Below are 71,292 nucleotides of genomic sequence, written 5' to 3' on the forward strand. Positions count from 1 at the left end.
GAAGAGGCAGAGACAGACTCCTCACTGTTAGAGAAGAGGATGTCAGAAACTACAGAGTCCTGAAGAGTGTTCTAGTTGATGGGTTAGGCTTAACCACTGAGCAGTACAGGTTAATGTTCAGAGACACCCAAAAGACACAGACTCAGGACTGGTCTGAATACATTGAATGTGCCACTAAGGCTTTGGAGGGTTGGTTGCTGGGAAGTAAGGTATCTGATTTTACAGGATTGTATAATTTGATGATGAGAGAACAGATTTTAAATAACTGTCAAAACCAGCAACTGCATCAACACTTGGTTGACTCTGATCTGACCTCTCCCCAAGAATTGGGAAAGAAGGCAGACAAATGGGTCAGAACCAGGGTTAAGCAAAAGAACCAGAACCAGGGCCAAGGGGGTGATCAGAAGAAAACAGACCAAAAGGGTGGAGATCAGAAACCTAAAGACCAGAAGTCTTCAACAGGGCCCCAAACTACTGCTAAGGAGGGTGGGTCCCAACAGTCCAAGAAGAAGAAAGAAGGTCAGAAGAAACCCTGGTGCAATCATTGTAAAAATACAACTCACTGGACTAGTGATTGCAAAAAGGGTGGAGCCCCCAACACTGTTGCCCCTAAGGCACCTGCTCCCAGTACTACTGTTAGCAGTGTTGGTCCCCAGACAAAGGGTGTAGTGGGAATCACTATGGGAACTGAAGGAGATTCTGACTTAGACAGAACCCTGACACAGGCAGTCTTGATCTGTGATGGGGACATTGATTTGTCCCTGACTGTGAGCCCCAGTAACCTGGGCAAGTACAGACAGACTCCTTTAATTAATGACAAAGTGGCTCAAGCCTACAGGGACACATGTGCCAGTGTCACTATGGTGACACCAGGCTTTGTGGATCCTGGACAGTACATACCAGGTGAGAACTACCTGGTGACCAATGCCAGCAATGCCACTACTTCACATAGTGTGGCAGTTGTTAACTTCTCATGGGGAGGGGTAACTGGCCTCAAAAGGGTTGTGGTTAGTGCAGACCTCCCAGTAGAATGTTTGTTGGGCAATGACCTAGAGAGTTCTCTATGGTCAGAAGTGGAGTACAGGACTCATGCAGAGATGTTAGGTATATCATCACATGTCCTTGCTGTGACCAGGTCACAGGCCAAAAAGTGCCTCACTGAACCTCAGGTCTTGGATCCTGGAACAATGGACCAAGCACCTACCAAGAAGAAGAACAGGAGGGTCAAGGCTGTGCCTTCCCCCCTGCCTCAGAGTGATGATCAGCCTTCCCAGGAAGCTGATCTAGAGGACCCTGAAGGAACTGTCCCTGAAGAGCTTGAACCTGATCAGGTTGAGTTTCTGGGGACAGGGGGACCTTCAAGGGCTGACTTGAGGCAGGCTCAGTTATCCTGTCCCTCTCTTGAACCCCTCAGACAGCTGGCTGCTGCTGAGGCTGCTGGGAATGCTCAAGGTACCCATAAAGTGTATTGGGATGAAGGGCTCCTTTATTCAGAGGCTAGAGACCCCAAGCCTGGTGCTACCAGGAGGTTGGTCATACCTCTGCAATTTAGGGGCTTCCTTCTTACCTTGGCCCATGACATTCCTTTAGCAGGACACCTAGGCCAGAATAAGACCTGGGACAGACTTGTCCCTCACTTTCACTGGCCTCATATGAATGAAGATACAAAGGAGTTTTGTCGCTCCTGTGTTACCTGCCAAGCCAGTGGCAAATCAGGTGGCACAACAAAGGCCCCCCTAATACCACTACCTGTGGTGGGGGTCCCCTTTGAAAGAGTGGGAATAGACATAGTGGGTCCCATGGATCCTCCCACTGCATCTGGGCACAGATTTATACTGGTGGTAGTGGATCATGCCACCAGGTATCCAGAGGCAATTCCCCTTAGGACCACTACAGCTCCTGTTGTGGCCAGGGCCCTGCTGGGAGTATTCTCCAGAGTGGGGTTTCCTAAGGAGGTAGTATCTGACAGAGGTACCAACTTTATGTCAGGATACTTGACAGCTATGTGGAAGGAATGTGGTGTCAACTACAAGTTCACCACCCCTTATCACCCACAATGCAATGGGCTTGTTGAGAGATTCAACAAGACCCTAAAGGGTATGATCAAAGGATTACCTGAAAAGCTCAGGCGAAGATGGGATATCCTTCTACCCTGCCTTCTGTTTGCTTACAGAGAGGTCCCACAAAAAGGAGTTGGCTACAGCCCCTTTGAATTGTTGTTTGGGCACCCTGTGAGAGGCCCACTGTGTTTGGTGAAGGAAGGATGGGAGTTACCTCTCAAAAAGCCTAAGCTAGACATAGTGGACTATGTACTTGGTCTCCGCTCCAGGATGGCTGAGTATATGGAGAAGGCATCTAAAAACCTTGAGGCAAGCCAGGCCTTACAGAAAGCTTGGCATGACCAAAAGGCTGTCTTGGTTGAGTATCAGCCAGGACAGAAGGTATGGGTGTTGGAGCCAGTGGCCCCAGCAGCACTCCAAGACAAATGGTCTGGACCCCATACAATCCTGGAAAAGAAGGGAGAGGTCACCTACTTGGTGGACCTAGGAACTCCCAGGAGTCCCCACAGGGTACTCCATGTTAACAGGCTTAAAGCATATGTTGACAGGGCAGACATGGGCTTGCTCATGGCTACAGATGAGGGACAGGAGGAAGAGAGTGACCCTCTCCCAGACCTGTTGTCTCAGAACCCTGAAGATGGCTCAGTTGAAGGAGTGACCCTTGGAGGCAACCTCACTGCCCATCAGCAGACTGAATGTAGACAGGTTCTACAATCATTTTCACATATGTTTTCCTTGATACCTAGTCAAACTGACTGGTGTACCCATGTTGTGGACACTGGTGACAGTCTGCCTGTAAAGAACAAACTTTACAGACAACCTGACCACGTCAGGGACTGTATAAAGGCTGAGGTACATAAAATGCTGGAATTAGGTGTCATTGAACCCTCAGAGAGCCCCTGGGCTAGCCCAGTGGTTCTGGTCCCCAAAGCTCACACCAAAGATGGCAAGAGAGAGATGAGGTTCTGTGTGGACTACAGAGGACTCAATGCTGTCACCAGGACAGATGCACACCCTATTCCAAGGGCAGATGAGCTCATAGACAAACTAGCTTCTGCAAAGTTTTTGAGCACATTTGACTTGACAGCTGGCTATTGGCAAATCAGATTAGCTGAGGAGTCTAAGGCCAAAACAGCATTCTCAACCCCAGGTGGGCATTATCAGTTTGTGGTGATGCCCTTTGGTCTGAAGAATGCACCTGCCACCTTCCAAAGGCTGGTGAACCAAGTCCTTACTGGGTTGGATGACTTTTGCGCAGCATATCTTGATGACATTGCTGTCTTTAGTTCCACCTGGGAGGATCACCTGATCCACCTGAAGAAGGCTCTTGAGGCTCTGCAAAGGGCAGGCCTCACTATCAAGGCTACTAAGTGCCAGATAGGGCAGAGTAAGGTTGTATATTTGGGCCACCTTGTAGGTGGGGGCCAAGTTCAACCACTGGAGAGTAAGATACAATCCATCAAGGACTGGTCCCCTCCAACCACCCAGACTCAAGTTCGAGCTTTCTTGGGCTTGACTGGGTATTACAGGAAGTTTGTTAAGAACTATGGGTCCATTGTAACTCCTCTTAATGATCTGACATCCAAGAAGATGCCCAAAAAGGTTCAGTGGACAGTAAGCTGTCAAAAGGCATTTGATGACCTGAAGGAGGCCATGTGCTCTGCACCTATCCTGAAAAGTCCTGACTACTCCAAAGAGTTTATTGTCCAAACAGATGCTTCTGAGTTGGGTGTGGGAGCTGTGCTGTCACAACTTAATGTAGATGGTCAAGACCAACCCATTGCTTTTATTAGCAGAAGGTTGACCCCCAGAGAGAAGAATTGGTCAGCTATTGAGAGGGAGGCCTTTGCTGTGGTGTGGGCCCTGAAGAAGCTGAGGCCATACTTGTTTGGCACTCACTTCAAGATTCAGACCGACCATAAGCCCCTCTTGTGGCTAAATCAGATGAAGGGTGAAAACCCCAAACTGCTTAGGTGGTCCATTTCCCTACAGGGGATGGACTTTACAGTGGAGCACCGGCCAGGTACTGACCATGGGAATGCAGATGGTCTCTCCAGGTACTTCCACTTAGGACATGAAGACGAGACTGGTCAAGGCTAGTTTAATGTCCCAGCGTTTGGGGGGGGGTTGTGTAGGAGAGTAGGGTCTGCTATCCTATGGTCACCCCAAATTTTTGCTTTTTGCTTCACTGGTTTTTGACATATTGAGGCTGTGGGCCTGCCAATCAGACCCCCAGCCTGCTGTTCTCTCTACTAAATTACAACTATGCACCCTAGGTGCATAACCAATTGGAAGTGGATCACCCTGTCAGCCCCTGTACCAGTGTACACTAGGTACCCAGGGCATTGGTGTACCCAAGGCCTGCCAGGGGCTGCAGCATGTATTATGCCACCCCAGGCTTGGCCTAACAATCTGACACAACTGGCTGATCACTCAGCTGGGGTAAGTTGGTGTAATCACCTCTTACTTAGGTGTAGTATACCTATACCTAACCTTAAATGGGACACCTGGTAACCTATGAGTCACTCCTATGGCAGGCCTTAACAATCCTGAAGGCAGAGTGCTTGGTTCCATGTGAGATGGTGCTCTGGCATGAGCTGAGCCTGTCTGCAGTGGTCGGAACAACTTCCTTCTACTGTTTCCAGATATCGTCATACCATATACTCTTAAGTGCATTATGAACCTCGCGGTTAAATGCTATCTTTGGTTTGGCTTTATCAAAACATGTCGAGTAAGGTGTCATACGAATTGGAATACTAACCCCTCGCCAATTCTGGCGACGGGGTTAGCATTCCACCCTTCTAGAGGGACACGACATGTACAGTACCTGAAACCCGGGTAAAATCAGACATAGCCTCAGCTCCACGAAATGGATGCTGCCACCACAGACACAAGTCTGCCCTCCTGCTGCTGGGAGTCCTTCCAGCTTGGGAGGTGTGGACAAAGGGTTTCCTGCCAGGGGAGGTGCGTGCACCACCCCAGACAGGATTTTGTGTATTGGTCAGGTAGGGCTTGAAAGAAACCAGACATGCCTGTGGCTCACAAGGAGCCTCGGTGCATATGCCAGTTCAAACCGGTCCTGGGGCACACCAGTCCCGGGCCTGGGGCGAGCTGGACAAAGGATTGGGGGTGTAACCACCCCCCTTCCTGGTCCCACCCTTAGGGAGGGACCTAGCAGGTAGTCCGGCCCCTAGAATCCGCTTAAAGGTAGGAGCTGTGTCCTAAGACTTCAGACATCCTGGAATCAACTTGAAACTAAGAAGAAGACGGGAACTTCGACATTCTGCTGCACAGAAGACTGAAGAAAATCTCCCCTGTGGTCAGGGAGTGACCACCTTGCTAACGCAAGCACCATCCAGCGAATCACCGTCTGCTTTGCCGCCGCCTCCCGCCGGAGCCCGAGCCCAGAGACTGACAAGACCTGGACCTCCAGACCTCTCACCGCCCGATCCACAGTCCCTGAAAAGAGGAGACCCGTGGAGGCACCGAGACACGTGGAGCCAGCCATCTTGGAACGACTACGACAAGCTGACCAGTGCAACAACCGAGGCTCCCTCCAAGTTGTGCTTTGGGTCCTGAGAAGCCCAACCCTCGAGCAGCATCTGCACCAAAGGTGAGCCCTCCAGCATCTCCACGATCTGCGTGGGGCCCTTCTGCATTTTGCCACTCGACGCGCCTAACCGGTTGCTGGCCCGCTGGCTAGTGGCCATCTTGGCGACGAAATCTACGACAAACACCGCTGGTCTGGTTGCTCCAGACTGGCCCTTGCTCACCTCCAAAGGAGCAATCCCTCTGACCTTGCTGGTCAGAACCAACAGCTGATTTCCGAATCCTCCTGCAATTGCTTTTGCCAAGGCTTGTTTGCTTCGATCAAGTCGCCGACACCGCCGACAGCGAGAGCCTGCGTGGGACAGCTCGTGAGCCGACTCCTGGACGTCGTCGACCTTCAGGGACCACGTGGCTGCGGAGACAAGCTACCCCTCATCACCTGTTTGCACCCGACATCGCCTGGTACCCACCTGGTGCCACGCTGGTCACTGGCTAGTGACTGTGAACACTGTCCCCTCTGCTTACAGGTCTTCAACATCTCCGATCCACTCTTGGATCCACTGCATCTCTTCCCGACCGACCGCCTGCAGCATCTTTGTCCCAGGCTCAACGGAACAGATAGAAGAAACCCGACGCACTTTGAGGCCTATGCACCCGCTTCCTGTGGGTGAGGTAAAGCTGGTACTCCGGTGCCCATGTGTAGTAATACATCTCTAGTGCCTGTGTTCCAAATCTTAAGTTCCTAGGTCATCCGGAAGATTCCTTTTGCAGTAACTTTGTACTTTTTACGCACCCATTGAAACCTATGGGAGCCCGCGTGTGACTATTTGCTCTGCACACGCCACCCGTGGACCTCCTGGTCACTAACTGACGTTAGCTCCTTGTAGGCCCAGCGATTCTAGAGGCCCTAGGCCTTTTCCCTTTTCTGTTCGTGGTACTTATACCACTATTTTAGTATATGGTTCGAGTGGCCACCAGGGCCTATCCATATAAAGTGCAACTTCTGTGTATTCTGTGATAATCTTGTTTGACGATTTGTGCTCCTGTGCTCATAAAGAGACTAGGGGTTACTTTGAGAAATAAATACATATATATTTTGAATATATATCTGTGTGGTGTCCTTTCATTGGTATAAAAGGGGGTTACTATTGGTAAAACAGCTTGCTTAACACGCTTCACGAGTTTAGCCTCAACGACTGCTTAGCCTACGCTACCACTAGGGCAGCTAGTCCGAAAAGGTTGACTTACAACCACACCATAAGGGTTGCTTGGCATGGTACAAGGTGGTCACTAGAACTAGTGAACAGCATATACCAGGCCAACTTCTCACAGTAAGGTGTCGCTCCTCAGTGTCAGTGGGTTCTGTATCACAGAGTGTAAGGCGTCGTTCTTCAGTGTCAGTGGGCTCCATATCACAGCGTGTAAGGCGTCGCTCCTCAGTGTCAGCGGGCTCCGTATCACAGAGTGTAAGGCGTCGCTCCTCAGTGTCAGTGGACTCCGTATCGCAGAGTGTAAGGCATCTCTCCTCAGTGTCAGTGGGCTCCGTATCACAGAGTGTAAGGCGTCGCTCCTCAGTGTCAGTGGCCTCTGTATCACAGAGTGTAAGGCGTCCCTACTCAGTGTCAGTGGGCTCAGTATCACTGAGTGTAAGGCGTCACTCCTCAGTGTCAGTGGGCTCCGTATCACAGAGTGTACGGCGTCGCTCCTCAGTGTCAGTGGGCTCCGTATCACAGCATGTAAGGCGTCACTCCTCAGTGTCAGTGGGCTCCGTATCACAGAGTGTATGGCGATGCTCCTCAGTGTCAGTGGGTTCCGTATCACAGAGTATAAGGCGTCGCTCCTCAGTGTCAGTGGCCTCCGTATCACAGAGTGTAAGGCGTCGCTCCTCAGTGTCATTGGGTTCCGTATCACAGAGTGTAAGGCGTCGCTCTTCAGTGTCAGTGGGCTCTGTATCACAGAGTGTAAGGCGTCGCTCCTCAGTGTCAGTGGGCTCCGTATCACAGAGTGTAAAGCATCCTTCCTCAGTGTCAGTGGACTCCGTATCACAGAGTGTAAGGCGTCGCTACTCAGTGTCAGTGGGCTCTGTATCACAGAGTGTAAGGCGTCGCTCCTGAGTGTCAGTGGGCTCCGTATCACAGAGTGTAAGGCGTCGCTCCTCAGTGTCAGTGGCCTCTGTATCACAGAGTGTAAGGCGTCGCTCCTGAGTATCAGTGGGTTCTGTATCACAGAGTGTAAGGCGTCGCTCCTCAGTGTCACTGGGCTCCGTATCACAGAGTGTAAGGCGTCGCTCCTCAGTGTCAGTGGGCTCCGTATCACAGAGTGTAAGGCGTCGCTCCTCAGTGTCAGTGGGCTCCGTATCACAGAGTGTAAGGCGTCGCTCCTCAGTGTCAGTGGGCTCCGTATCACAGAGTGTAAGGCGTCGCTTCTCAGTGTCAGTGGCCTCTGTATCACAGAGTGTAAGGCGTCGCTCCTGAGTGTCAGTGGGCTCCGTATCACAGAGTGTAAGGCGTCGCTCCTCAGTGTCAGTGGGCTCCGTACCACAGAGTGTAAGGCGTCGCTCTTCAGTGTCAGTGGGCTCCGTACCACAGAGTGTAAGACGTCGCTCCTCAGTGTCAGTGGGCTCCGTATCACAGCGTGTAAGGCGCCGCTCCTCAGTGTCAGTGGGCTCCGTATCACAGAGTGTAAGGCGTCGCTCCTCAGTGTCAGTAGGCACCGTATCACAGCATGTACGGTGTCGCTCCTCAGTGTCAGTGGGCTCCGTATCACAGAGTGTACGGCGTCTCTCCTCAGTGTCAGTGGGCTCTGTATCACAGCGTATAAGGCGTCGCTCCTCAGTGTCAGTGGGCTCCATATCACAGAGTGTATGGCATCGCTCCTCAGTGTCAGTGGGCTCCGTATCAGAGAGTGTAAGGCGTCGCTCCTCCGTGTCAGTGGGCTCTGTATCACAGAGTGTAAGGCCTCGCTTCTCAGTGTCAGTGGGCTCCGTATCACAGAGTGTACGGCGTCGCTCCTCAGTGTCAGTGGGCTCCGTATCAGAGTAAAAGGCGTCGCTCATCTTTGTCAGTGGGCTCCGTATCACAGAGTGTAAGACGTCGCTCCTCAGTGCCAGTGGGCTCCTTATCACAGAGTGTACGGCGTCGCTCCTCAGTGTCAGTGGGCTCCATATCACAGAGTGTAAGGCGACACTCCTCAGTGTCAGTGGGCTCCGTGTCACAGAGTTTAAGGAATCGTTACTCAGTATCAGTGGGCTCCATATCACAGAGTGTAAGGCTTCGCTACTCAGTTTCAGTGGGCTCCGTATCATAGAGTGTAAGGCGTCGCTTCTCAGTGTCACTGGGCTCCGTATCACAGAGTGTACGGCATCGCTCCTCTGTGCCAGAATGACAGTGGGTTCCGTATCAAAGAGTGTAAGGCTTCGCTCCTCAGTGTCAGTGGGCTCTGTATCACAGAGTGTAAGGCGTCGCTCCTCAGTGTCAGTGGGCTCCGTATCACAGAGTGTATGGCGTCGCTCCTGAGTGTCAGTGGGCTCCGTATCACAGAGTGTATGGCGTTGCTCCTCAGTATCAGTGGGCTCCGTATCACAGAGTGTAAGGCGTCGCTCCTCCGAGTCAGTGGGCTCCATATCACAGAGTGTAAGGCATCGCTCCTCAGTGTCAGTGGGCTCTGTATCACAGAGTGTAAGGCGTCGCTCCTGAGTGTTATTGGGCTCCGTACCACAGAGTGTAAGGCGTCGCTCCTCAGTGTCAGTGGTCTCCGTATCACAGAGTGTAAGGCGTCGCTACTCAGTGTCAGTGGGCTCCGTATCACAGAGTGTAAGGTGTCGCTACTCAGTGTCAGTGGGCTCAGTATCACAGAGTGTACGGCGTCGCTCCTCAGTGTCAGAATGACAGTGGGCTCCGTCTCACAGAGTGTACGGCGTCGCTCCTCAGTGTCAGTGGGCTACGTATCACAGAGTGTTAAGCATCGCTCCTCAGTGTCACTGGGCTACGTATCACAGAGTGTAAGGCATCGCTACTCAGTGTCAGTGGGCTCCATATCACAGAGTGTAAGGCAACACTCCTCAGTGTCTGTGGGCTCCGTATCACAGAGTTTAAGGAATCGTTACTCAGTATCAGTGGGCTCCATATCACAGAGTGTAAGGCTTCGCTACTCAGTTTCAGTGGGCTCCGTATCATAGAGTGTAAGGCGTCGCTTCTCAGTGTCACTGGGCTCCGTATCACAGAGTGTACGGCATCGCTCCTCTGTGCCAGAATGACAGTGGGTTCCGTATCAAAGAGTGTAAGGCTTCGCTCCTCAGTGTCAGTGGGCTCTGTATCACAGAGTGTAAGGCGTCGCTCCTCAGTGTCAGTGGGCTCCGTATCACAGAGTGTATTGCATCGCTCCTCAGTGTCAGTGGGCTCCGTATCACAGCGTGTAAGGCGTCACTCCTCAGTGTCAGTGGGCTCCGAATCACAGAGTGTATGGCGTCGCTCCTCAGTGTCAGTGGGTTCCATATCACAGAGTGTAAGGCGTCGCTCCTCAGTGTCAGTGGCCTCCATATCACAGAGTGTAAGGTGTCGCTCCTCAGTGTCAGTGGGTTCTGTATCACAGAGTGTAAGGCGTCGTTCTTCAGTGTCAGTGGGCTCCATATCACAGCGTGTAAGGCGTCGCTCCTCAGTGTCAGCGGGCTCAGTGGACTCCGTATCGCAGAGTGTAAGGCGTCTCTCCTCAGTGTCAGTGGGCTCCGTATCACAGAGTGTAAGGCGTCGCTCCTCAGTGTCAGTGGCCTCTGTATCACAGAGTGTAAGGCGTCCCTACTCAGTGTCAGTGGGCTCAGTATCACTGAGTGTAAGGCGTCACTCCTCAGTGTCAGTGGGCTCCGTATCACAGAGTTTACGGCATCGCTCCTCAGTGTCAGTGGGCTCCGTATCACAGCATGTAAGGCGTCACTCCTCAGTGTCAGTGGGCTCCGTATCACAGAGTGTATGGCGATGCTCCTCAGTGTCAGTGGGTTCCGTATCACAGAGTATAAGGCGTCGCTCCTCAGTGTCAGTGGCCTCCGTATCACAGAGTGTAAGGCGTCGCTCCTCAGTGTCATTGGGTTCCGTATCACAGAGTGTAAGGCGTCGCTCTTCAGTGTCAGTGGGCTCTGTATCACAGAGTGTAAGGCGTCGCTCCTCAGTGTCAGTGGCCTCCATATCACAGAGTGTAAGGTGTCGCTCCTCAGTGTCAGTGGGTTCTGTATCACAGAGTGTAAGGCGTCGTTCTTCAGTGTCAGTGGGCTCCATATCACAGCGTGTAAGGCGTCGCTCCTCAGTGTCAGCGGGCTCAGTGGACTCCGTATCGCAGAGTGTAAGGCGTCTCTCCTCAGTGTCAGTGGGCTCCGTATCACAGAGTGTAAGGCGTCGCTCCTCAGTGTCAGTGGCCTCTGTATCACAGAGTGTAAGGCGTCCCTACTCAGTGTCAGTGGGCTCAGTATCACTGAGTGTAAGGCGTCACTCCTCAGTGTCAGTGGGCTCCGTATCACAGAGTTTACGGCATCGCTCCTCAGTGTCAGTGGGCTCCGTATCACAGCATGTAAGGCGTCACTCCTCAGTGTCAGTGGGCTCCGTATCACAGAGTGTATGGCGATGCTCCTCAGTGTCAGTGGGTTCCGTATCACAGAGTATAAGGCGTCGCTCCTCAGTGTCAGTGGCCTCCGTATCACAGAGTGTAAGGCGTCGCTCCTCAGTGTCATTGGGTTCCGTATCACAGAGTGTAAGGCGTCGCTCTTCAGTGTCAGTGGGCTCTGTATCACAGAGTGTAAGGCGTCGCTCCTCAGTGTCAGTGGGCTCTGTATCACAGAGTGTAAAGCATCCTTCCTCAGTGTCAGTGGACTCCGTATCACAGAGTGTAAGGCGTCGTTCTTCAGTGTCAGTGGGCTCCATATCACAGCGTGTAAGGCGTCGCTCCTCAGTGTCAGCGGGCTCAGTGGACTCCGTATCGCAGAGTGTAAGGCGTCTCTCCTCAGTGTCAGTGGGCTCCGTATCACAGAGTGTAAGGCGTCGCTCCTCAGTGTCAGTGGCCTCTGTATCACAGAGTGTAAGGCGTCCCTACTCAGTGTCAGTGGGCTCAGTATCACTGAGTGTAAGGCGTCACTCCTCAGTGTCAGTGGGCTCCGTATCACAGAGTTTACGGCATCGCTCCTCAGTGTCAGTGGGCTCCGTATCACAGCATGTAAGGCGTCACTCCTCAGTGTCAGTGGGCTCCGTATCACAGAGTGTATGGCGATGCTCCTCAGTGTCAGTGGGTTCCGTATCACAGAGTATAAGGCGTCGCTCCTCAGTGTCAGTGGCCTCCGTATCACAGAGTGTAAGGCGTCGCTCCTCAGTGTCATTGGGTTCCGTATCACAGAGTGTAAGGCGTCGCTCTTCAGTGTCAGTGGGCTCTGTATCACAGAGTGTAAGGCGTCGCTCCTCAGTGTCAGTGGGCTCTGTATCACAGAGTGTAAAGCATCCTTCCTCAGTGTCAGTGGACTCCGTATCACAGAGTGTAAGGCGTCGCTCCTCAGTGTCAGTGGGCTCTGTATCACAGAGTGTAAGGCGTCGCTCCTGAGTGTCAGTGGGCTCCGTATCACAGAGTGTAAGGCGTCGCTCCTCAGTGTCAGTGGCCTCTGTATCACAGAGTGTAAGGCGTCGCTCCTGAGTATCAGTGGGTTCTGTATCACAGAGTGTAAGGCGTCGCTCCTCAGTGTCACTGGGCTCCGTATCACAGAGTGTACGGCGTCTCTCCTCAGTGTCAGTGGGCTCTGTATCATAGCGTATAAGGCGTCGCTCCTCAGTGTCAGTGGGCTCCATATCACAGAGTGTATGGCATCGCTCCTCAGTGTCAGTGGGCTCCGTATCAGAGAGTGTAAGGCGTCGCTCCTCCGTGTCAGTAGGCTCTGTATCACAGAGTGTAAGGCCTCGCTTCTCAGTGTCAGTGGGCTCCGTATCACAGAGTGTACGGCGTCGCTCCTCAGTGTCAGTGGGCTCCGTATCAGAGTGTAAGGCGTCGCTCATCTTTGTCAGTGGGCTCCGTATCACAGAGTGTAAGACGTCACTCCTCAGTGCCAGTGGGCTCCTTATCACAGAGTGTACGGCGTCGCTCCTCAGTGTCAGTGGGCTCCATATCACAGAGTGTAAGGCGACACTCCTCAGTGTCAGTGGGCTCCGTGTCACAGAGTTTAAGGAATCGTTACTCAGTATCAGTGGGCTCCATATCACAGAGTGTAAGGCTTCGCTACTCAGTTTCAGTGGGCTCCGTATCATAGAGTGTAAGGCGTCGCTTCTCAGTGTCACTGGGCTCCGTATCACAGAGTGTACGGCATCGCTCTTCTGTGCCAGAATGACAGTGGGTTCCGTATCAAAGAGTGTAAGGCTTCGCTCCTCAGTGTCAGTGGGCTCTGTATCACAGAGTGTAAGGCGTCGCTCCTCAGTGTCAGTGGGCTCCGTATCACAGAGTGTATGGCGTCGCTCCTGAGTGTCAGTGGGCTCCGTATCACAGAGTGTATGGCGTTGCTCCTCAGTATCAGTGGGCTCCGTATCACAGAGTGTAAGGCGTCGCTCCTCCGAGTCAGTGGGCTCCATATCACAGAGTGTAAGGCATCGCTCCTCAGTGTCAGTGGGCTCTGTATCACAGAGTGTAAGGCGTCGCTTCTGAGTGTTATTGGGCTCCGTACCACAGAGTGTAAGGCGTCGCTCCTCAGTGTCAGTAGGCTCCGTATCACAGAGTGTAAGGCGTCGCTACTCAGTGTCAGTGGGCTCCGTATCACAGAGTGTAAGGTGTCGCTACTCAGTGTCAGTGGGCTCAGTATCACAGAGTGTACGGCGTCGCTCCTCAGTGTCAGAATGACAGTGGGCTCCGTCTCACAGAGTGTATGGCGTCGCTCCTCAGTGTCAGTGGGCTACGTATCACAGAGTGTTAAGCATCGCTCCTCAGTGTCACTGGGCTACGTATCACAGAGTGTAAGGCATCGCTACTCAGTGTCAGTGGGCTCCATATCACAGAGTTTAAGGAATCGTTACTCAGTATCAGTGGGCTCCATATCACAGAGTGTAAGGCTTCGCTACTCAGTTTCAGTGGGCTCCGTATCATAGAGTGTAAGGCGTCGCTTCTCAGTGTCACTGGGCTCCGTATCAGAGAGTGTACGGCATCGGTCCTCTGTGCCAGAATGACAGTGGGTTCCGTATCAAAGAGTGTAAGGCTTCGCTCCTCAGTGTCAGTGGGCTCTGTATCACAGAGTGTAAGGCGTCGCTCCTCAGTGTCAGTGGGCTCCGTATCACAGAGTGTATTGCATCGCTCCTCAGTGTCAGTGGGCTCCGTATCACAGCGTGTAAGGCGTCACTCCTCAGTGTCAGTGGGATCCGAATCACAGAGTGTATGGCGTCGCTCCTCAGTGTCAGTGGGTTCCATATCACAGAGTGTAAGGCGTCGCTCCTCAGTGTCAGTGGCCTCCTTATCACAGAGTGTAAGGTGTCGCTCCTCAGTGTCAGTGGGTTCTGTATCACAGAGTGTAAGGCGTCGTTCTTCAGTGTCAGTGGGCTCCATATCACAGCGTGTGTGAGAAGTTGGCCTGGTATATGATGCTCACTAGTTAAAGTGATCACCTTGTACCATGCCAAGCAACCCTTATGGTGTGGTTGTAAGTCAACCTTTTCGGACTAGCTGCCCTAGTGGTAGCGTAGGCTAAGCAGTCTTTGAGGCTAAACTCGTGAAGCGTGTTAAGCCAGCTGTTTTACCAAATGCAACCCCCTTTTATACCAATGAAAGGACACCACACAGATATATATTCAAAATATATATGTATTTATTTCTCAAAGTAACCCCTAGTCTCTTTATGAGCACAGGAGCACAAATCGTCAAACAAGATTATCACAGAATACACAGAAGTTGCACTTTATATGGATAGGCCCTGGTGGCCACTCAAACCATATACTAAAATAGTGGTATAAGTACCACGAACAGAAAAGGGAAAAGGCCTAGGGCCTCTAGAATCGCTGGGCCTACAAGGAGCTAACGTCAGTTAGTGACCAGGAGGTCCACGGGTGGCGTGTGCAGAGCAAATAGTCACACGCGTGCTCCCATAGGTTTCAATGGGTGCGTAAAAAGTACAAAGTTACTGCAAAAGGAATCTTCCGGATGACCTAGGAACTTAAGATTTGGAACACAGGCACTAGAGATGTATTACTACACTTGGGCACAGGTGTGCCAGCTTTACCTCACCCACAGGAAGCGGGTGCATAGGCCTCGAAGTGCGTCGGGTTTCTTCTATCTGTTCCGTGGAGCTTGAAGACAAAGATGCTGCAGGCGGTCGGTCCGGGAGAGATGCAGTGGATCCAAGAGTGGATCGGAGATGTTGAAGACCTGTAAGCAGAGGGGACAGTGTTCACAGTCACTAGCCAGTGACCAGCGTGGCACCAGGTGGGTACCAGGCGATGTCGGGTGCAAACAGGTGATGAGGGGTAGCTTGTCTCCGCAGCCACGTGGTCCCTGAAGGTCGACGACGTCCAGGAGTCGGCTCACGAGCTGTCCCACGCAGTCTCTCGCTGTCGGCGGTGTCGGCGACTTGATCGAAGCAAACAAGCCTTGGCAAAAGCAATTGCAGGAGGATTCGGAAATCAGCTGTTGGTTCTGACCAGCAAGGTCAGAGGGATTGCTCCTTTGGAGGGGAGCAAGGGCCAGTCTGGAGCAACCAGACCAGCGGTGTTTGTCGTAGATTTCGTCGCCAAGATGGCCACTAGCCAGCGGGCCAGCAACCGGTTAGGCGCGTCGAGTGGCAAAATGCAGAAGGGCCCCACGCAGATCGTGGAGATGCTGGAGGGCTCACCTTTGGTGCAGATGCTGCTCGAGGGTTGGGCTTCTCAGGACCCAAAGCACAACTTGGAGGGAGCCTCGGTTGTTGCACTGGTCAGCTTGTCGTAGTCGTTCCAAGATGGCTGGCTCCACGTGTCTCGGTGCCTCCACGGGTCTCCTCTTTTCAGGGACTGTGGATCGGGCGGTGAGAGGTCTGGAGGTCCAGGTCTTGTCAGTCTCTGGGCTCGGGCTCCGGCGGGAGGCGGCGGCAAAGCAGACGGTGATTCGCTGGATGGTGCTTGCGTTAGCAAGGTGGTCACTCCCTGACCACAGGGGAGATTTTCTTCAGTCTTCTGTGCAGCAGAATGTCGAAGTTCCCGTCTTCTTCTTAGTTTCAAGTTGATTCCAGGATGTCTGAAGTCTTAGGACACAGCTCCTACCTTTATTCGGATTCTAGGGGCCGGACTACCTGCTAGGTCCCTCCCTATGGGTGGGACCAGGAAGGGGGGTGGTTACACCCCCAATCCTTTGTCCAGCTCGCCCCAGGCCCGGGACTGGTGTGCCCCAGGACCGGTTTGAACTGGCATATGCACCGAGGCTCCTTGTGAGCCACAGGCATGTCTGGTTTCTTTCAAGCCCTACCTGACCAATACACAAAATCCTGTCTGGGGTGGTGCACGCACCTCCCCTGGCAGGAAACCCTTTGTCCACACCTCCCAAGCTGGAAGGACTCCCAGCAGCAGGAGGGCAGACTTGTGTCTGTGGTGGCAGCATCCATTTTGTGGAGCTGAGGCTATGTCTGATTTTACCCGGGTTTCAGGCACTGTACATGTCGTGTCCCTCTAGAAGGGTGGAATGCTAACCCCGTCGCCAGAATTGGCGAGGGGTTAGTATTCCAATTCGTATGACACCTTACTCGACATGTTTTGATAAAGCCAAACCAAAGATAGCATTTAACCGCGAGGTTCATAATGCACTTAAGAGTATATGGTATGACGATATCTGGAAACAGTAGAAGGAAGTTGTTCCGACCACTGTAGACAGGCTCAGCTCATGCCAGAGCACCATCTCACATGGAACCAAGCACTCTGCCTTCAGGATTGTTAAGGCCTGCCATAGGAGTGACTTATAGGTTACCAGGTGTCCCATTTAAGGTTAGGTATAGGTATACTACACCTAAGTAAGAGGTGATTACACCAACTTACCCCAGCTGAGTGATCAGCCAGTTGTGTCAAATTGTTAGGCCAAGCCTGGGGTGGCATAATACATGCTTCAGCCCCTGGCAGGCCTTGGATACACCAATGCCCTGGGTACCTAGTGTACACTGGTACAGGGGCTGACAGGGTGATCCAACCAATTGGGTATGTACCTAGGGTACATGGAGTCCATTTTACAGAGAGAGCAGATAGCCTGAGAGCCTGAATGGCAGGATCTCAGGCCAACTAAGTCGAAAAACCAGCTAGACACTAGGCAAAAATTTGGGGGTAACCATAGTCAGATATCCACCTTCCTACACAACCCCCCCCCAAACGAAGGGAGATAAGGCTGACCTTGACCAGGTAAGCCTATATTGCCCAAGTGGCCATATAAGGAGGAACCAGCACTGGCATGGTTACCCCCTGTCTCATGGTCCACTAAGCAATCCCTCACCCTAAGGGTATCAGAGGGTCTCCACCATAGGGAATCTCTACCTGTGGTGTGTCTTGGCAAAGTAAAAGGCTGGTGTTGAGATGGAGTACTGAAGTGAGTGTCCTCAAAGTGAGGCCTCAGCTTCCTCCAATCATCCTCCACCATGGATGCCTTTCTTTCTTTAACTGAGTTGCACTGTGCTCTCAGGGTCAGCCTCTGGCTACCTAAAGCTGGAGGCTGGGTCCCTTTTGTGGGCTTACTGGAGGGACAGGTCAGGTTTGGGGCCCTAAGGTCCCATGTTTGCCTGTGCCCAACAGAATCCCCCTGGGGGAGGTCCCTAACTACCTGTAAAGGAGATCCCTCAGGAATGTTTTTACCCATCACCTGACTAGGGCTACTAGCCAGGCAATCCTCATTCTTTTGATGGGGGGGTTCTTGTGGACAGGGGCCCTCTGGGGGTCCACTGGCCTCCCTGACCTCTGCAGCCCTGGGCTGACTGAGGCAGGGTAGAGAGAGGCAGGCTACCTGCACCAGACTGGATCCCACCTTGGAAGGGGCCACTGACATCAGAGGCTCTGCCAGGCCAGGCCTGGCTACCTCTGGGGCAGTTCCTTCACAAGGGGTGAGGTCAGATCCCTGAGGAGGCTGACCTTTTCCTAATGTCTGGGGAGAGGGAGACTTTTCTTCCTCCCCACTACTCTCAGTTTGTGTGGAGTGATCCATTGTTTCAGGCTTCACTACACCTATGTCAGTCTGAGTATAGGCTGAGACCATTACAGCCTTGCCAACCTTTTCAGGGGGGCACTCAGTTTGTGTTTGAGCTGTGACTGTCACAGCTCTGCCAGTCCCTACAGGGAAGTCTGTCTGTGCCTGGGCTGTGGCTACCACTGCCCTTCCAACCTTTTCAGGGAGGAAATCTATTTGGACAGGGGTTGTGAATGGCACAACCCCCCTACCCTTTTGTGAAAGGCCTACCATTTTAGAATGGGTGTCTTGTTCAACTCCAGCCCAAGCTGAGAGTTCTAAGTCATTCCCCAGTAAGCAGTCTACAGGCAAGGTTGGGGACACTGCTACCCTTTTAGGGCCAGTGACCCCTCCCCAGCTGAGACATACCTCTGCCATGGGATGACTGTTCTGTTTGCCATCAATGTTAGTCACCTGGTAGGAGAAACCGGGCAAAAGCTGCTCAGAGGGAACTAGCCAATGGGCCACCATTGTGATGCTAGCCCCAGTGTCTCTGTAGGCCTCAGCTTTTGTACCATTGATGTAGGGCTCCTGTCTGTACCTACCCAAAGTGTTGGGACAGGCAGTGAAGTTGGCAAACCCCATGCCACCATCACAGACAAGAGTGGTGGCTGTAGGGGAATTGGCTAAGCCAGGGTCCCCCTGTGTTCCCCAAGTAAACCCACCCAGATTTCTGGGGGCACTCCCACCACCTGGGGGATTACTGCTGACAGTAATAGGTGGTGTGACAGGAGTAATTGGAGGAACAGTTTTGTTTTTAGCCCTTGGGCAACCGCTGTCAGTTTTCCAATGCCCAGGAGTTTTACACTCATGGCAGTAGGGCTTTTTAGCTGTGGTAGAGGAGGGAGCATGGGACCCACCACCCTGTGTGGAGTTTTGGGGCCCTGAGGAAGGTTTCTCTTTTTCTTTATCCCCACCCTTCTCTTGAGGCTTGGTGGTATCTTTCTTTTGGTCACCACCCTGGTTTTTAGGCCTGATCCTGGTCCTGACCCATTTATCTGCCCTCTTTCCCAATTCTTGGGGAGAGGTCAAATCTGAGTCTACCAGGTGTTGATGGAGAAGCTGGTTTTGACAATTACTTAAAATCTGCTCTCTCATCATCAAATTGTACAATCCTGTATAATCAGACACCTTACTTCCCAGCAACCAACCCTCCAAAGCCTTAGTGGCACATTCCACATATTCAGACCAGTCCTGAGTCTGTGTCTTCTGGGTGTCTCTGAACATTAACCTGTACTGTTCAGTGGTTAAGCCTAACCCATCAACTAGGACACTCTTCAGGACTCTGTAATTTCTGACATCCTCTTCTCTAACAGTGAGGAGTCTATCTCTGCCTCTCCCCTCAAAGGAGAGCCATAAGATTGCTGCCCACTGGTCTTCAGGAACCTGCTGCACTTTGCAGGCTCTCTCAAGAGCAGTCATCCATTTGTGGATGTCATCCCCACTTTTGTAGGGGGGCACAATCTTGGACAGGTTCCTATTGTCAAAGACCCTATCTTTGTCCCTAGGGACATTGCTGCCACCAGTGGGTATAGACCCACTCTCTCTATGCTGCCTAGCCTTGCTCAGTTTTTCTTCCATCAGGGCTACTTCTAGCTCCTGCTTCCTGATCCTCAGCTGGGCTTCCTGCATTCTGGCCTCATGTTCCCTCCTCTGAGGGGTGGTCAGTCTCCTTCTGGAGTGACCTTGAGAGCCTCTAGAGCCATGGGAAGCATTGGAGTCACCTGAGCGATTCCTTTGCCTTCCAAGCCCTGTGTTAAGTCCACTGGGGAGATCCAATGGGGTGAACCCACTGTCAGTCCCCAATAGCCTTAGTTTAGCTGGGCCAAGTATAACACTTGGCACTGGGCTAGTTCTCCCTTCATCCCCACTCACATCTGTATCCCCATCACTTTCTTCCTCTGTGGTAGGCATCCCATCTAAGGGGTGACTATTGGGAAGGGGTACTTCAGTGGCATCTTCAGAAGGGGGGCCTCCTGTTCCTGTCCCTAAGGGGGCTAACTGGGAAGCTTTCTTGAGTGCTCTCTGATTCTCATCATTCTGTAAGAGCTCTCTGAGCTCAGCAGAGTTTGGGTTCTTGGGCTGTTTAAGGCCTCTAAGAGTTGCCAAATGCCTGAGCTCATTCTGATTAAGGGTAGCAAAGCTGGATGGTGCCCTCTGGGGGTCACTCTCAACAGAGATGGGTACAGTGGACCCCTCTGCCCCGGCCATTGCTCTTAAGTGTGGGTGGATGTGTTGCAATCTACCTACACTTGGGTTTACCTACTAAACCTATCTAGTACTTGTAGTCAGGGTGTGCTACTCCCTTTGCTCTACAACAACTAAGTTCAGTAGAACTTAAGTATATCTAATCTTGTTTTATATGTACCTACAGGTACCTATGTGATCTTTCAATTGGTAACCAAGAGATTACAATGGTAAAACACAGCAAGCTCAAATCCAACCGCTGCTCACCAATGTGAGAAGTTGGCCTGGTATATGATGCTCACTAGTTAAAGTGATCACCTTGTACCATGCCAAGCAACCCTTATGGTGTGGTTGTAAGTCAACCTTTTCGGACTAGCTGCCCTAGTGGTAGCGTAGGCTAAGCAGTCTTTGAGGCTAAACTCGTGAAGCGTGTTAAGCCAGCTGTTTTACCAAATGCAACCCCCTTTTATACCAATGAAAGGACACCACACAGATATATATTCAAAATATATATGTATTTATTTCTCAAAGTAACCCCTAGTCTCTTTATGAGCACAGGAGCACAAATCGTCAAACAAGATTATCACAGAATACACAGAAGTTGCACTTTATATGGATAGGCCCTGGTGGCCACTCAAACCATATACTAAAATAGTGGTATAAGTACCACGAACAGAAAAGGGAAAAGGCCTAGGGCCTCTAGAATCGCTGGGCCTACAAGGAGCTAACGTCAGTTAGTGACCAGGAGGTCCACGGGTGGCGTGTGCAGAGCAAATAGTCACACGCGTGCTCCCATAGGTTTCAATGGGTGCGTAAAAAGTACAAAGTTACTGCAAAAGGAATCTTCCGGATGACCTAGGAACTTAAGATTTGGAACACAGGCACTAGAGATGTATTACTACACTTGGGCACAGGTGTGCCAGCTTTACCTCACCCACAGGAAGCGGGTGCATAGGCCTCGAAGTGCGTCGGGTTTCTTCTATCTGTTCCGTGGAGCTTGAAGACAAAGATGCTGCAGGCGGTCGGTCCGGGAGAGATGCAGTGGATCCAAGAGTGGATCGGAGATGTTGAAGACCTGTAAGCAGAGGGGACAGTGTTCACAGTCACTAGCCAGTGACCAGCGTGGCACCAGGTGGGTACCAGGCGATGTCGGGTGCAAACAGGTGATGAGGGGTAGCTTGTCTCCGCAGCCACGTGGTCCCTGAAGGTCGACGACGTCCAGGAGTCGGCTCACGAGCTGTCCCACGCAGGCTCTCGCTGTCGGCGGTGTCGGCGACTTGATCGAAGCAAACAAGCCTTGGCAAAAGCAATTGCAGGAGGATTCGGAAATCAGCTGTTGGTTCTGACCAGCAAGGTCAGAGGGATTGCTCCTTTGGAGGGGAGCAAGGGCCAGTCTGGAGCAACCAGACCAGCGGTGTTTGTCGTAGATTTCGTCGCCAAGATGGCCACTAGCCAGCGGGCCAGCAACCGGTTAGGCGCGTCGAGTGGCAAAATGCAGAAGGGCCCCACGCAGATCGTGGAGATGCTGGAGGGCTCACCTTTGGTGCAGATGCTGCTCGAGGGTTGGGCTTCTCAGGACCCAAAGCACAACTTGGAGGGAGCCTCGGTTGTTGCACTGGTCAGCTTGTCGTAGTCGTTCCAAGATGGCTGGCTCCACGTGTCTCGGTGCCTCCACGGGTCTCCTCTTTTCAGGGACTGTGGATCGGGCGGTGAGAGGTCTGGAGGTCCAGGTCTTGTCAGTCTCTGGGCTCGGGCTCCGGCGGGAGGCGGCGGCAAAGCAGACGGTGATTCGCTGGATGGTGCTTGCGTTAGCAAGGTGGTCACTCCCTGACCACAGGGGAGATTTTCTTCAGTCTTCTGTGCAGCAGAATGTCGAAGTTCCCGTCTTCTTCTTAGTTTCAAGTTGATTCCAGGATGTCTGAAGTCTTAGGACACAGCTCCTACCTTTATTCGGATTCTAGGGGCCGGACTACCTGCTAGGTCCCTCCCTATGGGTGGGACCAGGAAGGGGGGTGGTTACACCCCCAATCCTTTGTCCAGCTCGCCCCAGGCCCGGGACTGGTGTGCCCCAGGACCGGTTTGAACTGGCATATGCACCGAGGCTCCTTGTGAGCCACAGGCATGTCTGGTTTCTTTCAAGCCCTACCTGACCAATACACAAAATCCTGTCTGGGGTGGTGCACGCACCTCCCCTGGCAGGAAACCCTTTGTCCACACCTCCCAAGCTGGAAGGACTCCCAGCAGCAGGAGGGCAGACTTGTGTCTGTGGTGGCAGCATCCATTTTGTGGAGCTGAGGCTATGTCTGATTTTACCCGGGTTTCAGGCACTGTACATGTCGTGTCCCTCTAGAAGGGTGGAATGCTAACCCCGTCGCCAGAATTGGCGAGGGGTTAGTATTCCAATTCGTATGACACCTTACTCGACATGTTTTGATAAAGCCAAACCAAAGATAGCATTTAACCGCGAGGTTCATAATGCACTTAAGAGTATATGGTATGACGATATCTGGAAACAGTAGAAGGAAGTTGTTCCGACCACTGTAGACAGGCTCAGCTCATGCCAGAGCACCATCTCACATGGAACCAAGCACTCTGCCTTCAGGATTGTTAAGGCCTGCCATAGGAGTGACTTATAGGTTACCAGGTGTCCCATTTAAGGTTAGGTATAGGTATACTACACCTAAGTAAGAGGTGATTACACCAACTTACCCCAGCTGAGTGATCAGCCAGTTGTGTCAAATTGTTAGGCCAAGCCTGGGGTGGCATAATACATGCTTCAGCCCCTGGCAGGCCTTGGATACACCAATGCCCTGGGTACCTAGTGTACACTGGTACAGGGGCTGACAGGGTGATCCAACCAATTGGGTATGTACCTAGGGTACATGGAGTCCATTTTACAGAGAGAGCAGATAGCCTGAGAGCCTGAATGGCAGGATCTCAGGCCAACTAAGTCGAAAAACCAGCTAGACACTAGGCAAAAATTTGGGGGTAACCATAGTCAGATATCCACCTTCCTACAGCGTGTAAGGCGTCGCTCCTCAGTGTCAGTGGCCTCTGTATCACAGAGTGTAAGGCGTCCCTACTCAGTGTCAGTGGGCTCAGTATCACTGAGTGTAAGGCGTCACTCCTCAGTGTCAGTGGGCTCCGTATCACAGAGTTTACGGCATCGCTCCTCAGTGTCAGTGGGCTCCGTATCACAGCATGTAAGGCGTCACTCCTCAGTGTCAGTGGGCTCCGTATCACAGAGTGTATGGCGATGCTCCTCAGTGTCAGTGGGTTCCGTATCACAGAGTATAAGGCGTCGCTCCTCAGTGTCAGTGGCCTCCGTATCACAGAGTGTAAGGCGTCGCTCCTCAGTGTCATTGGGTTCCGTATCACAGAGTGTAAGGCGTCGCTCTTCAGTGTCAGTGGGCTCTGTATCACAGAGTGTAAGGCGTCGCTCCTCAGTGTCAGTGGGCTCTGTATCACAGAGTGTAAAGCATCCTTCCTCAGTGTCAGTGGACTCCGTATCACAGAGTGTAAGGCGTCGTTCTTCAGTGTCAGTGGGCTCCATATCACAGCGTGTAAGGCGTCTCTCCTCAGTGTCAGTGGGCTCCGTATCACAGAGTGTAAGGCGTCGCTCCTCAGTGTCAGTGGCCTCTGTATCACAGAGTGTAAGGCGTCCCTACTCAGTGTCAGTGGGCTCAGTATCACTGAGTGTAAGGCGTCACTCCTCAGTGTCAGTGGGCTCCGTATCACAGAGTTTACGGCATCGCTCCTCAGTGTCAGTGGGCTCCGTATCACAGCATGTAAGGCGTCACTCCTCAGTGTCAGTGGGCTCCGTATCACAGAGTGTATGGCGATGCTCCTCAGTGTCAGTGGGTTCCGTATCACAGAGTATAAGGCGTCGCTCCTCAGTGTCAGTGGCCTCCGTATCACAGAGTGTAAGGCGTCGCTCCTCAGTGTCATTGGGTTCCGTATCACAGAGTGTAAGGCGTCGCTCTTCAGTGTCAGTGGGCTCTGTATCACAGAGTGTAAGGCGTCGCTCCTCAGTGTCAGTGGGCTCTGTATCACAGAGTGTAAAGCATCCTTCCTCAGTGTCAGTGGACTCCGTATCACAGAGTGTAAGGCGTCGCTCCTCAGTGTCAGTGGGCTCTGTATCACAGAGTGTAAGGCGTCGCTCCTGAGTGTCAGTGGGCTCCGTATCACAGAGTGTAAGGCGTCGCTCCTCAGTGTCAGTGGCCTCTGTATCACAGAGTGTAAGGCGTCGCTCCTGAGTATCAGTGGGTTCTGTATCACAGAGTGTAAGGCGTCGCTCCTCAGTGTCACTGGGCTCCGTATCACAGAGTGTACGGCGTCTCTCCTCAGTGTCAGTGGGCTCTGTATCATAGCGTATAAGGCGTCGCTCCTCAGTGTCAGTGGGCTCCATATCACAGAGTGTATGGCATCGCTCCTCAGTGTCAGTGGGCTCCGTATCAGAGAGTGTAAGGCGTCGCTCCTCCGTGTCAGTAGGCTCTGTATCACAGAGTGTAAGGCCTCGCTTCTCAGTGTCAGTGGGCTCCGTATCACAGAGTGTACGGCGTCGCTCCTCAGTGTCAGTGGGCTCCGTATCAGAGTGTAAGGCGTCGCTCATCTTTGTCAGTGGGCTCCGTATCACAGAGTGTAAGACGTCACTCCTCAGTGCCAGTGGGCTCCTTATCACAGAGTGTACGGCGTCGCTCCTCAGTGTCAGTGGGCTCCATATCACAGAGTGTAAGGCGACACTCCTCAGTGTCAGTGGGCTCCGTGTCACAGAGTTTAAGGAATCGTTACTCAGTATCAGTGGGCTCCATATCACAGAGTGTAAGGCTTCGCTACTCAGTTTCAGTGGGCTCCGTATCATAGAGTGTAAGGCGTCGCTTCTCAGTGTCACTGGGCTCCGTATCACAGAGTGTACGGCATCGCTCTTCTGTGCCAGAATGACAGTGGGTTCCGTATCAAAGAGTGTAAGGCTTCGCTCCTCAGTGTCAGTGGGCTCTGTATCACAGAGTGTAAGGCGTCGCTCCTCAGTGTCAGTGGGCTCCGTATCACAGAGTGTATGGCGTCGCTCCTGAGTGTCAGTGGGCTCCGTATCACAGAGTGTATGGCGTTGCTCCTCAGTATCAGTGGGCTCCGTATCACAGAGTGTAAGGCGTCGCTCCTCCGAGTCAGTGGGCTCCATATCACAGAGTGTAAGGCATCGCTCCTCAGTGTCAGTGGGCTCTGTATCACAGAGTGTAAGGCGTCGCTTCTGAGTGTTATTGGGCTCCGTACCACAGAGTGTAAGGCGTCGCTCCTCAGTGTCAGTAGGCTCCGTATCACAGAGTGTAAGGCGTCGCTACTCAGTGTCAGTGGGCTCCGTATCACAGAGTGTAAGGTGTCGCTACTCAGTGTCAGTGGGCTCAGTATCACAGAGTGTACGGCGTCGCTCCTCAGTGTCAGAATGACAGTGGGCTCCGTCTCACAGAGTGTATGGCGTCGCTCCTCAGTGTCAGTGGGCTACGTATCACAGAGTGTTAAGCATCGCTCCTCAGTGTCACTGGGCTACGTATCACAGAGTGTAAGGCATCGCTACTCAGTGTCAGTGGGCTCCATATCACAGAGTTTAAGGAATCGTTACTCAGTATCAGTGGGCTCCATATCACAGAGTGTAAGGCTTCGCTACTCAGTTTCAGTGGGCTCCGTATCATAGAGTGTAAGGCGTCGCTTCTCAGTGTCACTGGGCTCCGTATCAGAGAGTGTACGGCATCGGTCCTCTGTGCCAGAATGACAGTGGGTTCCGTATCAAAGAGTGTAAGGCTTCGCTCCTCAGTGTCAGTGGGCTCTGTATCACAGAGTGTAAGGCGTCGCTCCTCAGTGTCAGTGGGCTCCGTATCACAGAGTGTATTGCATCGCTCCTCAGTGTCAGTGGGCTCCGTATCACAGCGTGTAAGGCGTCACTCCTCAGTGTCAGTGGGATCCGAATCACAGAGTGTATGGCGTCGCTCCTCAGTGTCAGTGGGTTCCATATCACAGAGTGTAAGGCGTCGCTCCTCAGTGTCAGTGGCCTCCTTATCACAGAGTGTAAGGTGTCGCTCCTCAGTGTCAGTGGGTTCTGTATCACAGAGTGTAAGGCGTCGTTCTTCAGTGTCAGTGGGCTCCATATCACAGCGTGTAAGGCGTCGCTCCTCAGTGTCAGCGGGCTCCGTATCACAGAGTGTAAGGCGTCGCTCCTCAGTGTCAGTGGACTCCGTATCGCAGAGTGTAAGGCATCTCTCCTCAGTGTCAGTGGGCTCCGTATCACAGAGTGTAAGGCGTCGCTCCTCAGTGTCAGTGGCCTCTGTATCACAGAGTGTAAGGCGTCCCTACTCAGTGTCAGTGGGCTCAGTATCACTGAGTGTAAGGCGTCACTCCTCAGTGTCAGTGGGCTCCGTATCACAGAGTGTACGGCGTCGCTCCTCAGTGTCAGTGGGCTCCGTATCACAGCATGTAAGGCGTCACTCCTCAGTGTCAGTGGGCTCCGTATCACAGAGTGTATGGCGATGCTCCTCAGTGTCAGTGGGTTCCGTATCACAGAGTATAAGGCGTCGCTCCTCAGTGTCAGTGGCCTCCGTATCACAGAGTGTAAGGCGTCGCTCCTCAGTGTCATTGGGTTCCGTATCACAGAGTATAAGGCGTCGCTCCTCAGTGTCAGTGGGCTCCGTATCACAGAGTGTATGGCGATGCTCCTCAGTGTCAGTGGGTTCCGTATCACAGAGTATAAGGCGTCGCTCCTCAGTGTCAGTGGCCTCCGTATCACAGAGTGTAAGGCGTCGCTCCTGAGTGTCAGTGGGCTCCGTATCACAGAGTGTAAGGCGTCGCTCCTCAGTGTCAGTGGCCTCTGTATCACAGAGTGTAAGGCGTCGCTCCTGAGTATCAGTGGGTTCTGTATCACAGAGTGTAAGGCGTCGCTCCTCAGTGTCACTGGGCTCCGTATCACAGAGTGTAAGGCGTCGCTCCTCAGTGTCAGTGGGCTCCGTATCACAGAGTGTAAGGCGTCGCTCCTCAGTGTCAGTGGGCTCCGTATCACAGAGTGTAAGGCGTCGCTCCTCAGTGTCAGTGGGCTCCGTATCACAGAGTGTAAGGCGTCGCTTCTCAGTGTCAGTGGCCTCTGTATCACAGAGTGTAAGGCGTCGCTCCTGAGTGTCAGTGGGCTCCGTATCACAGAGTGTAAGGCGTCGCTCCTCAGTGTCAGTGGGCTCCGTACCACAGAGTGTAAGGCGTCGCTCTTCAGTGTCAGTGGGCTTCGTACCACAGAGTGTAAGACGTCGCTCCTCAGTGTCAGTGGGCTCCGTATCACAGCGTGTAAGGCGTCGCTCCTCAGTGTCAGTGGGCTCCGTATCACAGAGTGTAAGGCGTCTGTGAGAAGTTGGCCTGGTATATGATGCTCACTAGTTAAAGTGATCACCTTGTACCATGCCAAGCAACCCTTATGGTGTGGTTGTAAGTCAACCTTTTCGGACTAGCTGCCCTAGTGGTAGCGTAGGCTAAGCAGTCTTTGAGGCTAAACTCGTGAAGCGTGTTAAGCCAGCTGTTTTACCAAATGCAACCCCCTTTTATACCAATGAAAGGACACCACACAGATATATATTCAAAATATATATGTATTTATTTATCAAAGTAACCCCTAGTCTCTTTATGAGCACAGGAGCACAAATCGTCAAACAAGATTATCACAGAATACACAGAAGTTGCACTTTATATGGATAGGCCCTGGTGGCCACTCGAACCATATACTAAAATAGTGGTATAAGTACCACGAACAGAAAAGGGAAAAGGCCTAAGGCCTCTAGAATCGCTGGGCCTACAAGGAGCTAACGTCAGTTAGTGACCAGGAGGTCCACGGGTGGCGTGTGCAGAGCAAATAGTCACACGCGTGCTCCCATAGGTTTCAATGGGTGCGTAAAAAGTACAAAGTTACTGCAAAGGAGATCTTCCGGGTTAACTAGGAACTTAAGATTTGGAACACAGGCACTAGAGATGTATTACTACACTTGGGCACCGGAGTACCAGCTTTACCTCACCCACAGGAAGCAGGTGCATAGGCCTCAAAGTGCGTCGGGTTTCTTCTATCTGTTCCGTTGAGCTTGAAGACAAAGATGCTGCAGGCGGTCGGTCCGGGAGAGATGCAGTGGACCCAAGAGTGGATCGGAGATGTTGAAGACCTGTAAGCAGAGGGGACAGTGTTCACAGTCACTAGCCAGTGACCAGCGTGGCACCAGGTGGGTACCAGGCGATGTCGGGTGCAAACAGGTGATGAGGGGTAGCTTGTCTCCGCAGCCACGTGGTCCCTGAAGGTCGACGACGTCCAGGAGTCGGCTCACGAGCTGTCCCACGCAGGCTCTCGCTGTCGGCGGTGTCGGCGACTTGATCGAAGCAAACAAGCCTTGGCAAAAGCAATTGCAGGAGGATTCGGAAATCAGCTGTTGGTTCTGACCAGCAAGGTCAGAGGGATTGCTCCTTTGGAGGGAAGCAAGGGCCAGTCTGGAGCAACCAGACCAGCAGTGTATTTCGTAGAGTTCGTCGCCAAGATGGCCACTAGCCAGCGGGCCAGCAACCGGTTAGGCGCGTCGAGTGGCAAAATGCAGAAGGGCCCCACGCAGATCGTGGAGATGCTGGAGGGCTCACCTTTGGTGCAGATGCTGCTCGGGGGTTGGGCTTCTCAGATCCCAAAGCACAACTTGGAGGGAGCCTCGGTTGTTGCACTTGTCAGCTTGTCGTAGTCGTTCCAAGATGGCTGGCTCCACGTGTCTCGGTGCCTCCACGGGTCTCCTCTTTTCAGGGACTGTGGATCGGGCGGTGAGAGGTCTGGAGGTCCAGGTCTTGTCAGTCTCTGGGCTCGGGCTCCGGCGGGAGGCGGCGGCAAAGCAGACGGTGATTCGCTGGATGGTGCTTGCGTTAGCAAGGTGGTCACTCCCTGACCACAGGGGAGATTTTCTTCAGTCTTCTGTGCAGCAGAATGTCGAAGTTCCCGTCTTCTTCTTAGTTTCAAGTTGATTCCAGGATGTCTGAAGTCTTAGGACACAGCTCCTACCTTTATTCGGATTCTAGGGGCCGGACTACCTGCTAGGTCCCTCCCTATGGGTGGGACCAGGAAGGGGGGTGGTTACACCCCCAATCCTTTGTCCAGCTCGCCCCAGGCCCGGGACTGGTGTGCCCCAGGACCGGTTTGAACTGGCATATGCACCGAGGCTCCTTGTGAGCCACAGGCATGTCTGGTTTCTTTCAAGCCCTACCTGACCAATACACAAAATCCTGTCTGGGGTGGTGCATGCACCTCCCCTGGCAGGAAACCCTTTGTCCACACCTCCCAAGCTGGAAGGACTCCCAGCAGCAGGAGGGCAGACTTGTGTCTGTGGTGGCAGCATCCATTTTGTGGAGCTGAGGCTATGTCTGATTTTACCCGGGTTTCAGGTACTGTACATGTCGTGTCCCTCTAGAAGGGTGGAATGCTAACCCCGTCGCCAGAATTGGCGAGGGGTTAGTATTCCAATTCGTATGACACCTTACTCGACATGTTTTGATAAAGCCAAACCAAAGATAGCATTTAACCGCGAGGTTCATAATGCACTTAAGAGTATATGGTATGACGATATCTGGAAACAGTAGAGGGAAGTTGTTCCGACCACTGCAGACAGGCTCAGCTCATGCCAGAGCACCATCTCACATGGAACCAAGCACTCTGCCTTCAGGATTGTTAAGGCCTGCCATAGGAGTGACTTATAGGTTACCAGGTGTCCCATTTAAGGTTAGGTATAGGTATACTACACCTAAGTAAGAGGTGATTACACCAACTTACCCCGGCTGAGTGATCAGCCAGTTGTGTCAAATCGTTAGGCCAAGCCTGGGGTGGCATAATACATGCTGCAGCCCTTGGCAGGCCTTGGGTACACCAATGCCCTGGGTACCTAGTGTACACTGGTACAGGGGCTGACAGGGTGATCCACTTCCAATTGGTTATGCACCTAGGGTGCATAGTTTTAATTTAGTAGAGAGAACAGCAGGCTGGGGGTCTGATTGGCAGGCCCACAGCCTCAATATGTCAAAAACCAGTGAAGCAAAAAGCAAAAATTTGGGGTGACCATAGGATAGCAGACCCTACTCTCCTACACAACCCCCCCCCAAACGCTGGGACATTAAACTAGCCTTGACCAGTCTCGTCTTCATGTCCTAAGTGGAAGTACCTGGAGAGACCATCTGCATTCCCATGGTCAGTACCTGGCCGGTGCTCCACTGTAAAGTCCATCCCCTGTAGGGAAATGGACCACCTAAGCAGTTTGGGGTTTTCACCCTTCATCTGATTTAGCCACAAGAGGGGCTTATGGTCGGTCTGAATCTTGAAGTGAGTGCCAAACAAGTATGGCCTCAGCTTCTTCAGGGCCCACACCACAGCAAAGGCCTCCCTCTCAATAGCTGACCAATTCTTCTCTCTGGGGGTCAACCTTCTGCTAATAAAAGCAATGGGTTGGTCTTGACCATCTACATTAAGTTGTGACAGCACAGCTCCCACACCCAACTCAGAAGCATCTGTTTGGACAATAAACTCTTTGGAGTAGTCAGGACTTTTCAGGATAGGTGCAGAGCACATGGCCTCCTTCAGGTCATCAAATGCCTTTTGACAGCTTACTGTCCACTGAACCTTTTTGGGCATCTTCTTGGATGTCAGATCATTAAGAGGAGTCACAATGGACCCATAGTTCTTAACAAACTTCCTGTAGTACCCAGTCAAGCCCAAGAAAGCTCGAACTTGAGTCTGGGTGGTTGGAGGGGACCAGTCCTTGATGGATTGTATCTTACTCTCCAGTGGTTGAACTTGGCCTCCACCTACAAGGTGGCCCAAATATACAACCTTACTCTGCCCTATCTGGCACTTAGTAGCCTTGATAGTGAGGCCTGCCCTCTGCAGGGCCTCAAGAGCCTTCTTCAGGTGGATCAGGTGATCCTCCCAGGTGGAGCTAAAGACAGCAATGTCATCAAGATATGCTGCACAAAAGTCATCCAACCCAGTAAGGACTTGGTTCACCAGCCTTTGGAAGGTGGCAGGTGCATTCTTCAGACCAAAGGGCATCACCACAAACTGATAATGCCCACCTGGGGTTGAGAATGCTGTTTTGGCCTTAGACTCCTCAGCTAATCTGATTTGCCAATAGCCAGCTGTTAAGTCAAATGTGCTCAAAAACTTTGCAGAAGCTAGTTTGTCTATGAGCTCATCTGCCCTTGGAATAGGGTGTGCATCTGTCCTGGTGACAGCATTGAGTCCTCTGTAATCCACACAGAACCTCATCTCTCTCTTGCCATCTTTGGTGTGAGGTTTGGGGACCAGAACCACTGGGCTAGCCCAGGGGCTCTCTGAGGGTTCAATGACACCTAATTCCAGCATTTTATGTACCTCAGCCTTTATACAGTCCCTGACGTGGTCAGGTTGTCTGTAAAGTTTGTTCTTTACAGGCAGACTGTCACCAGTGTCCACAACATGGGTACACCAGTCAGTTTGACTAGGTATCAAGGAAAACATATGTGAAAATGATTGTAGAACCTGTCTACATTCAGTCTGCTGATGGGCAGTGAGGTTGCCTCCAAGGGTCACTCCTTCAACTGAGCCATCTTCAGGGTTCTGAGACAACAGGTCTGGGAGAGGGTCACTCTCTTCCTCCTGTCCCTCATCTGTAGCCATGAGCAAGCCCATGTCTGCCCTGTCAACATATGCTTTAAGCCTGTTAACATGGAGTACCCTGTGGGGACTCCTGGGAGTTCCTAGGTCCACCAAGTAGGTGACCTCTCCCTTCTTTTCCAGGATTGTATGGGGTCCAGACCATTTGTCTTGGAGTGCTGCTGGGGCCACTGGCTCCAACACCCATACCTTCTGTCCTGGCTGAAACTCAACCAAGACAGCCTTTTGGTCATGCCAAGCTTTCTGTAAGGCCTGGCTTGCCTCAAGGTTTTTGGATGCCTTCTCCATATACTCAGCCATCCTGGAGCGGAGACCAAGTACATAGTCCACTATGTCTAGCTTAGGCTTTTTGAGAGGTAACTCCCAGCCTTCCTTCACCAAACACAGTGGGCCTCTCACAGGGTGCCCAAACAACAATTCAAAGGGGCTGTAGCCAACTCCTTTTTGTGGGACCTCTCTGTAAGCAAACAGAAGGCAGGGTAGAAGGATGTCCCATCTTCGCCTGAGCTTTTCAGGTAATCCTTTGATCATACCCTTTAGGGTCTTGTTGAATCTCTCAACAAGCCCATTGCATTGTGGGTGATAAGGGGTGGTGAACTTGTAGTTGACACCACATTCCTTCCACATAGCTGTTAAGTATCCAGACATAAAGTTGGTACCTCTGTCAGATACTACCTCCTTAGGAAACCCCACTCTGGAGAATACTCCCAGCAGGGCCCTGGCCACAACAGGAGCTGTAGTGGTCCTAAGGGGAATTGCCTCTGGGTACCTGGTGGCATGATCCACTACCACCAGTATAAATCTGTGCCCAGATGCAGTGGGAGGATCCATGGGACCCACTATGTCTATTCCCACTCTTTCAAAGGGAACCCCCACCACAGGTAGTGGTATCAGGGGGGCCTTTGTTGTGCCACCTGATTTGCCACTGGCTTGGCAGGTAACACAGGAGCGACAAAACTCCTTTGTATCTTCATTCATATGGGGCCAGTGAAAGTGAGGGACAAGCCTGTCCCAAGTCTTGTTCTGGCCTAAGTGTCCTGCTAAAGGAATATCATGGGCCAAGGTAAGAAGGAAGCCCCTAAATTGCAGAGGTATAACCAACCTCCTGGTTGCACCAGGCTTGGGGTCTCTAGCCTCTGAATAAAGGAGCCCTTCATCCCAATACACTTTATGGGTACCTTGAGCATTCCCAGCAGCCTCAGCAGCAGCCAGCTGTCTGAGGGGTTCAAGAGAGGGACAGGATAACTGAGCCTGCCTCAAGTCAGCCCTTGAAGGTCCCCCTGTCCCCAGAAACTCAACCTGGTCAGGTTCAAGCTCTTCAGGGACAGTTCCTTCAGGGTCCTCTAGATCAGCTTCCTGGGAAGGCTGATCATCACTCTGAGGCAGGGGGGAAGGCACAGCCTTGACCCTCCTGTTCTTCTTCTTGGTAGGTGCTTGGTCCATTGTTCCAGGATCCAAGACCTGTGGTTCAGTGAGGCACTTTTTGGCCTGTGACCTGGTCACAGCAAGGACATGTGATGATATACCTAACATCTCTGCATGAGTCCTGTACTCCACTTCTGACCATAGAGAACTCTCTAGGTCATTGCCCAACAAACATTCTACTGGGAGGTCTGCACTAACCACAACCCTTTTGAGGCCAGTTACCCCTCCCCATGAGAAGTTAACAACTGCCACACTGTGTGAAGTAGTGGCATTGCTGGCATTGGTCACCAGGTAGTTCTCACCTGGTATGTACTGTCCAGGGTCCACAAAGCCTGGTGTCACCATAGTGACACTGGCACATGTGTCCCTGTAGGCTTGAGCCACTTTGTCATTAATTAAAGGAGTCTGTCTGTACTTGCCCAGGTTACTGGGGCTCACCGTCAGGGACAAATCAATGTCCCCATCACAGATCAAGACTGCCTGTGTCAGGGTTCTGTCTAAGTCAGAATCTCCTTCAGTTCCCATAGTGATTCCCACTACACCCTTTGTCTGGGGACCAACACTGCTAACAGTAGTACTGGGAGCAGGTGCCTTAGGGGCAACAGTGTTGGGGGCTCCACCCTTTTTGCAATCACTAGTCCAGTGAGTTGTATTTTTGCAATGATTGCACCAGGGTTTCTTTTGACCTTCTTTCTTCTTTTTGGACTGTTGTTGGGACCCACCCTCCTTAGCAGTAGTTTGGGGCCCTGTTGAAGACTTCTGGTCTTTAGATTTCTGATCTCCACCCTTTTGGTCTGTTTTCTTCTGATCACCCCCTTGGCCCTGGTTCTGGTTCTTTTGCTTAACCCTGGTTCTGACCCATTTGTCTGCCTTCTTTCCCAATTCTTGGGGAGAGGTCAGATCAGAGTCAACCAAGTGTTGATGCAGTTGCTGGTTTTGACAGTTATTTAAAATCTGTTCTCTCATCATCAAATTATACAATCCTGTAAAATCAGATACCTTACTTCCCAGCAACCAACCCTCCAAAGCCTTAGTGGCACATTCAATGTATTCAGACCAGTCCTGAGTCTGTGTCTTTTGGGTGTCTCTGAACATTAACCTGTACTGCTCAGTGGTTAAGCCTAACCCATCAACTAGAACACTCTTCAGGACTCTGTAGTTTCTGACATCCTCTTCTCTAACAGTGAGGAGTCTGTCTCTGCCTCTTCCCTCAAAGGAGAGCCAGAGGATTGCTGCCCACTGATCTTCAGGAACCTGCTGTACTTTGCAGGCTCTCTCAAGAGCAGTTATCCACTTGTGGATGTCATCCCCACTTTTGTAGGGGGGCACAACCTTAGACAGGTTTCTATTGTCGAAAACCCTATCTTTGTCCTTAGGGACAATGCTGCCACCAGTGGGTATAGACCCACTCTCTTTATGCTGTCTAGCCTTGCTAAGTTTCTCTTCCATCAGGGCTACTTCTAGCTCCTGCTTCCTGATCCTCAGCTGGGCCTCTTGCATCTTGGCCTCATGTTCCCTCCTCTGAGGGGTGGTCATCCTTCTCCTGGAGTGACCTTGAGAGCCTCTAGAGCCATGGGAAGCATTGGAGTCACCTGAGCGATTCCTTTGCCTTCCCAGCCCTGTGTTAAGCCCACTGGGGAGATCCAGTGGGTTGAACCCACTGTCAGTCCCCAATAGCCTTGGTTTAGCTGGGCCAAGTATAACACTTGGCACTGGGCTAGTTCTCCCTTCATCCTCACTACTGTCAGTATCCTTTTCACTCTCATCCTCTGTGGTAGGCATCCCATCTAAGGGGTGACTATTGGGAAGGGGTACTTCAGTGGCATCTTTAGAAGGGGGGCCTCCTGTTCCTGTCCCTAAGGGGGCTAACTGGGAAGCTTTCTTGAGTGCTCTCTGATTCTCATCATTCTGTAAGAGCTCTCTGAGCTCAGCAGAGTTTGGGTTCTTGGGCTGTTTAAGGCCTCTAAGAGTTGCCAAATGCCTGAGCTCATTCTGATTAAGGGTAGCAAAGCTGGATGGTGCCCTCTGGGGGTCACTCTCAACAGAGATGGGTACAGTGGACCCCTCTGCCCCGGCCATTGCTCTTAAGTGTGGGTGGATGTGTTGCAATCTACCTACACTTGGGTTTACCTACTAAACCTATCTAGTAGTTGTAGTCAGGGTGTGCTACTCCCTTTGCTCTACAACAACTAAGTTCAGTAGAACTTAAGTATATCTAATCTTGTTTTATATGTACCTACAGGTACCTATGTGATCTTTCAATTGGTAACCAAGAGATTACAATGGTAAAACACAGCAAGCTCAAATCCAACCGCTGCTCACCAATGTGAGAAGTTGGCCTGGTATATGATGCTCACTAGTTAAAGTGATCACCTTGTACCATGCCAAGCAACCCTTATGGTGTGGTTGTAAGTCAACCTTTTCGGACTAGCTGCCCTAGTGGTAGCGTAGGCTAAGCAGTCTTTGAGGCTAAACTCGTGAAGCGTGTTAAGCCAGCTGTTTTACCAAATGCAACCCCCTTTTATACCAATGAAAGGACACCACACAGATATATATTCAAAATATATATGTATTTATTTATCAAAGTAACCCCTAGTCTCTTTATGAGCACAGGAGCACAAATCGTCAAACAAGATTATCACAGAATACACAGAAGTTGCACTTTATATGGATAGGCCCTGGTGGCCACTCGAACCATATACTAAAATAGTGGTATAAGTACCACGAACAGAAAAGGGAAAAGGCCTAAGGCCTCTAGAATCGCTGGGCCTACAAGGAGCTAACGTCAGTTAGTGACCAGGAGGTCCACGGGTGGCGTGTGCAGAGCAAATAGTCACACGCGTGCTCCCATAGGTTTCAATGGGTGCGTAAAAAGTACAAAGTTACTGCAAAGGAGATCTTCCGGGTTAACTAGGAACTTAAGATTTGGAACACAGGCACTAGAGATGTATTACTACACTTGGGCACCGGAGTACCAGCTTTACCTCACCCACAGGAAGCAGGTGCATAGGCCTCAAAGTGCGTCGGGTTTCTTCTATCTGTTCCGTTGAGCTTGAAGACAAAGATGCTGCAGGCGGTCGGTCCGGGAGAGATGCAGTGGACCCAAGAGTGGATCGGAGATGTTGAAGACCTGTAAGCAGAGGGGACAGTGTTCACAGTCACTAGCCAGTGACCAGCGTGGCACCAGGTGGGTACCAGGCGATGTCGGGTGCAAACAGGTGATGAGGGGTAGCTTGTCTCCGCAGCCACGTGGTCCCTGAAGGTCGACGACGTCCAGGAGTCGGCTCACGAGCTGTCCCACGCAGGCTCTCGCTGTCGGCGGTGTCGGCGACTTGATCGAAGCAAACAAGCCTTGGCAAAAGCAATTGCAGGAGGATTCGGAAATCAGCTGTTGGTTCTGACCAGCAAGGTCAGAGGGATTGCTCCTTTGGAGGGAAGCAAGGGCCAGTCTGGAGCAACCAGACCAGCAGTGTATTTCGTAGAGTTCGTCGCCAAGATGGCCACTAGCCAGCGGGCCAGCAACCGGTTAGGCGCGTCGAGTGGCAAAATGCAGAAGGGCCCCACGCAGATCGTGGAGATGCTGGAGGGCTCACCTTTGGTGCAGATGCTGCTCGGGGGTTGGGCTTCTCAGATCCCAAAGCACAACTTGGAGGGAGCCTCGGTTGTTGCACTTGTCAGCTTGTCGTAGTCGTTCCAAGATGGCTGGCTCCACGTGTCTCGGTGCCTCCACGGGTCTCCTCTTTTCAGGGACTGTGGATCGGGCGGTGAGAGGTCTGGAGGTCCAGGTCTTGTCAGTCTCTGGGCTCGGGCTCCGGCGGGAGGCGGCGGCAAAGCAGACGGTGATTCGCTGGATGGTGCTTGCGTTAGCAAGGTGGTCACTCCCTGACCACAGGGGAGATTTTCTTCAGTCTTCTGTGCAGCAGAATGTCGAAGTTCCCGTCTTCTTCTTAGTTTCAAGTTGATTCCAGGATGTCTGAAGTCTTAGGACACAGCTCCTACCTTTATTCGGATTCTAGGGGCCGGACTACCTGCTAGGTCCCTCCCTATGGGTGGGACCAGGAAGGGGGGTGGTTACACCCCCAATCCTTTGTCCAGCTCGCCCCAGGCCCGGGACTGGTGTGCCCCAGGACCGGTTTGAACTGGCATATGCACCGAGGCTCCTTGTGAGCCACAGGCATGTCTGGTTTCTTTCAAGCCCTACCTGACCAATACACAAAATCCTGTCTGGGGTGGTGCATGCACCTCCCCTGGCAGGAAACCCTTTGTCCACACCTCCCAAGCTGGAAGGACTCCCAGCAGCAGGAGGGCAGACTTGTGTCTGTGGTGGCAGCATCCATTTTGTGGAGCTGAGGCTATGTCTGATTTTACCCGGGTTTCAGGTACTGTACATGTCGTGTCCCTCTAGAAGGGTGGAATGCTAACCCCGTCGCCAGAATTGGCGAGGGGTTAGTATTCCAATTCGTATGACACCTTACTCGACATGTTTTGATAAAGCCAAACCAAAGATAGCATTTAACCGCGAGGTTCATAATGCACTTAAGAGTATATGGTATGACGATATCTGGAAACAGTAGAGGGAAGTTGTTCCGACCACTACAGACAGGCTCAGCTCATGCCAGAGCACCATCTCACATGGAACCAAGCACTCTGCCTTCAGGATTGTTAAGGCCTGCCATAGGAGTGACTTATAGGTTACCAGGTGTCCCATTTAAGGTTAGGTATAGGTATACTACACCTAAGTAAGAGGTGATTACACCAACTTACCCCGGCTGAGTGATCAGCCAGTTGTGTCAAATCGTTAGGCCAAGCCTGGGGTGGCATAATACATGCTGCAGCCCTTGGCAGGCCTTGGGTACACCAATGCCCTGGGTACCTAGTGTACACTGGTACAGGGGCTGACAGGGTGATCCACTTCCAATTGGTTATGCACCTAGGGTGCATAGTTTTAATTTAGTAGAGAGAACAGCAGGCTGGGGGTCTGATTGGCAGGCCCACAGCCTCAATATGTCAAAAACCAGTGAAGCAAAAAGCAAAAATTTGGGGTGACCATAGGATAGCAGACCCTACTCTCCTACAGCGTCGCTCCTCAGTGTCAGTAGGCACCGTATCACAGCATGTACGGTGTCGCTCCTCAGTGTCAGTGGGCTCCGTATCACAGAGTGTACGGCGTCTCTCCTCAGTGTCAGTGGGCTCTGTATCACAGCGTATAAGGCGTCGCTCCTCAGTGTCAGTGGGCTCCATATCACAGAGTGTATGGCATCGCTCCTCAGTGTCAGTGGGCTCCGTATCAGAGAGTGTAAGGCGTCGCTCCTCCGTGTCAGTGGGCTCTGTATCACAGAGTGTAAGGCCTCGCTTCTCAGTGTCAGTGGGCTCCGTATCACAGAGTGTACGGCGTCGCTCCTCAGTGTCAGTGGGCTCCGTATCAGAGTAAAAGGCGTCGCTCATCTTTGTCAGTGGGCTCCGTATCACAGAGTGTAAGACGTCGCTCCTCAGTGCCAGTGGGCTCCTTATCACAGAGTGTACGGCGTCGCTCCTCAGTGTCAGTGGGCTCCATATCACAGAGTGTAAGGCGACACTCCTCAGTGTCAGTGGGCTCCGTGTCACAGAGTTTAAGGAATCGTTACTCAGTATCAGTGGGCTCCATATCACAGAGTGTAAGGCTTCGCTACTCAGTTTCAGTGGGCTCCGTATCATAGAGTGTAAGGCGTCGCTTCTCAGTGTCACTGGGCTCCGTATCACAGAGGGTACGGCATCGCTCCTCTGTGCCAGAATGACAGTGGGTTCCGTATCAAAGAGTGTAAGGCTTCGCTCCTCAGTGTCAGTGGGCTCTGTATCACAGAGTGTAAGGCGTCGCTCCTCAGTGTCAGTGGGCTCCGTATCACAGAGTGTATGGCGTCGCTCCTGAGTGTCAGTGGGCTCCGTATCACAGAGTGTATGGCGTTGCTCCTCAGTACCAGTGGGCTCCGTATCACAGAGTGTAAGGCGTCGCTCCTCCGAGTCAGTGGGCTCCATATCACAGAGTGTAAGGCATCGCTCCTCAGTGTCAGTGGGCTCTGTATCACAGAGTGTAAGGCGTCGCTCCTGAGTGTTATTGGGCTCCGTACCTGTGAGAAGTTGGCCTGGTATATGATGCTCACTAGTTAAAGTGATCACCTTGTACCATGCCAAGCAACCCTTATGGTGTGGTTGTAAGTCAACCTTTTCGGACTAGCTGCCCTAGTGGTAGCGTAGGCTAAGCAGTCTTTGAGGCTAAACTCGTGAAGCGTGTTAAGCCAGCTGTTTTACCAAATGTAACCCCCTTTTATACCAATGAAAGGACACCACACAGATATATATTCAAAATATATATGTATTTATTTCTCAAAGTAACCCCTAGTCTCTTTATGAGCACAGGAGCACAAATCGTCAAACAAGATTACAGTAGAATACACAGAAGTTGCACTTTATATGGATAGGCCCTGGTGGCCACTCGAACCATATACTAAAATAGTGGTATAAGTACCACGAACAGAAAAGGGAAAAGGCCTAGGGCCCGTAGAATCGCTGGGCCTACAAGGAGCTAACTTCAGTTAGTGACCAGGAGGTCCACGGGTGGCGTGTGCAGAGCAAATAGTCACACGCGTGCTCCCGTAGGTTTCAATGGGTGCGTAAAAAGTACAAAGTTACTGCAAAGAGGATCTTCCGGATGGACTAGGAACTCAAGATTTGGAACACAGGCACTAGAGATGTAATACTACACTTGGGCACAGGTGTGCCAGCTTTACCTCACCCACAGGAAGCCGGTGCATAGGCCTCGAAGTGCGTCGGGTTTCTTCTATCTGTTCCGTGGAACCTGAAGACAAAGATGCTGCAGGCGGTCGGTCCGGGAGAGATGCGGTGGATCCAAGAGTGGATCGGAGATGTTGAAGACCTGTAAGCAGAGGGGACAGTGTTCACAGTCACTAGCCAGTGACCAGCGTGGCACCAGGTGGGTACCAGGCAATGTCGGGTGCAAACAGGAAGAAAGGTGTAGCTTGTCTCTGCAGCCACGTGATCCCTGGAGGTCGACGACGTCCAGGAGTCAGTTCACGAGCTGTCCCACGCAGGCTCTCGCTGTCGGCGGTGTCGGCGACTTGATCGAAGCAAACAAGCCTTGGCAAAAGCAATTGTTGTAGGAGATGAAATAAGCTGATGGTTCTGACCAGCAAGGTCAGAAGGTCTGCTCCTTTTGAGGGGAGCAAGGGCCAGTCTGGAGCAACCAGACCAGCAGTGTATTTCGTAGAGTTCGTTGCCAAGATGGCTACTAGCCAGCGGGCCAGCAACCGGTTAGGCGCGTCGATTGGCAAAATGCAGAAGGGCCCCACGCAGATCGTGGAGATGCTGGAGGGCTCACCTTTGGTGCAGATGCTGCTCGGTGGTTGGGCTTCTCAGATCCCAAAGCACAACTTGGAGGGAGCCTCGGTTGTTGCACTTGTCAGCTTGTCGTGGTCGTTTCAAGATGGCTGGCTCCACGTGTCTCGGTGCCTCCACGGGTCTCTTCTTTTCAGGGACTGTGGATCGGGCGGTGAGAGGTCTGGAGGTCCAGGTCTTGTCAGTCTCTGGGCTCGGGCTCCGGCAGGAGGCGGCGGCAAAGCAGACGTTGATTCGCTGGATGGTGCTTGCGTTAGCAAGGTGGTCACTCCCTGACCACAGGGGAGATTGGCTTCAGTCCTCTGTGCAGCAGAGCGTCAAAGTTCCCGTCTTCTTCTTAGTGTTAAGTTGATTCCAGGATGTCTGAAGTCTTAGGACACAGCTCCTACCTTTAAGCGGATTCTAGGGGCCGGACTACCTGCTAGGTCCCTCCCTATGGGTGGGACCAGGAAGGGGGGTGGTTACACCCCCAATCCTTTGTCCAGCTCGCCCCAGGCCCGGGACTGGTGTGCCCCAGGACCGGTTTGAACTGGCATATGCACCGAGGCTCCTTGTGAGCCACAGGCATGTCTGGTTTCTTTCAAGCCCTACCTGACCAATACACAAAATCCTGTCTGGGGTGGTGCACGCACCTCCCCTGGCAGGAAACCCTTTGTCCACACCTCCCAAGCTGGAAGGACTCCCAGCAGCAGGAGGGCAGACTTGTGTCTGTGGTGGCAGCATCCATTTTGTGGAGCTGAGGCTATGTCTGATTTTACCCGGGTTTCAGGTACTGTACATGTCGTGTCCCTCTAGAAGGGTGGAATGCTAACCCCGTCGCCAGAATTGGCGAGGGGTTAGTATTCCAATTCGTATGACACCTTACTCGACATGTTTTGATAAAGCCAAACCAAAGATAGCATTTAACCGCGAGGTTCATAATGCACTTAAGAGTATATGGTATGACGATATCTGGAAACAGTAGAAGGAAGTTGTTCCGACCACTGCAGACAGGCTCAGCTCATGCCAGAGCACCATCTCACATGGAACCAAGCACTCTGCCTTCAGGATTGTTAAGGCCTGCCATAGGAGTGACTTATAGGTTACCAGGTGTCCCATTTAAGGTTAGGTATAGGTATACTACACCTTAGTAAGAGGTGATTACACCAACTTACCCCAGCTGAGTGATCAGCGAGTTGTGTCAAATTGTTAGGCCAAGCCTGGGGTGGCATAATACATGCTTCAGCCCTTGGCAGGCCTTGGGTACACCAATGCCCTGGGTACCTAGTGTACACTGGTACAGGGGCTGACAGGGTGATCCACTTCCAATTGGTTATGCACCTAGGGTGCATAGTTTTAATTTAGTAGAGAGAACAGCAGGCTGGGGGTCTGATTGGCAGGCCCACAGCCTCAATATGTCAAAAACCAGTGAAGCAAAAAGCAAAAATTTGGGGTGACCATAGGATAGCAGACCCTACTCTCCTACAGTACCACAGAGTGTAAGGCGTCGCTCCTCAGGGTCAGTGGGCTCCGTATCACAGAGTGTAAGGCGTCGCTACTCAGTGTCAGTGGGCTCCGTATCACAGAGTGTAAGGTGTCGCTACTCAGTGTCAGTGGGCTCAGTATCACAGAGTGTACGGCGTCGCTCCTCAGTGTCAGAATGACAGTGGGCTCCGTCTCACAGAGTGTACGGCGTCGCTCCTCAGTGTCAGTGGGCTACGTATCACAGAGTGTTAAGCATCGCTCCTCAGTGTCACTGGGCTACGTATCACAGAGTGTAAGGCATCGCTACTCAGTGTCAGTGGGCTCCATATCACAGAGTGTAAGGCGACACTCCTCAGTGTCAGTGGGCTCCGTATCACAGAGTTTAAGGAATCGTTACTCAGTATCAGTGGGCTCCATATCACAGAGTGTAAGGCTTCGCTACTCAGTTTCAGTGGGCTCCGTATCATAGAGTGTAAGGCGTCGCTTCTCAGTGTCACTGGGCTCCGTATCACAGAGTGTACGGCATCGCTCCTCTGTGCCAGAATGACAGTGGGTTCCGTATCAAAGAGTGTAAGGCTTCGCTCCTCAGTGTCAGTGGGCTCTGTATCACAGAGTGTAAGGCGTCGCTCCTCAGTGTCAGTGGGCTCCGTATCACAGAGTGTATTGCATCGCTCCTCAGTGTCAGTGGGCTCCGTATCACAGCGTGTAAGGCGTCACTCCTCAGTGTCAGTGGGCTCCGAATCACAGAGTGTATGGCGTCGCTCCTCAGTGTCAGTGGGTTCCATATCACAGAGTGTAAGGCGTCGCTCCTCAGTGTCAGTGGCCTCCTTATCACAGAGTGTAAGGTGTCGCTCCTCAGTGTCAGTGGGTTCTGTATCACAGAGTGTAAGGCGTCGTTCTTCAGTGTCAGTGGGCTCCATATCACAGCGTGTAAGGCGTCGCTCCTCAGTGTCAGCGGCCTCTGTATCACAGAGTGTAAGGCGTCGCTCCTGAGTATCAGTGGGTTCTGTATTACAGAGTGTAAGGCGTCGCTCCTCAGTGTCACTGGGCTCCGTATCACAGAGTGTAAGGCGTCGCTCCTCAGTGTCAGTGGGCTCCGTATCACAGAGTGTAAGGCGTCGCTCCTCAGTGTCAGTGGGCTCCGTATCACAGAGTGTAAGGCGTCGCTCCTCAGTGTCAGTGGGCTCCGTATCACAGAGTGTAAGGCGTCGCTTCTCAGTGTCAGTGGCCTCTGTATCACAGAGTGTAAGGCGTCGCTCCTGAGTGTCAGTGGGCTCCGTATCACAGAGTGTACGGCGTCGCTCTTCAGTGTCAGTGGGCTCCGTACCACAGAGTGTAAGACGTCGCTCCTCAGTGTCAGTGGGCTCCGTATCACAGAGTGTACAGCGTCGCTCCTCAGTGTCAGTGGGCTCCGTATCACAGCGTGTAAGGCGTTGCTCCTCAGTGTCAGTGGGCTCCGTATCACAGAGTGTAAGGCGTCGCTCCTCAGTGTCAGTAGGCACCGTATCACAGCATGTACGGTGTCGCTCCTCAGTGTCAGTGGGCTCCGTATCACAGAGTGTACGGCGTCTCTCCTCAGTGTCAGTGGGCTCTGTATCACAGCGTATAAGGCGTCGCTCCTCAGTGTCAGTGGGCTCCATATCACAGAGTGTATGGCATCGCTCCTCAGTGTCAGTGGGCTCCGTATCAGAGAGTGTAAGGCGTCGCTCCTCCGTGTCAGTGGGCTCTGTATCACAGAGTGTAAGGCCTCGCTTCTCAGTGTCAGTGGGCTCCGTATCACAGAGTGTACGGCGTCGCTCCTCAGTGTCAGTGGGCTCCGTATCAGAGTGTAAGGCGTCGCTCATCTTTGTCAGTGGGCTCCGTATCACAGAGTGTAAGACGTCGCTCCTCAGTGCCAGTGGGCTCCTTATCACAGAGTGTACGGCGTCGCTCCTCAGTGTCAGTGGGCTCCATATCACAGAGTGTAAGGCGACACTCCTCAGTGTCAGTGGGCTCCGTATCACAGAGTTTAAGGAATCGTTACTCAGTATCAGTGGGCTCCATATCACAGAGTGTAAGGCTTCGCTACTCAGTTTCAGTGGGCTCCGTATCATAGAGTGTAAGGCGTCGCTTCTCAGTGTCACTGGGCTCCGTATCACAGAGTGTACGGCATCGCTCCTCTGTGCCAGAATGACAGTGGGTTCCGTATCAAAGAGTGTAAGGCTTCGCTCCTGAGTGTCAGTGGGCTCCGTATCACAGAGTGTATGGCGTTGCTCCTCAGTATCAGTGGGCTCCGTATCACAGAGTGTAAGGCGTCGCTCCTCAGTGTCAGTAGGCACCGTATCACAGCATGTACGGTGTCGCTCCTCAGTGTCAGTGGGCTCCGTATCACAGAGTGTACGGCGTCTCTCCTCAGTGTCAGTGGGCTCTGTATCACAGCGTATAAGGTGTCGCTCCTCAGTGTCAGTGGGCTCCATATCACAGAGTGTATGGCATCGCTCCTCAGTGTCAGTGGGCTCCGTATCAGAGAGTGTAAGGCGTCGCTCCTCCGTGTCAGTGGGCTCTGTATCACAGAGTGTAAGGCCTCGCTTCTCAGTGTCAGTGGGCTCCGTATCACAGAGTGTACGGCGTCGCTCCTCAGTGTCAGTGGGCTCCGTATCAGAGTGTAAGGCGTCGCTCATCTTTGTCAGTGGGCTCCGTATCACAGAGTGTAAGACGTCGCTCCTCAGTGCCAGTGGGCTCCTTATCACAGAGTGTACGGCGTCGCTCCTCAGTGTCAGTGGGCTCCGTATCACAGAGTTTAAGGAATCGTTACTCAGTATCAGTGGGCTCCATATCACAGAGTGTAAGGCTTCGCTACTCAGTTTCAGTGGGCTCCGTATCATAGAGTGTAAGGCGTCGCTTCTCAGTGTCACTGGGCTCCGTATCACAGAGTGTACGGCATCGCTCCTCTGTGCCAGAATGACAGTGGGTTCCGTATCAAAGAGTGTAAGGCTTCGCTCCTGAGTGTCAGTGGGCTCCGTATCACAGAGTGTATGGCGTTGCTCCTCAGTATCAGTGGGCTCCGTATCACAGAGTGTAAGGCGTCGCTCCTCAGTGTCAGTAGGCACCGTATCACAGCATGTACGGTGTCGCTCCTCAGTGTCAGTGGGCTCCGTATCACAGAGTGTACGGCGTCTCTCCTCAGTGTCAGTGGGCTCTGTATCACAGCGTATAAGGCGTCGCTCCTCAGTGTCAGTGGGCTCCATATCACAGAGTGTATGGCATCGCTCCTCAGTGTCAGTGGGCTCCGTATCAGAGAGTGTAAGGCGTCGCTCCTCCGTGTCAGTGGGCTCTGTATCACAGAGTGTAAGGCCTCGCTTCTCAGTGTCAGTGGGCTCCGTATCACAGAGTGTACGGCGTCGCTCCTCAGTGTCAGTGGGCTCCGTATCAGAGTGTAAGGCGTCGCTCATCTTTGTCAGTGGGCTCCGTATCACAGAGTGTAAGACGTCGCTCCTCAGTGCCAGTGGGCTCCTTATCACAGAGTGTACGGCGTCGCTCCTCAGTGTCAGTGGGCTCCATATCACAGAGTGTAAGGCGACACTCCTCAGTGTCAGTGGGCTCCGTATCACAGAGTTTAAGGAATCGTTACTCAGTATCAGTGGGCTCCATATCACAGAGTGTAAGGCTTCGCTACTCAGTTTCAGTGGGCTCCGTATCATAGAGTGTAAGGCGTCGCTTCTCAGTGTCACTGGGCTCCGTATCACAGAGTGTACGGCATCGCTCCTCTGTGCCAGAATGACAGTGGGTTCCGTATCAAAGAGTGTAAGTGTTGGACCTGGCCTCGTGGCGTGGTCCTTAACCCCCTGGATTGTGGCCGTTCCCCGCCCCGGCCGTCACGGGCCACCCGTCTGGACTGCACCAAGGCCCTTCACCCGGAGCTACACGTGGTCGCATACTCCTCGTGGCTCCGCCATCTTGTTGGCATCAACGTCACACCGTGCCCCAGCCGGCGCGACCCCGCTCAACCCAGCCTCGACCCCAACGAAGCCCCGACATCGAGGCACCACGAACTGGCCAGGGGGTGCCGCAGGAACCATTCATCGCCCCGGCGGAGGACAGTATCGATGGGACCCCCAACTGTCCTCCCCTCTCGAGGTGTGATCACCCTGCAAACTCCCATGGGCCTGGCGCCTCTCCTGCTGGGCGTCTGGCCACCTCCACCCGGCCACTCCGCCCCCTCGGGCGCATAGGTCCGGACATCAAAGGGCTCCAGACCTATATCTGGGGCGACCCCACCACAGCTCGGCAGTTGTATCCCGGAGTCGAGAGCCCTGCTGATCGAATCGCGGCTGACCCTACGGAGACGAACTCTTGCCGGAACCATCACGAGCCCTGCTGAATGCGTCGCGGCTCCCTCCTGTGAACCCTTTTCTGAACCACCTGGAACATCGGAGCCCTGCAGACGCTGTCGCGGCCCAACCTCGCTGGAACCTTCCTCGGAGCCCTGCTGACGACGTCGCGGCTCGAGCTGAGCAGAAACCATCTTGAGAGCCCTGCTGATTGAATCGCGGCTCTCCACGAACTGTACGCCAGAGCCCTGCTGACGCCGTCGCGGCTCGACCCCTCCGAGATCGGAGGTCCTCCAGCGTGAGGATAAGAACTGGGCCCCAGGTACCCTCGTACCACACTCCTGCCAAAGACTGTCCCGCTACCCCTACCCTTCCAAAGAAACATTGAGACTTTTGGTGGATCCCTCGATCCCTTCGTGTAAATATTGAACTCGTAACCTTTTATTGATGATAAAGAATTGCTTGTCTTGAGACAACCTCCTTGAGTCCGGTGTGGTGGTGTTACTGTGCTAGTACGGGATAGGAGAAGGATCTCTCAGGAGACTTCTCGGCAGCGCTCGGCTACTTCGTGCAGTGAGAGGGCCCCCCCCTTGGTGGTCTCACCGACTCCTCGGGGTCCGCCTTCCAACATTTGGTGGCCAGCGACGGGATCCAAGCCGAACGCAGTACGTACCAGCCAGTACCCACTAGCTACCCATCCAAACGAATAGCATCATGAGCAGCCAGGAAAACAACGCGACAATGGAGTTCCAGCCCGAACGGCTGGAAGAATATACGCACAAAGAATTAAAACAGTTCTGCAGAGACAAAGGCATTGCAACCACCAGCCTCGGTACCAAGGAAGAGATGCAGAAAGCTCTGAGGGCATGGTTGGAGGCTGGGGCAGGCCCCTCCCAGGAAGAAGGGCCCTTGCCCCTGACGGAGACCACAGCAACCGCACTGACCCCGGCAACCGGAGGAAGAAAGAGCCTAGAAACCGGCCTCTCCGAGGAAGAAATACGAGAGCGGGAAAAGGTCCGGAGCCACGAACTAGAGCTCGCCCGACTACGGCTGGACGGCGAACTCCAGCTGGCAGAAAAGAAACTGGCCCTCGAGCAGCTACGCCTTCAAGAAGAAATAGAAGAGAAGAGACGACACCGGGAGTTGGAGGAAAAGAAACTAACTCTTGAGCACGAGCGCAGTCTCAAGGAGCTCGAGATCAAGGCCAAGAACGGAGGGGCCAACACCCCCAGTACTAGAGACACTCTACCGCCCCCCGAGGCCAAGGTGCATATCCCGAAGGAGGTCGTCAAGGAGTATTACAAGAATGACGATATCCAACAATGGTTCAAGGCCTACGAGGTGGCCATGACCTCCCATCGGGTGCCCCGAAAAGACTGGGGCGCAGGCCTGTGGGGGCGATTCCTGAGTGAAGGGCGGGACACGCTGCTCCAGCTACCGGAGGAGGTGATGACCTCCTACGATCACATGAAGGAGGCCCTGCTCACCCGCTACGGGCTAACAGCAGAGATGTACCGCCAGCGGTTCCGAGACTGCAAGAAAATCCCGGGTACCACATGGGTGGAATATGTGGACTTTTTCAGTCGGGCCCTAGAAGGGTGGATCAAAGGCAGCAAAGTAACCACCTACGGACAACTGGTCGACCTCATCGTCTGGGAACATCTTTCCAACAATTGCTTCGTGGAACTGAGACAGCACCTCCTCGACAGCAAAATGACCGACCCGCGAAAACTTGCCGTCGAGGCCGATCGATGGGTCAACTCCCGGGTCCCCCGGAGCTCAATGGGGGAGTACCAGAGGAACCCCAACGGACCCCCACGCCAGCGCGGTGGGGGGGGAGGGCCGAACAGGAACCGAGACCCTCCCGCGGGGGCCCCCAGGAGCCCCCCTCGAGGGCCACCGCAGCCACATCTCTCCCCGAGCCTAGCGCGAAGGGTGGGCCCGGCCCGACCCGGACCACGGCCACCAGTGACCTGCTATGGCTGCCAACAAACCGGACACTTTGCCAGCGACCCGGCCTGCCCCCTGAACCGAAGAAACGGGGCCCCCGCCCCGGCAGCTGACAGCCGCCGCCTTGGGGGGAGAGGAGGAAGAAGAGGCCCTCGACCGAGAAAACACTGAGTGGGAGCCGGCAGCCATGTCCCTGGTCTGCCTGGGTAGCCGAGAGATGGTACCCTGCACCCCCATCCCAACCAACACCCAGAAGTACCGGCAGCAGGTCACGGTCAACGGACAACGGGCCGAAGCCCTTCGCGACACCGGCGCCAGTATCACCGCTGTCCGCTGCCACCTGGTGACCCCTGAACAGATTCTACCGAATGTGCTGTGCCCTGTGCGGACGGCCGACAACAGTGAAAGCCTATGCCAGATGGCCCTGGTCCCCTTCGAGTGGGGAGGGGTGACGGGCCTGCTGAAGGTGACGGTGCGCGACGACGCCCCGGTCGACTGCCTCCTGGGGAACGACTTGGAGAGTTCCCCCTGGGCTCAAGTAGAACGACGAGAGCACCTCCGAATGTTGGGACTGGCTGATTGGGCCTGCGCCATCACCCGGTCCATGACCGCCCTGGCCCCCCGCTCCTCCTCGACCTCCGGGACGGCCCGACCCGAGGGGCTCACACCCCCTCCCGCCAGCAGCGAGGAGGAGGCGGACACCGACCCCGGGCCCAGCGAATCCTCCCCCGAAGAGATGGCTTCTCCGAGCGCCCTACCAGAACTGACGCAATGGCAACATGAAGGGGGCCCCACCCGAGAGCAGTTCCAGCAAGAGCAACAGTCCTGTCCCTCTCTCGAAGGGGTCCGACAGCAGGCGACCGCGCAAGCCAACGGTGACCAGACCGGCACCCACTGGATCTACTGGGCCGAGGGCCTGTTGTACAGTGAACAGAAAGTGGCAGAACTCGGGGCCGGCCGCGTGTTGGTGGTCCCCCTCCGCTTCCGGGAGTTCCTTCTCAACCTGGCCCATGATGTGCCCCTCGCCGGACACTTGGGGCAAGACAAAACGTACAGTCGTCTGGTGACCCACTTCTACTGGCCCCGGATGCGGAGAGATGTGGACAACCACTGCCGGTCCTGCCAGACCTGCCAAGCCAGCGGAAAGACGGGGGGTCGGGTCAAGGCCCCCCTCCAGCCCTTTCCCGCCGTCAGCACCCCGTTTGAACGAGTCGGAATCGACATTGTGGGACCCCTGGACCCCCAAACCGCCCTGGGCCACCGCTTCATCCTGGTCCTCGTGGACCACGCCACCAGGTACCCGGAGGCGGTCCCGCTCAGAACTATAACGGCCCCTGTGGTAGGCCGGGCCTTGATGGGGATCTTCTCCCGAGTGGGATTCCCCAGCGAAGTGGTGAGCGACCGTGGCACGAACTTTATCTCCAGGTACATGCGGTCCCTGTGGCAACAATGCGGGGTCACATACAAGTTCACGACCCCATATCACCCTCAGGGGAACGGACTGGTTGAGCGGTTCAACCGAACATTGAAAGGGATGATCCAGGGCCTGGAAGAACCCCTCAGGCGGAAATGGGATGTCCTGCTGCCCTGCCTCCTGTTTGCCTATCGGGAGGTCCCGCAGAAGTCCCTGGGGTTCAGCCCGTTTGAACTATTGTATGGGCACCCGGTCCGCGGACCACTCAGCCTGGTCAAGGAGGGCTGGGAGATGAAGCCCCGAGGCGCCCCTCCTGACGTCTACCGATACCTCCTGACCCTCCGAAACCAGACCCGCAAGTTCCGAGCCATAGCCGAAGCCAACCTCGAGGCCAGCCAGGAGGACATGAAGCGGTGGTACGATCGCAACACTTCTACGGTAGAATTCGAGCCAGGTCAGAAAGTATGGGTCATGGCCCCGGTCGAACCCGGCGCCCTCCAGGACAAGTGGACCGGGCCCTTCAAGGTGGTGGAGAAGAAAAGTCCCGTCACCTACCTGGTCGATCTGGAGTCCCCCCGGAACCCCCTCCGGGTCCTACATGCGAACAGGCTAAAACCCCACTTCGCCCGGACCGAACTGAGCCTGCTGCTGGCGACCGACGAGGGGGGCGAGGACGACTCCGAGCCCTTGCCCGACCTCTTGCAATCCGACAGTCCCGATGGATCGATCGAAGGGGTCCAACTCGCCTCGTCCCTGACCCCGGAGCAGCGCAACGACTGCCAGCGATTACTGCGGGACTACGCAGCCCTCTTCTCTCTCACCCCGGGGGTGACCCACTGGTGCGTCCACGACGTCGACACCGGGGAGAACCCCCCCATATGACACAGAGCCTACCGGGTGCCTGACCGAGTGCGGGCCTGCATCCAGGCCGAAGTAGCGAAGATGCTGGCCCTGGGGGTCATAGAGCCTTCCGACAGCCCGTGGGCCAGCCCTGTCGTCCTGGTGCCCAAGGCCGCAGCTCCCGGTCACCCCCCGGAGTTGCGATTCTGCGTGGACTACCGAGCCCTGAATGTAGTAACCAAGACGGACGCACACCCGATACCCCGGGCCGACGAACTGATCGACCGCCTAGGGACCGCTCGCTACTTGAGCACGCTGGACCTCACCGCCGGGTACTGGCAAATCCAGCTCACCCCCGGCGCCCAGGAAAGATCCGCCTTTTCGACTCCGGATGGGCATTACCACTTTCGGGTGATGCCCTTCGGAATGAAGAACGCCCCGGCCACCTTCCAAAGACTGGTGAACAAGGTTTTGGCCGGGCTTGAGGCCTTCAGCGCGGCCTACTTAGATGACATTGCCGTGTACAGCAACCACTGGGCCGAGCACCTCCTCCACCTGGAGGCCGTCCTGGCCGCCCTCCAGCGGGCCGGGCTCACAATCAAGGCCAGCAAATGCCAAATCGGCCACGGATCCGTGACCTACCTGGGCCATCAAGTGGGGAGCGGGCAGGTGGCCCCCCTCCAAGCGAAGATAGATGCCATCCAGACCTGGGAACCCCCCACTACCCAGACCGCTGTCCGGGCCTTCCTGGGCCTCACCGGATACTACCGGCGGTTTATCCGGGACTATGGGAGCATTGTTGGCCCCCTCACAGAGTTAACGTCCAAAAAACAGCCCAAGAAGGTACACTGGACACCCCGCTGCCAAACAGCCTTCGACACCCTCAAAACGGCCATGTGTACTGCTCCGGTGCTGCAAGCCCCGGACTACCAGAAGGAGTTCGTGGTACAGACGGACGCCTCCGAGTATGGGATCGGGGCCGTCCTCTCCCAAACTGACGAAAGGGGGCTCGACAGACCAGTGGCCTTCATCAGCCGGCGACTACTGCCCCGGGAGCAACGCTGGAGCACTATTGAGCGCGAGGCCTTCGCTGTGGTGTGGGCCCTCAAGAAGCTCCGGCCCTACCTCTTTGGCGCCCACTTCCGGGTCCAGACCGACCACCGGCCCTTGCAATGGTTAATGCGAATGCGGGGCGAGAACCCCAAGCTGCTGCGATGGTCCATCTCGCTACAAGGGATGGACTTTGACGTCGAACACCGGCCCGGCAATGACCACGCCAACGCCGACGGCCTGTCCCGCTTCTTCCGCCTTGACGAGGAGAATCCCCAAGGAGATGGGTGACTCTCCATGCCTTCGGCTGGGGGGGACGCCTGTTGGACCTGGCCTCGTGGCGTGGTCCTTAACCCCCTGGATTGTGGCCGTTCCCCGCCCCGGCCGTCACGGGCCACCCGTCTGGACTGCACCAAGGCCCTTCACCCGGAGCTACACGTGGTCGCATACTCCTCGTGGCTCCGCCATCTTGTTGGCATCAACGTCACACCGTGCCCCAGCCGGCGCGACCCCGCTCAACCCAGCCTCGACCCCAACGAAGCCCCGACATCGAGGCACCACGAACTGGCCAGGGGGTGCCGCAGGAACCATTCATCGCCCCGGCGGAGGACAGTATCGATGGAACCCCCAACTGTCCTCCCCTCTCGAGGTGTGATCACCCTGCAAACTCCCATGGGCCTGGCGCCTCTCCTGCTGGGCATCTGGCCACCTCCACCCGGCCACTCCGCCCCCTCGGGCGCATAGGTCCGGACATCAAAGGGCTCCAGACCTATATCTGGGGCGACCCCACCACAGCTCGGCAGTTGTATCCCGGAGTCGAGAGCCCTGCTGATCGAATCGCGGCTGACCCTACGGAGACGAACTCTTGCCGGAACCATCACGAGCCCTGCTGAATGCGTCGCGGCTCCCTCCTGTGAACCCTTTTCTGAACCACCTGGAACATCGGAGCCCTGCAGACGCTGTCGCGGCCCAACCTCGCTGGAACCTTCCTCGGAGCCCTGCTGACGACGTCGCGGCTCGAGCTGAGCAGAAACCATCTTGAGAGCCCTGCTGATTGAATCGCGGCTCTCCACGAACTGTACGCCAGAGCCCTGCTGACGCCGTCGCGGCTCGACCCCTCCGAGATCGGAGGTCCTCCAGCGTGAGGATAAGAACTGGGCCCCAGGTACCCTCGTACCACACTCCTGCCAAAGACTGTCCCGCTACCCCTACCCTTCCAAAGAAACATTGAGACTTTTGGTGGATCCCTCGATCCCTTCGTGTAAATATTGAACTCGTAACCTTTTATTGATGATAAAGAATTGCTTGTCTTGAGACAACCTCCTTGAGTCCGGTGTGGTGGTGTTACTGTGCTAGTACGGGATAGGAGAAGGATCTCTCAGGAGACTTCTCGGCAGCGCTCGGCTACTTCGTGCAGTGAGAGGCCCCCCCCCTTGGTGGTCTCACCGACTCCTCGGGGTCCGCCTTCCAACAGTAAGGCTTCGCTCCTCAGTGTCAGTGGGCTCTGTATCACAGAGTGTAAGGCGTCGCTCCTCAGTGTCAGTGGGCTCCGTATCACAGAGTGTATGGCGTCGCTCCTGAGTGTCAGTGGGCTCCGTATCACAGAGTGTATGGCGTTACTCCTCAGTATCAGTGGGCTCCGTATCACAGAGTGTAAGGCGTCGCTCCTCCGAGTCAGTGGGCTCCATATCACAGAGTGTAAGGCATCGCTCCTCAGTGTCAGTGGGCTCTGTATCACAGAGTGTAAGGCGTCGCTCCTGAGTGTTATTGGGCTCTGTACCACAGAGTGTAAGGCGTCGCTCATCAGTGTCAGTGGGCTCCGTATCACAGAGTGTACAGCGTCGCTCCTCAGTGTCAGTGGGCTCCGTATCACAGCATGTAAGGCGTCGCTCCTCAGTGTCAGTGGGCTCCGTATCACAGAGTGTAAGGCGTCGCTCCTCAGTGTCAGTAGGCACCGTATCACAGCATGTACGGTGTCTGTAGGAGAGTAGGGTCTGCTATCCTATGGTCACCCCAAATTTTTGCTTTTTGCTTCACTGGTTTTTGACATATTGAGGCTGTGGGCCTGCCAATCAGACCCCCAGCCTGCTGTTCTCTCTACTAAATTAAAACTATGCACCCTAGGTGCATAACCAATTGGAAGTGGATCACCCTGTCAGCCCCTGTACCAGTGTACACTAGGTACCCAGGGCATTGGTGTACCCAAGGCCTGCCAAGGGCTGCAGCATGTATTATGCCACCCCAGGCTTGGCCTAACAATCTGACACAACTGGCTGATCACTCAGCTGGGGTAAGTTGGTGTAATCACCTCTTACTTAGGTGTAGTATACCTATACCTAACCTTAAATGGGACACCTGGTAACCTATAAGTCACTCCTATGGCAGGCCTTAACAATCCTGAAGGCAGAGTGCTTGGTTCCATGTGAGATGGTGCTCTGGCATGAGCTGAGCCTGTCTGCAGTGGTCGGAACAACTTCCTTCTACTGTTTCCAGATATCGTCATACCATATACTCTTAAGTGCATTATGAACCTCGCGGTTAAATGCTATCTTTGGTTTGGCTTTATCAAAACATGTCGAGTAAGGTGTCATACGAATTGGAATACTAACCCCTCGCCAATTCTGGTGACGGGGTTAGCATTCCACCCTTCTAGAGGGACACGACATGTACAGTACCTGAAACCCGGGTAAAATCAGACATAGCCTCAGCTCCACAAAATGGATGCTGCCACCACAGACACAAGTCTGCCCTCCTGCTGCTGGGAGTCCTTCCAGCTTGGGAGGTGTGGACAAAGGGTTTCCTGCCAGGGGAGGTGCGTGCACCACCCCAGACAGGATTTTGTGTATTGGTCAGGTAGGGCTTGAAAGAAACCAGACATGCCTGTGGCTCACAAGGAGCCTCGGTGCATATGCCAGTTCAAACCAGTCCTGGGGCACACCAGTCCCGGGCCTGGGGCGAGCTGGACAAAGGATTGGGGGTGTAACCACCCCCCTTCCTGGTCCCACCCTTAGGGAGGGACCTAGCAGGTAGTCCGGCCCCTAGAATCCGCTTAAAGGTAGGAGCTGTGTCCTAAGACTTCAGACATCCTGGAATCAACTTGAAACTAAGAAGAAGACGGGAACTTCGACATTCTGCTGCACAGAAGACTGAAGAAAATCTCCCCTGTGGTCAGGGAGTGACCACCTTGCTAACGCAAGCACCATCCAGCAAATCAACGTCCGCTTTGCCGCCGCCTCCCGCCGGAGCCCGAGCCCAGAGACTGACAAGACCTGGACCTCCAGACCTCTCACCGCCCGATCCACAGTCCCTGAAAAGAGGAGACCCGTGGAGGCACCGAGACACGTGGAGCCAGCCATCTTGGAACGACTACGACAAGCTGACAAGTGCAACAACCGAGGCTCCCTCCAAGTTGTGCTTTGGGATCTGAGAAGCCCAACCCCCGAGCAGCAGCTGCACCAAAGGTGAGCCCTCCAGCATCTCCACGATCTGCGTGGGGCCCTTCTGCATTTTGCCACTCGACGCGCCTAACCGGTTGCTGGCCCGCTGGCTAGTGGCCATCTTGGCGACGAAATCTACGACAAACACCGCTGGTCTGGTTGTTCCAGACTGGCCCTTGCTCCCCTCCAAAGGAGCAATCCCTCTGACCTTGCTGGTCAGAACCAACAGCTGATTTCCAAATCCTTCTACAATTGCTTTTGCCAAGGCTTGTTTGCTTCGATCAAGTCGCCGACACCGCCGACAGCGAGAGCCTGCGTGGGACAGCTCGTGAGCCGACTCCTGGACGTCGTCGACCTTCAGGGACCACGTGGCTGCGGAGACAAGCTACCCCTCATCACCTGTTTGCACCCGACATCGCCTGGTACCCACCTGGTGCCACGCTGGTCACTGGCTAGTGACTGTGAACACTGTCCCCTCTGCTTACAGGTCTTCAACATCTCCGATCCACTCTTGGATCCACTGCATCTCTCCCGGACCGACCGCCTGCAGCATCTTTGTCTTCAAGCTCCACGGAACAGATAGAAGAAACCCGACGCACTTCGAGGCCTATGCACCCGCTTCCTGTGGGTGAGGTAAAGCTGGCACACCTGTGCCCAAGTGTAGTATTACATCTCTAGTGCCTGTGTTCCAAATCTTAAGTTCCTAGTCAACCCGGAAGATCTTCTTTGCAGTAACTTTGTACTTTTTACGCACCCATTGAAACCTATGGGAGCACGCGTGTGACTATTTGCTCTGCACACGCCACCCGTGGACCTCCTGGTCACTAACTGACGTTAGCTCCTTGTAGGCCCAGCGATTCTAGAGGCCCTAGGCCTTTTCCCTTTTCTGTTCGTGGTACTTATACCACTATTTTAGTATATGGTTTGAGTGGCCACCAGGGCCTATCCATATAACGTGCAACTTCTGTGTATTCTGTGATAACCTTGTTTGACGATTTGTGCTCCTGTGCTCATAAAGAGACTAGGGGTTACTTTGAGAAATAAATACATATATATTTTGAATATATATCTGTGTGGTGTCCTTTCATTGGTATAAAAGGGGGTTACATTTGGTAAAACAGCTGGCTTAACACGCTTCACGAGTTTAGCCTCAAAGACTGCTTAGCCTACGCTACCACTAGGGCAGCTAGTCCGAAAAGGTTGACTTACAACCACACCATAAGGGTTGCTTGGCATGGTACAAGGTGGTCACTAGAACTAGTGAACAGCATATACCAGGCCAACTTCTCACATTGGTGAGCAGCGGTTGGATTTGAGCTTGCTGTGTTTTACCATTGTAATCTCTTGGTTACCAATTGAAAGATCACATAGGTACCTGTAGGTACATATAAAACAAGATTAGATATACATAAGTTCTACTGAACTTAGTTGTTGTAGAGCAAAGGGAGTAGCACACCCTGACTACAACTACTAGATAGGTTTAGTAGGTAAACACAAGTGTAGGTAGATTGCAACACATCCACCCACACTTAAGAGCAATGGCCGGGGCAGAGGGGTCCACTGTACCCATCTCTGTTGAGAGTGACCCCCAGAGGGCACCATCCAGCTTTGCTACCCTTAATCAGAATGAGCTCAGGCATTTGGCAACTCTTAGAGGCCTTAAACAGCCCAAGAACCCAAACTCTGCTGAGCTCAGAGAGCTCTTACAGAATGATGAGAATCAGAGAGCACTCAAGAAAGCTTCCCAGTTAGCCCCCTTAGGGTCAGGAACAGGAGGCCCCCCTTCTGAAGATACTACAGAGGTACCCAGTTCCAATAGCCATCCCTTAGATGAGAACCATACTACAGGGGAGGAAAGTGGTGAGGATACAGAAAGTAGTGATGATGAAGGGAGAACTAGCCCAGTGCCAAGTATTATACTTGGCCCAGCTAAACTAAGGCTATTGGGGACTGACAATGGGTTCACCCCATTGGATCTCCCCAGTGGACTTAACACAGGGCTTGGGAGGCAAAGGAATCACTCAGGTGACTCCAATGCTTCTCATGGCTCTAGAGGCTCTCAAGGTCACTCCAGGAAAAGGATGACCACCCCTCAGAGGAGGGAACATGAGGCCAGAATGCAGGAAGCCCAGCTGAGGATCAGGAAGCAGGAGCTAGAAGTAGCCCTGATGGAAGAAAAACTGAACAAGGCTAGGCAACCTAGAGAGAGTGGGTCTATACCCACTGGTGGCAGCATTGTCCCTAAGGACAAAGATAGGGTCTTTGACAATAGGAACCTGTCTAAGGTTGTGCCCCCCTACAAAAGTGGGGATGACATCCACAAATGGATAACTGCTCTTGAGAGAGCCTGCAAAGTACAGCAGGTTCCTGAAGACCAGTGGGCAGCAATCCTCTGGCTCTCCTTTGAAGGAAGAGGCAGAGACAGACTCCTCACTGTTAGAGAAGAGGATGTCAGAAACTACAGAGTCCTGAAGAGTGTTCTGGTAGATGGGTTAGGCTTAACCACTGAACAGTACAGGTTAATGTTCAGAGACACCCAAAAGACACAGACTCAGGACTGGTCTGAATATGTTGAATGTGCCACTAAGGCTTTGGAGGGTTGGTTGCTGGGAAGTAAGGTATCTGATTTTACAGGATTGTATAATTTGATGATGAGAGAACAGATTTTAAATAACTGTCAAAACCAGCAACTGCATCAACACTTGGTTGACTCTGATCTGACCTCTCCCCAAGAATTGGGAAAGAAGGCAGACAAATGGGTCAGAACCAGGGTTAAGCAAAAGAACCAGAACCAGGGCCAAGGGGGTGATCAGAAGAAAACAGACCAAAAGGGTGGAGATCAGAAACCTAAAGACCAGAAGTCTTCAACAGGGCCCCAAACTACTGCTAAGGAGGGTGGGTCCCAACAGTCCAAGAAGAAGAAAGAAGGTCAGAAGAAACCCTGGTGCAATCATTGTAAAAATACAACTCACTGGACTAGTGATTGCAAAAAGGGTGGAGCCCCCAACACTGTTGCCCCTAAGGCACCTGCTCCCAGTACTACTGTTAGCAGTGTTGGTCCCCAGACAAAGGGTGTAGTGGGAATCACTATGGGAACTGAAGGAGATTCTGACTTAGACAGAACCCTTACACAGGCAGTCTTGATCTGTGATGGGGACATTGATTTGTCCCTGACTGTGAGCCCCAGTAACCTGGGCAAGTACAGTCAGACTCCTTTAATTAATGACAAAGTGGCTCAAGCCTACAGGGACACATGTGCCAGTGTCACTATGGTGACACCAGGCTTTGTGGACCCTGGACAGTACATACCAGGTGAGAACTACCTGGTGACCAATGCCAGCAATGCCACTACTTCACATAGTGTGGCAGTTGTTAACTTCTCATGGGGAGGGGTAACTGGCCTCAAAAGGGTTGTGGTTAGTGCAGACCTCCCAGTAGAATGTTTGTTGGGCAATGACCTAGAGAGTTCTCTATGGTCAGAAGTGGAGTACAGGACTCATGCAGAGATGTTAGGTATATCATCCCATGTCCTTGCTGTGACCAGGTCACAGGCCAAAAAGTGCCTCACTGAACCTCAGGTCTTGGATCCTGGAACAATGGACCAAGTACCTACCAAGAAGAAGAACAGGAGGGTCAAGGCTGTGCCTTCCCCCCTGCCTCAGAGTGATGATCAGCCTTCCCAGGAAGCTGATCTAGAGGACCCTGAAGGAACTGTCCCTGAAGAGCTTGAACCTGATCAGGTTGAGTTTCTGGGGACAGGGGGACCTTCAAGGGCTGACTTGAGGCAGGCTCAGTTATCCTGTCCCTCTCTTGAACCCCTCAGACAGCTGGCTGCTGCTGAGGCTGCTGGGAATGCTCAAGGTACCCATAAAGTGTATTGGGATGAAGGGCTCCTTTATTCAGAGGCTAGAGACCCCAAGCCTGGTGCAACCAGGAGGTTGGTCATACCTCTGCAATTTAGGGGCTTCCTTCTTACCTTGGCCCATGACATTCCTTTAGCAGGACACTTAGGCCAGAACACGACCTGGGACAGGCTTGTCCCTCACTTTCACTGGCCTCATATGAATGAAGATACAAAGGAGTTTTGTCGCTCCTGTGTCACCTGCCAAGCCAGTGGCAAATCAGGTGGCACAACAAAGGCCCCCCTAATACCACTACCTGTGGTGGGGGTCCCCTTTGAAAGAGTGGGAATAGACATAGTGGGTCCCATGGATCCTCCCACTGCATCTGGGCACAGATTTATACTGGTGGTAGTGGATCATGCCACCAGGTATCTAGAGGCAATTCCCCTTAGGACCACTACAGCACCTGTTGTGGCCAGGGCCCTGCTGGGAGTATTCTCCAGAGTGGGGTTTCCTAAGGAGGTAGTATCTGACAGAGGTACCAACTTTATGTCAGGATACTTGACAGCTATGTGGAAGGAATGTGGTGTCAACTACAAGTTCACCACCCCTTATCACCCACAATGCAATGGGCTTGTTGAGAGATTCAACAAGACCCTAAAGGGTATGATCAAAGGATTACCTGAAAAGCTCAGGCGAAGATGGGATATCCTTCTACCCTGCCTTCTGTTTGCTTACAGAGAGGTCCCACAAAAAGGAGTTGGCTACAGCCCCTTTGAATTGTTGTTTGGGCACCCTGTGAGAGGCCCACTGTGTTTGGTGAAGGAAGGATGGGAGTTACCTCTCAAAAAGCCTAAGCTAGACATAGTGGACTATGTACTTGGTCTCCGCTCCAGGATGGCTGAGTATATGGAGAAGGCATCCAAAAACCTTGAGGCAAGCCAGGCCTTACAGAAAGCTTGGCATGACCAAAAGGCTGTCTTGGTTGAGTTTCAGCCAGGACAGAAGGTATGGGTGTTGGAGCCAGTGGCCCTAGCAGCACTCAAAGACAAATGGTCTGGACCCCATACAATCCTGGAAAAGAAGGGAGAGGTCACCTACTTGGTGGACCTAGGAACTCCCAGGAGTCCCCACAGGGTACTCCATGTTAACAGGCTTAAAGCATATGTTGACAGGGCAGACATGGGCTTGCTCATGGCTACAGATGAGGGACAGGAGGAAGAGAGTGACCCTCTCCCAGACCTGTTGTCTCAGAACCCTGAAGATGGCTCAGTTGAATGAGTGACCCTTGGAGGCAACCTCACTGCCCATCAGCAGACTGAATGTAGACAGGTTCTACAATCATTTTCACATAGGTTTTCCTTGATACCTAGTCAAACTGACTGGTGTACCCATGTTGTGGACACTGGTGACAGTCTGCCTGTAAAGAACAAACTTTATAGACAACCTGAACACGTCAGGGACTGTATAAAGGCTGAGGTACATAAAATGCTGGAATTAGGTGTCATTGAACCCTCAGAGAGCCCCTGGGCTAGCCCAGTGGTTCTGGTCCCCAAACCTCACACCAAAGATGGTAAGAGAGAGATGAGGTTCTGTGTGGATTACAGAGGACTCAATGCTGTCACCAAGACAGATGCACACCCTATTCCAAGGGCAGATGAGCTCATAGACAAACTAGCTTCTGCAAAGTTTTTGAGCACATTTGACTTAACAGCTGGCTATTGGCAAATCAGATTAGCTGAGGAGTCTAAGGCCAAAACAGCATTCTCAACCCCAGGTGGGCATTATCAGTTTGTGGTGATGCCCTTTGGTCTGAAGAATGCACCTGCCACCTTCCAAAGGCTGGTGAACCAAGTCCTTACTGGGTTGGATGACTTTTGTGCAGCATATCTTGATGACATTGCTGTCTTTAGCTCCACCTGGGAGGATCACCTGATCCACCTGAAGAAGGCTCTGGAGGCCCTGCAGAGGGCAGGCCTCACTATCAAGGCTACTAAGTGCCAGATAGGGCAGAGTAAGGTTGTATATTTGGGCCACCTTGTAGGTGGAGGCCAAGTTCAACCACTGGAGAGTAAGATACAATCCATCCAGGACTGGTCCCCTCCAACCACCCAGACTCAAGTTCGAGCTTTCTTGGGCTTGACTGGGTACTACAGGAAGTTTGTTAAGAACTATGGGTCCATTGTGACTCCTCTTAATGATCTGACATCCAAGAAGATGCCCAAAAAGGTTCAGTGGACAGTAAGCTGTCAAAAGGCATTTGATGACCTGAAGAAGGCCATGTGCTCTGCACCTATCCTGAAAAGTCCTGACTACTCCAAAGAGTTGATTGTCCAAACAGATGCTTCTGAGTTGGGTGTGGGAGCTGTGCTGTCACAACTTAATGTAGATGGTCAAGACCAACCCATTGCTTTTATTAGCAGAAGGTTGACCCCCAGAGAGAAGAATTGGTCAGCTATTGAGAGGGAGGCCTTTGCTGTGGTGTGGGCCCTGAAGAAGCTGAGGCCATACTTGTTTGGCACTCACTTCAAGATTCAGACCGACCATAAGCCCCTCTTGTGGCTAAATCAGATGAAGGGTGAAAACCCCAAACTGCTTAGGTGGTCCATTTCCCTACAGGGGATGGACTTTACAGTGGAGCACCGGCCAGGTACTGACCATGGGAATGCAGATGGTCTCTCCAGGTACTTCCACTTAGGACATGAAGACGAGACTGGTCAAGGCTAGTTTAATGTCCCAGCGTTTGGGGGGGGGTTGTGTAGGAGAGTAGGGTCTGCTATCCTATGGTCACCCCAAATTTTTGCTTTTTGCTTCACTGGTTTTTGACATATTGAGGCTGTGGGCCTGCCAATCAGACCCCCAGCCTGCTGTTCTCTCTACTAAATTAAAACTATGCACCCTAGGTGCATAACCAATTGGAAGTGGATCACCCTGTCAGCCCCTGTACCAGTGTACACTAGGTACCCAGGGCATTGGTGTACCCAAGGCCTGCCAAGGGCTGCAGCATGTATTATGCCACCCCAGGCTTGGCCTAACAATCTGACACAACTGGCTGATCACTCAGCTGGGGTAAGTTGGTGTAATCACCTCTTACTTAGGTGTAGTATACCTATACCTAACCTTAAATGGGACACCTGGTAACCTATAAGTCACTCCTATGGCAGGCCTTAACAATCCTGAAGGCAGAGTGCTTGGTTCCATGTGAGATGGTGCTCTGGCATGAGCTGAGCCTGTCTGCAGTGGTCGGAACAACTTCCTTCTACTGTTTCCAGATATCGTCATACCATATACTCTTAAGTGCATTATGAACCTCGCGGTTAAATGCTATCTTTGGTTTGGCTTTATCAAAACATGTCGAGTAAGGTGTCATACGAATTGGAATACTAACCCCTCGCCAATTCTGGCGACGGGGTTAGCATTCCACCCTTCTAGAGGGACACGACATGTACAGTACCTGAAACCCGGGTAAAATCAGACATAGCCTCAGCTCCACAAAATGGATGCTGCCACCACAGACACAAGTCTGCCCTCCTGCTGCTGGGAGTCCTTCCAGCTTGGGAGGTGTGGACAAAGGGTTTCCTGCCAGGGGAGGTGCGTGCACCACCCCAGACAGGATTTTGTGTATTGGTCAGGTAGGGCTTGAAAGAAACCAGACATGCCTGTGGCTCACAAGGAGCCTCGGTGCATATGCCAGTTCAAACCGGTCCTGGGGCACACCAGTCCCGGGCCTGGGGCGAGCTGGACAAAGGATTGGGGTGTAACCACCCCCCTTCCTGGTCCCACCCTTAGGGAGGGACCTAGCAGGTAGTCCGGCCCCTAGAATCCGCTTAAAGGTAGGAGCTGTGTCCTAAGACTTCAGACATCCTGGAATCAACTTGAAACTAAGAAGAAGACGGGAACTTCGACATTCTGCTGCACAGAAGACTGAAGAAAATCTCCCCTGTGGTCAGGGAGTGACCACCTTGCTAACGCAAGCACCATCCAGCGAATCAACGTCCGCTTTGCCGCCGCCTCCCGCCGGAGCCCGAGCCCAGAGACTGACAAGACCTGGACCTCCAGACCTCTCACCGCCCGATCCACAGTCCCTGAAAAGAGGAGACCCGTGGAGGCACCGAGACACGTGGAGCCAGCCATCTTGGAACGACTACGACAAGCTGACAAGTGCAACAACCGAGGCTCCCTCCAAGTTGTGCTTTGGGATCTGAGAAGCCCAACCCCCGAGCAGCAGCTGCACCAAAGGTGAGCCCTCCAGCATCTCCACGATCTGCGTGGGGCCCTTCTGCATTTTGCCACTCGACGCGCCTAACCGGTTGCTGGCCCGCTGGCTAGTGGCCATCTTGGCGACGAAATCTACGACAAACACCACTGGTCTGGTTGCTCCAGACTGGCCCTTGCTCCCCTCCAAAGGAGCAATCCCTCTGACCTTGCTGGTCAGAACCAACAGCTGATTTCCGAATCCTTCTACAATTGCTTTTGCCAAGGCTTGTTTGCTTCGATCAAGTCGCCGACACCGCCGACAGCGAGAGCCTGCGTGGGACAGCTCGTGAGCCGACTCCTGGACGTCGTCGACCTTCAGGGACCACGTGGCTGCGGAGACAAGCTACCCCTCATCACCTGTTTGCACCCGACATCGCCTGGTACCCACCTGGTGCCACGCTGGTCACTGGCTAGTGACTGTGAACACTGTCCCCTCTGCTTACAGGTCTTCAACATCTCCGATCCACTCTTGGATCCACTGCATCTCTCCCGGACCGACCGCCTGCAGCATCTTTGTCTTCAAGCTCCACGGAACAGATAGAAGAAACCCGACGCACTTCGAGGCCTATGCACCCGCTTCCTGTGGGTGAGGTAAAGCTGGCACACCTGTGCCCAAGTGTAGTATTACATCTCTAGTGCCTGTGTTCCAAATCTTAAGTTCCTAGTCAACCCGGAAGATCTTCTTTGCAGTAACTTTGTACTTTTTACGCACCCATTGAAACCTATGGGAGCACGCGTGTGACTATTTGCTCTGCACACGCCACCCGTGGACCTCCTGGTCACTAACTGACGTTAGCTCCATGTAGGCCCAGCGATTCTAGAGGCCCTAGGCCTTTTCCCTTTTCTGTTCGTGGTACTTATACCACTATTTTAGTATATGGTTTGAGTGGCCACCAGGGCCTATCCATATAACGTGCAACTTCTGTGTATTCTGTGATAACCTTGTTTGACGATTTGTGCTCCTGTGCTCATAAAGAGACTAGGGGTTACTTTGAGAAATAAATACATATATATTTTGAATATATATCTGTGTGGTGTCCTTTCATTGGTATAAAAGGGGGTTACATTTGGTAAAACAGCTGGCTTAACACGCTTCACGAGTTTAGCCTCAAAGACTGCTTAGCCTACGCTACCACTAGGGCAGCTAGTCCGAAAAGGTTGACTTACAACCACACCATAAGGGTTGCTTGGCATGGTACAAGGTGGTCACTAGAACTAGTGAACAGCATATACCAGGCCAACTTCTCACAGTGTCGCTCCTCAGTGTCAGTGGGCTCCGTATCACAGAGTGTACGGCGTCTCTCCTCAGTGTCAGTGGGCTCTGTATCACAGCGTATAAGGCGTCGCTCCTCAGTGTCAGTGGGCTCCATATCACAGAGTGTATGGCATCGCTCCTCAGTGTCAGTGGGCTCCGTATCAGAGAGTGTAAGGCGTCGCTCCTCCGTGTCAGTGGGCTCTGTATCACAGAGTGTAAAGCCTCGCTTCTCAGTGTCAGTGGGCTCCGTATCACAGAGTGTACGGCGTCGCTCCTCAGTGTCAGTGGGCTCCGTATCAGAGTGTAAGGCGTCGCTCATCTTTGTCAGTGGGCTCCGTATCACTGAGTGTAAGACGTCGCTCCTCAGGGCCAGTGGGCTCCTTATCACAGAGTGTACGGCGTCGCTCCTCAGTGTCAGTGGGCTCCATATCACAGAGTGTAAGGCGACACTCCTCAGTGTCAGTGGGCTCCGTATCACAGTTTAAGGAATCGTTACTCAGTATCAGTGGGCTCCATATCACAGAGTGTAAGGCTTCGCTACTCAGTTTCAGTGGGCTCCGTATCATAGAGTGTAAGGCGTCGCTTCTCAGTGTCACTGGGCTCCGTATCAAAGAGTGTACGCCATCGCTCCTCTGTGCCAGAATGACAGTGGGTTCCGTATCAAAGAGTGTAAGGCTTCGCTCCTCAGTGTCAGTGGGCTCTGTATCACAGAGTGTAAGGCGTCGCTCCTCAGTGTCAGTGGGCTCCGTATCACAGAGTGTATGGCGTCGCTCCTGAGTGTCAGTGGGCTCCGTATCACAGAGTGTATGGCGTTGCTCCTCAGTATCAGTGGGCTCCGTATCACAGAGTGTAAGGCGTCGCTCCTCCGAGTCAGTGGGCTCCATATCACAGAGTGTAAGGCATCGCTCCTCAGTGTCAGTGGGCTCTGTATCACAGAGTGTAAGGCGTCGCTCCTGAGTGTTATTGGGCTCCGTACCACAGAGTGTAAGGCGTCGCTCCTCAGTGTCAGTGGGCTCCGTATCACAGAGTGTAAGGCGTCGCTCCTCAGTGTCAGTGGGCTCCGTATCACAGAGTGTAAGGCGTCGCTCCTCAGTGTCAGTGGGCTCCGTATCACAGAGTGTAAGGCGTCGCTCCTCAGTGTCAGTGGGCTCCGTATCACAGAGTGTAAGGCGTCGCTTCTCAGTGTCAGTGGCCTCTGTATCACAGAGTGTAAGGCGTCGCTCCTGAGTGTCAGTGGGCTCCGTATCACAGAGTGTACGGCGTCGCTCCTCAGTGTCAGTGGGCTCCGTACCACAGAGTGTAAGGCGTCGCTCTTCAGTGTCAGTGGGCTCCGTACCACAGAGTGTAAGGCGTCGCTCCTCAGTGTCAGTAGGCACCGTATCACAGCATGTACGGTGTCGCTCCTCAGTGTCAGTGGGCTCCGTATCACAGAGTGTACGGCGTCTCTCCTCAGTGTCAGTGGGCTCTGTATCACAGCGTATAAGGCGTCGCTCCTCAGTGTCAGTGGGCTCCATATCACAGAGTGTATGGCATCGCTCCTCAGTGTCAGTGGGCTCCGTATCAGAGAGTGTAAGGCGTCGCTCCTCCGTGTCAGTGGGCTCTGTATCACAGAGTGTAAGGCCTCGCTTCTCAGTGTCAGTGGGCTCCGTATCACAGAGTGTACGGCGTCGCTCCTCAGTGTCAGTGGGCTCCGTATCAGAGTGTAAGGCGTCGCTCATCTTTGTCAGTGGGCTCCGTATCACAGAGTGTAAGACGTCGCTCCTCAGTGCCAGTGGGCTCCTTATCACAGAGTGTACGGCGTCGCTCCTCAGTGTCAGTGGGCTCCTTATCACAGTGTACGGCGTCTCTCCTCAGTGTCAGTGGGCTCTGTATCACAGCGTATAAGGCGTCGCTCCTCAGTGTCAGTGGGCTCCATATCACAGAGTGTATGGCATCGCTCCTCAGTGTCAGTGGGCTCCGTATCAGAGAGTGTAAGGCGTCACTCCTCCGTGTCAGTGGGCTCTGTATCACAGAGTGTAAAGCCTCGCTTCTCAGTGTCAGTGGGCTCCGTATCACAGAGTGTACGGCGTCGCTCCTCAGTGTCAGTGGGCTCCGTATCAGAGTGTAAGGCGTCGCTCATCTTTGTCAGTGGGCTCCGTATCACAGAGTGTAAGACGTCGCTCCTCAGTGCCAGTGGGCTCCTTATCACAGAGTGTACGGCGTCGCTCCTCAGTGTCAGTGGGCTCCATATCACAGAGTGTAAGGCGACACTCCTCAGTGTCAGTGGGCTCCGTATCACAGAGTTTAAGGAATCGTTACTCAGTATCAGTGGGCTCCATATCACAGAGTGTAAGGCTTCGCTACTCAGTTTCAGTGGGCTCCGTATCATAGAGTGTAAGGCGTCGCTTCTCAGTGTCACTGGGCTCCGTATCAAAGAGTGTACGGCATCGCTCCTCTGTGCCAGAATGACAGTGGGTTCCGTATCAAAGAGTGTAAGGCTTCGCTCCTCAGTGTCAGTGGGCTCTGTATCACAGAGTGTAAGGCGTCGCTCCTCAGTGTCAGTGGGCTCCGTATCACAGAGTGTATGGCGTCGCTCCTGAGTGTCAGTGGGTTCCGTATCACAGAGTGTATGGCGTTGCTCCTCAGTATCAGTGGGCTCCGTATCACAGAGTGTAAGGCGTCGCTCCTCCGAGTCAGTGGGCTCCATATCACAGAGTGTAAGGCATCGCTCCTCAGTGTCAGTGGGCTCTGTATCACAGAGTGTAAGGCGTCGCTCCTGAGTGTTATTGGGCTCCGTACCACAGAGTGTAAGGCGTCGCTCCTCAGTGTCAGTGGGCTCCGTATCACAGAGTGTAAGGCGTCGCTCCTCAGTGTCAGTGGGCTCCGTATCACAGAGTGTAAGGCGTCGCTCCTCAGTGTCAGTGGGCTCCGTATCACAGAGTGTAAGGCGTCGCTTCTCAGTGTCAGTGGCCTCTGTATCACAGAGTGTAAGGCGTCGCTCCTGAGTGTCAGTGGGCTCCGTATCACAGAGTGTACGGCGTCGCTCCTCAGTGTCAGTGGGCTCCGTACCACAGAGTGTAAGGCGTCGCTCTTCAGTGTCAGTGGGCTCCGTACCACAGAGTGTAAGACGTCGCTCCTCAGTGTCAGTGGGCTCCGTATCACAGAGTGTACAGCGTCGCTCCTCAGTGTCAGTGGGCTCCGTATCACAGCGTGTAAGGCGTCGCTCCTCAGTGTCAGTGGGCTCCGTATCACAGAGTGTAAGGCGTCGCTCCTCAGTGTCAGTAGGCACCGTATCACAGCATGTACGGTGTCGCTCCTCAGTGTCAGTGGGCTCCGTATCACAGAGTGTACGGCGTCTCTCCTCAGTGTCAGTGGGCTCTGTATCACAGCGTATAAGGCGTCGCTCCTCAGTGTCAGTGGGCTCCATATCACAGAGTGTATGGCATCGCTCCTCAGTGTCAGTGGGCTCCGTATCAGAGAGTGTAAGGCGTCGCTCATCCGTGTAAGTGGGCTCTGTATCACAGAGTGTAAGGCCTCGCTTCTCAGTGTCAGTGGGCTCCGTATCACAGAGTGTACGGCGTCGCTCCTCAGTGTCAGTGGGCTCCGTATCAGAGTGTAAGGCGTCGCTCATCTTTGTCAGTGGGCTCCGTATCACAGAGTGTAAGACGTCGCTCCTCAGTGCCAGTGGGCTCCTTATCACAGAGTGTACGGCGTCGCTCCTCAGTGTCAGTGGGCTCCATATCACAGAGTGTAAGGCGACACTCCTCAGTGTCAGTGGGCTCCGTATCACAGAGTTTAAGGAATCGTTCTCAGTATCAGTGGGCTCCATATCACAGAGTGTAAGGCTTCGCTACTCAGTTTCAGTGGGCTCCGTATCATAGAGTGTAAGGCGTCGCTTCTCAGTGTCACTGGGCTCCGTATCACAGAGTGTACGGCATCGCTCCTCTGTGCCAGAATGACAGTGGGTTCCGTATCAAAGAGTGTAAGGCTTCGCTCCTCAGTGTCAGTGGGCTCTGTATCACAGAGTGTAAGGCGTCGCTCCTCAGTGTCAGTGGGCTCCGTATCACAGAGTGTATGGCGTCGCTCCTGAGTGTCAGTGGGCTCTGTAGGAAGGTGGATATCTGACTATGGTTACCCCCAAATTTTTGCCTAGTGTCTAGCTGGTTTTTCGACTTAGTTGGCCTGAGATCCTGCTATTCAGGATCTCAGCCTGGCTGTTCTCTCTTTAAAATGGACTCCATGTACCCTAGGTACATACCCAATTGGTTGGATCACCCTGTCAGCCCCTGTACCAGTGTACACTAGGTACCCAGGGCATTGGTGTACCCAAGGCCTGCCAAGGGCTGCAGCATGTATTATGCCACCCCAGGCTTGGCCTAACAATTTGACACAACTGGCTGATCACTCAGCTGGGGTAAGTTGGTGTAATCACCTCTTACTTAGGTGTAGTATACCTATACCTAACCTTAAATGGGACACCTGGTAACCTATAAGTCACTCCTATGGCAGGCCTTAACAATCCTGAAGGCAGAGTGCTTGGTTCCATGTGAGATGGTGCTCTGGCATGAGCTGAGCCTGTCTGCAGTGGTCGGAACAACTTCCTTCTACTGTTTCCAGATATCGTCATACCATATACTCTTAAGTGCATTATGAACCTCGCGGTTAAATGCTATCTTTGGTTTGGCTTTATCAAAACATGTCGAGTAAGGTGTCATACGAATTGGAATACTAACCCCTCGCCAATTCTGGCGACGGGGTTAGCATTCCACCCTTCTAGAGGGACACGACATGTACAGTACCTGAAACCCGGGTAAAATCAGACATAGCCTCAGCTCCACAAAATGGATGCTGCCACCACAGACACAAGTCTGCCCTCCTGCTGCTGGGAGTCCTTCCAGCTTGGGAGGTGTGGACAAAGGGTTTCCTGCCAGGGGAGGTGCGTGCACCACCCCAGACAGGATTTTGTGTATTGGTCAGGTAGGGCTTGAAAGAAACCAGACATGCCTGTGGCTCACAAGGAGCCTCGGTGCATATGCCAGTTCAAACCGGTCCTGGGGCACACCAGTCCCGGGCCTGGGGCGAGCTGGACAAAGGATTGGGGGTGTAACCACCCCCCTTCCTGGTCCCACCCATAGGGAGGGACCTAGCAGGTAGTCCGGCCCCTAGAATCCGAATAAAGGTAGGAGCTGTGTCCTAAGACTTCAGACATCCTGGAATCAACTTGAAACTAAGAAGAAGACGGGAACTTCGACATTCTGCTGCACAGAAGACTGAAGAAAATCTCCCCTGTGGTCAGGGAGTGACCACCTTGCTAACGCAAGCACCATCCAGCGAATCAACGTCTGCTTTGCCGCCGCCTCCCGCCGGAGCCCGAGCCCAGAGACTGACAAGACCTGGACCTCCAGACCTCTCACCGCCCGATCCACAGTCCCTGCAAAGAGGAGACCCGTGGAGGCACCGAGACACGTGGAGCCAGCCATCTTGAAACGACTACGACAAGCTGACCAGTGCAACAACCGAGGCTCCCTCCAAGTTGTGCTTTGGGTCCTGAGAAGCCCAACCCTCGAGCAGCAGCTGCACCAAAGGTGAGCCCCCCAGCATCTCCACGATCTGCGTGGGGCCCTTCTGCATTTTGCCACTCGACGCGCCTAACCGGTTGCTGGCCCGCTGGCTAGTGGCCATCTTGGCGACGAAATCTACGACAAACACCGCTGGTCTGGTTGCTCCAGACTGGCCCTTGCTCCCCTCCAAAGGAGCAGTTCCTCTGACCTTGCTGGCCAGAACCATCAGCTTAAACTCCTTGCCTACAACAATTGCTTTTGCCAAGGCTTGTTTGCTTCGATCAAGTCGCCGACACCGCCGACAGCGAGAGCCTGCGTGGGACAGCTCGTGACTCGACTCCTGGACGTCGTCGACCTTCAGGGACCACGTGGCTGCAGAGTCAAGCTACACCTTCCTTCCTGTTTGCACCCGACATTGCCTGGTACCCACCTGGTGCCACGCTGGTCACTGGCTAGTGACTGTGAACACTGTCCCCTCTGCTTACAGGTCTTCAACATCTCCGATCCACTCTTGGATCCACTGCATCTCTTCCCGACCGACCGCCTGCAGCATCTTTGTCCCAGGCTCAACGGAACAGATAGAAGAAACCCGACGCACTTTGAGGCCTATGCACCCGCTTCCTGTGGGTGAGGTAAAGCTGGCACTCCGGTGCCCATGTGTAGTAATACATCTCTAGTGCCTGTGTTCCAAATCTTAAGTTCCTAGGTCATCCGGAAGATTCCTTTTGCAGTAACTTTGTACTTTTTACGCACCCATTGAAACCTATGGGAGCACGCGTGTGACTATTTGCTCTGCACACGCCACCCGTGGACCTCCTGGTCACTAACTGACGTTAGCTCCTTGTAGGCCCAGCGATTCTAGAGGCCCTAGGCCTTTTCCCTTTTCTGTTCGTGGTACTTATACCACTATTTTAGTATATGGTTCGAGTGGCCACCAGGGCCTATCCATATAAAGTGCAACTTCTGTGTATTAGGTGATAATCTTGTTTGACGATTTGTGCTCCTGTGCTCATAAAGAGACTAGGGGTTACTTTGAGAAATAAATACATATATATTTTGAATATATATCTGTGTGGTGTCCTTTCATTGGTATAAAAGGGGGTTACTATTGGTAAAACAGCTTGCTTAACACGCTTCACGAGTTTAGCCTCAAAGACTGCTTAGCCTACGCTACCACTAGGGCAGCTAGTCCGAAAAGGTTGACTTACAACCACACCATAAGGGTTGCTTGGCATGGTACAAGGTGGTCACTAGAACTAGTGAACAGCATATACCAGGCCAACTTCTCACATTGGTGAGCAGCGGTTGGATTTGAGCTTGCTGTGTTTTACCATTGTAATCTCTTGGTTACCAATTGAAAGATCACATAGGTACCTGTAGGTACATATAAAACAAGATTAGATATACTTAAGTTCTACTGAACTTAGTTGTTGTAGAGCAAAGGGAGTAGCACACCCTGACTACAACTACTA

The sequence above is a fragment of the Triturus cristatus genome, chromosome 1_1 (assembly GCF_964204655.1).
Source record: "Triturus cristatus chromosome 1_1, aTriCri1.1, whole genome shotgun sequence".
NCBI classification, from domain to species: domain Eukaryota; kingdom Metazoa; phylum Chordata; class Amphibia; order Caudata; family Salamandridae; genus Triturus; species Triturus cristatus.